The sequence below is a fragment of the Choloepus didactylus genome, chromosome 6, assembly GCF_015220235.1.
Source record: "Choloepus didactylus isolate mChoDid1 chromosome 6, mChoDid1.pri, whole genome shotgun sequence".
In the NCBI taxonomy this organism is placed as follows: domain Eukaryota; kingdom Metazoa; phylum Chordata; class Mammalia; order Pilosa; family Megalonychidae; genus Choloepus; species Choloepus didactylus.
The window spans coordinates 5975797-6046808 of NC_051312.1; the positions used below are offsets into that span (position 1 = coordinate 5975797).

General features: G+C 53.5%; 1 long non-coding RNA gene across 1 annotated transcript; it reads left to right on the forward strand.

Annotated features, from left to right (window-relative positions):
• Positions 1-26278: 26278 nt before the first annotated feature.
• On the forward strand, positions 26279-34339 carry LOC119535929. The gene is made up of 4 exons (XR_005217317.1): positions 26279-26414; positions 31949-32077; positions 32178-32229; positions 34296-34339. It is a non-coding gene; the product is annotated as an uncharacterized LOC119535929 (long non-coding RNA).
• The last annotated feature ends 36673 nt before the right edge of the window (positions 34340-71012 follow it).

Consider the following 71012-nt stretch of genomic DNA (forward strand, 5'->3'; position numbering starts at 1 on the left):
ATGTATATGGCTTGGAGCTATGTACCCCAGAAAAACATGCTCTTAAATTTAACCCATTCCTGTGGGTGTGAACTCTTGTATTGGAGCACTCACCCCAGCTTTTGGAGAGGAAAGGGCTGCCACAAAAGCCTTTGGAAAGGGTTGGACACCCACTGTCTCAAGCCCCAAGGATGCAGCATAGTTCTGTAAATGTCTCTCAGACTTCGAAATCTAATGGAATTTGCCCTGTAGGTTTTAGGAACTGTTTTCATCCCTTAAACCCTGTTTTCCTTTCAGTTTCTCCTTATGGCAATAGAAATGTTTATCCTATGACTGTCCCTCCTTTGTATATTGGAAGCAGATAACTTGTTGTAAGTTTCACAGGTACAGAGCCAGAGGGGAATTTTCCATTAGGACAGACCACACCTGTAACTGATTTTGATGGGATCTTTTACTTACCTATTATTAATGAAATGATTTAAGTTTTTGTGATATTGTGATGGGATCAATGTATTTTGTATTGAGAAAGAATCTGTTTTTCTGGGGTCCAGGGGGTGGAATGTGCCAATTTGAATGTATTATGTCCCCCTGAAAAAGCCATATTCTTTGATGCAATCTTGTGGGGTCAGACGTATTAATGTTAATTAGATTGGAATCCTTTGAGTGTTTCCACGGAGACGTGACCCACCCAACTGTAGGTGATAACTCTGACTGGATAATTTCTATGGAGGTGTAGCCCCGCCCATTTAACATGGGCCTTGATTAGTTAACTGGGACACTATATAAGCTCAGACAGAAAGAGGGAGCTTGCTACAGCCAAGTGGGACACTTTGAAGAATGCACAGGAGCTGAGAGAGGAACGTCTTGGGAGAAAGCCATTTTGAAATGAGAACTCTGGAGCAGACACCAGCCACGTGCCTTCCCAGCTAACCGAGGTTTTCTGGACACCATTGGCCATCCTCCAGTGAAGGTACCCAATTGCTGATGTGCTACCTTGGACACTTTATGGCCTTAAGACTGTAGCTGTGTAACCAAATAAACCCCCTTTTATAAAAGCCCATCTACTTCTGGTGGTTTGCATAACAGGCAGCATTGGCAAATCAGAACATCTTATAAATAGGTCCTTTTGATGAGGCTGCTGCAGTTTAGGTGTGGACCAACCAAATCAGGGTGGATCTAATCCTATCACAGATGGCCTTATAGGGAAGGCTATGGAAAGAGAAGCCACAGTGTCCAGTTGGAAGCTGAAAGTCACTGGAACCCCAAGAAGCCAGGGGATGCTGTCATATGCATTCCTAAGTAACAGAAAAGTCAGGGACCAAGGATCATGTCAGCCATGAACACCAGTCTTCTGGGAGAAAGTGTAACTTTGGTGATGCCTTGGTTTTGGGCTTCTCCTAGCCTCAAAACCATGAGCCAATAAATTCTCTTTGTTTTAACCAACCATTGCATGGATTTTATTTAGCAGTCAGGAAACTAAAACAGTGTAGATCTCCGACAGTCTATCCTGCCTGGAGTTCCTTGAGCTTCCCATATTTTGGAAAACACAATCTGCCGCAGGCTTCCCTCTGGCCTCAAGAATTCACATCCTGCCCACATGCAAAATATTCTCCTTTCACCTAAGATGCCCCCCTACCCAGTCTCATCCATAACTGCATCAGGCTCAAAGTCCAGGATCTCATCACCCTGATCAGTCCTGGGTGAGTGATACTTTCAGATGAGGGCTCTTGAGCATAGTTCCCCCTAATCTGACCAACTGTGAATCAACATATGATCTCTGCACCTCACACCCAAATACAATGGTGGGATGGGTAGAGGACAGCCACCATAGAAACTCCAGTTCAGAAAGCTGACAATGTGGTAAGCCCACAGGAGGTACCAGCCCATAGCGATTTTGAAATCCAGCCAGTCACGTGCTCCCAGTTCCTTTTTAGGGCTCAGCTCTGCAGCCTGGGAATGAGTCCCCATGCCTCTTGGCTCCATCCTCTGGGCTTTTGGTGCCACCTCTGAGTTATCCTTCCTTTTCCATAAACAGTAGCCCATGTGTGTAGTCAAGTCATTTCTCAGCCTGCTTCTTGCCCATGTATGTTTTGGGTCCACTGGCCTCTCCTTTTGTTTTGTACTTTCTCTCTCTTTTAGTCCTGGCTGATACAATTCTTTAAAAAACTTTGTAGGTTTTTAATGCATCAGGTTATAATGTATGTCTCTAGACAAGAGCCCCACCCACCGATTTCTTCACAATAAACCTTTCTCTATTTTGGCCTTCCTGTGAGACCACCATGGGGAATCAGACTTAAGATCTATGAAGAGCTTTCTAATTAATGGACAGGATCTGTGAGGCACACGCTAAAGATCCTTTGAGGGCCTTTTGTTTGCCACAGTTCTCAGAGACACCGTGTTGGATCTTTCTGAGATTTTAACAAAGGCTCTTATCATTCCAGCTGGAATCTGACCTTTGCTCTGAAGCTCTTTCTCAATCTGAGAATCTTGGGGAAGTTGGGAGTGAGAATCAGTTTGATTTTCAGGCCCAGGAAGCCTTGGATCTTTATATTTGACAGTTTTTACTTTGGCTTATCGCTGTCCTACTTTTACCATTAGCAGCAGAAGCAGCCAGGCACACTGTCAACCCCAGGGAGCCCAAGTCTGATGGGTAGACTCTTGATAGAGCAGCTCTCCCACTGATGATAGTTATGGACTTCGGACATCCCTCCCCCAAGTAGATAAATAAGTAAAATAACCTGAGGATTCTGAAAAGTAAACAAAAGCAGGAAAATCATGGAAGGGAGTCTAAACATGCAGGAGTGACTGGCATGGATAGGTTCCCCATTTTTTATGGCTTTGCCTCCAGAGTGGGTGCAATTTTGGAACCATGTGACATGGGGCAGATGGCTAAGATGGCAGTGGTATCCTCACCTTTCCTCTGTCCAGAGGAATCAGAAAAGGAGCCCAGGCAGCCAGGACTGCCACTAGGGAGTGAAGGGGGAATCTGAGAGGAGAGAGGCAGAGAAGGGGGTCTCCTAACTCCATGTAGGAACACCACACATCTCAGGCTGACCCAGAACCACACACACTATACATCCAACAAACACTCATTCAGGAATGAAGGCTAAATTAAAACACTTTCAGATAGAAGAAAACTAAGAGAATTTGTTACTAGCAGATTTGCACAACAAGATATGCTAAAGGAAGTTACTTAGGTTGAAGAGAAATGATATCAGAGGGAAACATGGATTTTCAAATATGAATGAAGATCAGAAATAGGCAATATCTGGGCAAAAATAAAAGACTACTTTTTTCCGCTCATGTTTAAAATATATATGAAGTTTAAAGCAAAAATTATAATATTTTCTTGTGGGATTTCAATGTATGATTATGTAACAAGTAAGACAACTATAACAAATGGTGCAATGATAGTGGGGAGAGTAAAGGAATCTCTAAGGTTGCAAAGTTTATATACATAACATTAAGTGGGAAAGTATTAAACCTCAGTAGACTGTGAAAGGTTAAGGATGCATATTTTAATCCTAGAGCAATTACTAAAAAAAAAAGAGGTACAGTTGAAAAGTCAATAGATAAATGAAAATAGAATAATAAAAAATATTCAAATATTTAAAAATATTCAAACAGTTCAAAAGAAAGTAATTTAGGGGAAATAGAAGAATAAAAATAGAGGGACAAATAGAAAGCAGAAGAACACAGTAGATCTAACTCCAACTGTACCAATGGTTACACTAAATACTAACGGCATAGATATTTTAATTAAAAGGCAGGGATTGTTTGACTGAATAAAAAAGCAAGATACAACTATATACTACCTATAACAGAGGAACTTTAAGCAAAAAGACACAGACAGTTTGAAAGTAAATGCCTGGGAAAGATATACCATGCAAGCAGTAAGCATAAGAAGGCTAGAATGGTTATATTAATCTCAGGTAAAATAAACTTCAACACTAAGTGTAAAAATTGAGATAAAGAGGGATGTTTCATAATAAAAGGGTCTCATCAAGAAGTCACAAAATTTTAAATGTGTTTACACCTAGTGGTAGAACTCCAAAATGTATAAATAAATATTGGTAGAATTAAAAGCAGAAATAAACAACTCCATTATTGTGGTAGTATATTCAGCTCCCCTCTCATGGCAGTTGATAGAACTATACAAAACATTCAGCAAATGTACAAGATATTTGAGCAACACTATTAACCATCTTGACCTAATTGACATTTTTTATTGTGAAATATAACATACATACATAGAAGTGATAACTTTCCAAGTGCAATTTAACAAGTAGTTAGAGAGCAAATTTCAAAGAATGTTATGGCTTACAGTTCCACAGTTTCAGTTATTTTCTTCTAGCTATTCTAATACCCCAGAAACTAAGAAGAAGAAAATTATATAGAGATTCAGTATTTATAATCCTTGTTAAATTCCATGTTGTCTGTTGCTACCCCTTCCTCTAGAGTAATCACTTTCCCAATCTTCAGGAATGTTTAGGCAGTGACACCCTAACTTTTTCATGTTGAAAGTGGTGTCGACATTATGGGAAAAGGGAACACAACTGGTTGATGACAATGTTCTATTGACATTTGTAGAAATGATTTTTAACAATGTACACATCATGCATTCACCAAGATAGACCATATACTGCGCCACAGAAGAAGTCTCAATAAAGTTAAAAGTATTTAAATCCTGAATGAGAACAAAAACACATCAAAATTTGTGGTATACAACTAAAGCAGTGCTTAAAGAGGAACATACATTTAAATGCTCCTAAAGGACAACCAGAGAGGTCTAAAATTGAAGACCTAATGTTTGTACCATGCAAAATTAGAAAAGGAAAAGCAAAACAACCCAAGGTAAGAAAAAGGAAGTAAATAATAAAGGTTAAGAGCAGAAACCAATGAAACAGACAAAAGAGAGACAGTAAAGAAAACTGGCAAAGCTAAAAGTGTTTTCTTTGAAAACATCCAGAAATTGACAAATTCTTAGCTAGGCTGATCAAGAAAAAAAGAGAGAACACAAATAACCATTACTGAGAATGAAAGAGGAGCTATCATTACAAATCTTAAAGACATTAAAAGGATAATATAAGAACTTTATGAACAACTTTACACCAAAAATTTGACAACTTAGATGGAAAAGCAAATTTTCTTTAAAAATATAGCTTACCGAAACTGACGCAAGAAGAAACAGAAAATCTGAAGAGCCCTACATCCATTTAACAAATTGAATTCATTATCCAAAACTCCCTTTCTTAGTTTCCTATGCTGCTGTCACAAATTACCACCAACTTAGTGGCTTAAACATAATTGGAAGTCAGGCAGTGGCATTTCTGCCACATTCTATTTGTCAAGGAAGTCACAAAGTTACACCAAGCTTCAAGGGAAGGGAAGTTAGGCTCCATCTCTTAATGGGGAGTGGAGGAGCAGGTGGGACCAGAAAAATCTCTGTGGCCACATTGGGAAAATCCAGTCTGCCCTAGTCATTTAATGATTAGGATTAAGTCTTGCTGCTTTTTTATGAGAATTACTGTATTGTAGGTACTAAACAAGTTGGCAGGAACCCCAGCCCGGGAGGGTTGGGAAAGAACAGACTCTCTACTCGGCATCTGTTTCCCTCTTCCCATGTGCTGTCCTTACACTGGTTCACACAGTGCATGCATGACATACATAGCAGGTGACCTCACCTTCAGCTTCACAGCTGGACCTGTGTGTAATCCCATCCCTTTCCACACTGCCTGGTTTAGGAACTCTGACCCAAGTCAGAAAGTTTGCACCCCAGCCTTCCTGGCCGTGGACTGGGGCAGACCAGTGAGATGCAAGAGGAAGGGGGAAACTCTGTTATCTCTTTAAAAAGAGCCTCTGGAGAAGACAGCCCCCTTCTCTCCTTTTGGACTCTGACTTGTGAAGAAGTGAGGTGTGGGGCGAGCTGTGGCCGTCTCCCTACCAGACTAATACCGAAACAGCTGGTGGTGAGGGCAGAGCTGGGCCTCCTCCAGGGAAACAGGCAGGTGTCCTGGACACACGGACCGTCAGGCCATCCTCAGCCCTGGATGGCCAGTTACAGCAGCCAGTATGTTTTTTTACTATTCTTATTGACATAAAGTATTTTCCATTTTGCCACTGAGGATATGAGGCTCAGAGAGGGGAAGACAATGCTTCAAAACTTTCGAGTGCATGGAATCCTAAGATTCTGATTTGGCAGGTCTGGAACGGTGCCTGGGATCTTGGGTGTCTGATGAGCCCCAGGGGTGGGGATGCTGCTGGTCTGCGTGCACCTTGAATAGCAAGAGGCTGCTGGGTGGGACCAAGGCCACGCAGCTGGGAGCGACAGAGTCAGGTTTTGAACAAAGGGCAGGCTGACTTCAAGACCCATCTCTCCGCCACATGCTTTGACCAGCCTGGAGCTCACCTGCCTTTCCTTATTTCCGTGTGAGCATGGATGCTCTGAGAACTTTGGGCCACACTTCAAGTACGTTGGGAGGGAGACCCAAGGCACCTGCCTCCAGGAATCTGAGAGTCTCTGAGGACGTCGTATCCCCATGGGAAGCTGCTCGCCATGGGAAGCCTTACATCCGGTTTGGTTTTGTGCTCTGGCTAAACTCATTGGAAGGTCAAGATCCAGCTTTCCCTTGGACTCTTGTTCAAGGGCAGCACTGCCCAAGTCCCCATGGCCCCAGTAGGAGAGATCGACAAGGAATCTGGAACACTATGGTGGGATGGGGTAACCACTGGTGCTTTCCAAACCCAGATGGGAAGGCATCAAACCCAGCCATGCGGCTTTTGTGAAGGCTTCCCGGAGGAAGTGATTCTGAGGTTTCCCTCAAAGAACACACTTTATAAGGAGGAAATTAAGGTGATTCCAAAATAACTGGAATACAGAGAATTAAGGATTGAGTTCTCTTTGAGAATGTATTGGTCAGCTTTTGCTGTAGTAGCAAACAAGGATGAGTCTTCCAACAAGATTTATTTCTTGCTCACTCTATAAGAGCCAAGTACAGGAGGGAGCCTTGCTGGACTCTGCTGGGCACCAGGTGGCTTTCCCTTCTGGAATCCAGCCTGAAGTGCAGCCCCTGTCTGAGATGTGCCTTTCTCTGGCAGAGAGCACAGGAGGGATGGTTGAAACTTACCATGTCCAAGGGTTGTGTTGCAGATGTCACATACCTTCAACTCCAGTGGCCACAGCAAGTCCCAGGGCTTTGCCCAGAGTCACCAGGGCAGGGAATGTCCTCTGTCTTCAGGAAGGGAAGGCAGAAAGAGCTGCCGACCACAGAGGAGAGAGGCTGGGGGAGATTAGCTGAGCCAGAGACAGCTGTTAGAATCTGGCGGGAATCAAGAAGATGGGTCAGTGGAAGTGCGACTAGGCTAAGACTTGAGTGATGGATGTGGAAGGACAAGAAGAAGTTTTTCGGGCAGAGGTGGGGGAAAGGAGCAGTCCATATGCAGAAGCAAGACAGTTGAGGGCTCCACGTGGAATATGAAGGCATTGGAGCCTGGGAAAGTAGCAAAAGGAAGAATGGACACAGACCTTGGGCCAAATCATAATCAGCTATGGAAATCCTCCTATGGAGGTGACTTTGCTTGACCTTTCCTAGAGGCTGTAAGGAGCTTTTTCCTAAAATTTTATTGGCTTGGAACTCTGTAGGATTGTGGTTTCCGATCATGGTAGGATTGTGATTTCCATTTCCTCTTTGTGACTTATAGGTGAATGCCCAATGTGCTCCACTCCAGGAGGAAAGAGGTCTAGTGTGTGTGCTTGTATGTGGGGAGGTATTCCGGTGTGCTGTTGCTGCCATTATGCAAAATACCAGAAACAGATTGGCTTTTATAAAGGGGGTTTATATTGTTACAAATTTATAGTCTGAAGGCCATGAAAATGTCCAAATTAAGGCTTCAACTGAGTATACCTTCAATGAAGGAAGGCCAATGGCATCCGGAAAACCTCTGTTAGCTGGGAAGGCACATGGCTGGCGTCTGCTGATCCCAGGTTGTGTTGCAGCTCCTCTCTCAGCTCCTGTGCTTTCTTCAAAATGTTGCTCTTGGAGAGTTGTCCTCTCTTAGCTTCTCCAGAGCAAACTCTGGCCTAGCATCTCCAAAGTTTCAGCAAAAATCTGCTTTCAGTGGCCGTCTCCAAAATGTCCCTCTCAGCTGCTCTGAGGTCCTTCTGTCTGTGACCTCTTTTGTAGGACTCCAGTGATTAAATCAAGACCCATCTTGAATGGCAGAGTCCATATCTCCATGGAAATTATCCAATCAAACGTTTCACTCACAGTTGATTGAGTCACCTCTCCAATGAAATGCTCAATCAAAGGATTCCAGCCTAATCAACACTAATATGTCTGCCCCCACAAGACTGAATTAAAGAACATGGTGTTTTGGGGGACATAATACATCCAAACCAGCACAGGAGCACAGGAGGGGTGTGCAGCGAGTGAGGGGCATGCAAGAGAGAGTGGGAGGGAGAAGGTAAGGGGAGGGATGTTCTCCAACCCTGGCAGTCTGGCTCCTCTGGGTGAGCCCCTCCTGCTCTTTTAGTGAGAAGTCTTTACTTTAGGGTCACGTCTCCTTGATATAGACACTGCCAGTTGGCTGGTTGGCTCTCCCGCATCAACCCATCTGCTGGGCTACTTGCCTCTGAGTAGGCATGACAGCAGGAGTGGGCTTGACTAACCCAAATCAATCCTGAATTCTCAATCCCTTCGCTTGTTTTTTATTTCTGTGTGAGCACTTGTGATGCAACTTTCTGGGAAATTTTTTCCTCATTCTTTAAAAGGGGCATAAGACAGAGACATTTTCTTTGTTGCCTTTGTATGCTGTGGGGAGATGTGATGTTAGGAGTTGCCGCAGCCACTTTGGAACCATGAGGGGGTCAAAAGCTGGCAATCTAAGAAGAATAAAGTAGAAATTTGAAAGAACTTGAGTCCCTGATGATGCTAAACTAACTCTGAAACCATCAATTTATTATTTTGTGAGTTAATGTGTTTTCCTTGTTAGTGAAGCTGCTTTGAATTGGCTTTCCTACCTTTTTTAGGATACGGGGTTCTTTGAAAGGATGTCTGCACCACAGCAGGCCAGGCAGGTGCTCCATGGGCATGGCTGGTAAGTGATCAACAACCTTACATGACTTGGCTTTGGGGGAGACTGTTGCATTTATTTTGATCCTTTTGTTGCAAGGCAGAAGTTCAACTTGAGCAAGTTTGGACCAAAGGGGACACAACAGACTCATAAAACCCAACCACATGGGTTTGGGCCTCAAGGAAAACCAGACCAGGGACTGGGATCCCAGGTGCCTCCAGTCCCCTATGTCTCTGCTTCTCCCTGCCCGTGGCTTCCTTCTCTCCCACCAGCTTCCTCCTTGTGATCGTAGATGTGGCTGCAGCTGCTCATATTTTCCATTTTTGCAAACACTCCAAATGTCTTGGGGATGAGCTCTGATTGGCCCAGGTTAGGTTGGGCTCCCAACCTGCACACACAACTGGGGCCAGGGATATGGGATTTGTAAAAAGACAGTGCTTTACATAAATATCCATAAATCCACTCGACAAAAATAAATGGTTGGATAAATTAATGAATGGCTAAGAAGAGATGAGTCTCCCATGCAGAAGAATTCCAAATATCTATGTAGGTATGCAGCCCTCAAAGACATGGAGCGCAACTCCCTATTCCTTATGCGTGGGCTGCACCTGGGGACTTCCTACTTCCTTCCACGTTATGGAAAGGAGGGAAACAACTGAGTAACTTCCGGGCAGAGAAACCTGACGAACTACCTTGGCCAGGTGAGCCAGGTCAACACCAACAGTGATAAGGCAGGTTGAAGCACATACCTCAATGTGATGTCACGAGAGTGATGCTTTATCTTTGGGGTCTTTCTCCCTGAAACCCGTAACCTCAGTCCAATTAGGAGAAAAACAGCAGACTAACTCCAATGGAGGGTCATTCTGCAATATGGCTGATGGTCCTCCTCAAAACTGTCCAGATCATCAAAAACATGGACCGTTGGAGAAACCGTCCCAGCCAAGAGGAGCTGAAGGAGATGCGAAGATGAGATGTAATGTGGAACCCTAGAAGGGACCCTGGGACAGAAAAAGGACATTAAGTAAAGCTAAAGAAATCTGAATGAAGTATGGGCTTTAGTTAATTATATATCAGTATTGATTCATCAGTTGTGACCAATATATCAAACTAATGAAAGATTTTAATACAAGGGGAAACTGGGTATGGGGTATATGAGAACTCTCTGTACTATCTTCTCAATATTTTCTATAAATTTAAAACTGCTCATTATATTAAAGTCCATTAAAAAATATAAAAGGACAATGAGTTCATTGAAGCCACACAGAAAGAGTTGGGGAGGGGAATTTTGTAGAAGGGGGTGTCATTCTGGAAGAGTTTGCCATGTGCTGCCGAAGTTTTGAAGTTTCTGATTGAAGTGTCTGGTGTTCTATTAGCCATCCCAAGGACCCTGAGTCAAAGCCTGCCTTTCCTGGCTGTGGGTGGAGCCCGAATTGTCACTGGAAAGATTCCTGCCACTCCTGCGCGACTTGATGCCAACAATCTTTTGTGGAGTTGGGGGCCCAAGGCTCAGGAGTGCCACTTGCCATCTCTGAGATGTGACCTCACAAATGGAACTCACAGGTGGGGACACTGCTGCCTTTGTGTCAACCCTACCATCTGGGGATTTCTGAAAGGGCATGCAGTGGGCTAACCTTGCCGTGAGGAGCAAACAAGGAAGGAAATACATTTTTACTGCGAGCCACCAAGTGCCAGCCACTCACTTCCCCTGTGTGTGTGCAGCTCAAAATGGTGCCCGAGAGTGATTCTTGCCTTGGTAGTAGCAATTCTAGCTGCCATGGAATGTCTGTATATGCTCGATGATGGGGGCAAATTTTCTCACTTAATGCTCACTCAGCTCTCCTGAGATGGGTATATCACCGTCGACTTGGTTAGGTTACGGTGTCCAGTTGTTTGGTCAAACACTGGCCTAGGTGTTGCCGTGGAGGTATTTTGTGATTCGCATCTCTAATCAGTGGGCTTCAAGTCAAGGAGACCATCCTTGCTAATGGTGTGGGCACATCCAATAGGTTAGAGGCCTTAAGAGTAAAGAACTGAGGGCTCAAGGAAAAGGAAGATAATTCTGCCTCAAAACTAGATCATCTACTCTCCTCTGAGTCTTCAGCCTGCCAAACTCACTTGCAGATTTCAGACTTAAAACGTCAACAGCAACTCTATTTTTTTCTGATTAGAGAAGTAGGTTTGCAGGAAAACCATGTGGAAAATAAGAGTTCCCATATATCCCTCTCCCCTATTATTAACACCTTGCATTAGTGTGCTCCATCCACGTCACTTCTTAGTGGGATTTCTACTCGCAGCCTGCCCTATAGGTCTTGAACTTTGAACTTGCCAACCCTCACAGTCCTGTGAGCCAACTCTTTAAAATAAATCCATATATATATAGATCGTTGGTTCTGGGTTCTGCTGTCCAACAACCCTGACTGATACAGCATTCTTAACCTGATTTTACAGATAAAGAAATTGATGCTCGAAGACATTCCAAAGAAAGATGCCAGCCATGGCTGTGGAGCCAGCGAGTGCTGGAACTGAGGTTTGGACCTGGGGCTTCCTCTTCATGCCGTTCTCCCACCTCCTACATCTACTGTGGCAGCTGCTGCCTGGGTCGGGGCAGGTTTGGCGTGGCAATGGCAGATCGTCAAGCAGCAGCTTCTGCCCGGGGCACCACGTGGGAAGTATGAGTCGGCTCCAGGAGGTCCCGTCTCAGGTGGTGCACTGGGTCTGCTCTATGCACTCCAGATTTGCAGGGTGAGGTCCCAAAGGATCCCAAGAGACATCAGCCCTGTGGTCAGCTCCCCAAAGACACCCACATCCTAACCTCCAGAACCTGTGACTATTACCCTATATGGGAGTGGGGCGGGAGGAGGGCTGTAGATGTAAGCTGAAGATCCTGAGCTGGGGAAGATTATCCCGGATTAACTTGGGCTCTAAATGCCATCCAGGGTCCTTATGAGGCAGAGGGAGATTGGAGACAGAGACTCAGGGAGAAAGCTATGGGGTTGGGGGCAGAGGTTGGCATTGTAAGGCCACAAGCCAAGCAATGGCCACGCCCCCGAATCTGAAAATGCAGGAGCAGGTGCTCCCGTGGGGCCTTCGGAGGGACCAGGCCCTGCTGACGCCTTGATTTCAGCCCCAGTGGTACTGACTTTGGACTCTGGGCCTCCACTCTGGGAGAGGATGCATTTCCCTTGTTTTAAGTTGCCCGGCTTATGAGGCTTTGCACAGTGTCCCGAGACGCGGATGCCACCCCTGGGTGTGGCCTGTTCCATTCCCTTTGCATCGTGGGGGACCCGGGTCTTCCCCAGAATGGCCCTCACCAGGTTAGCAGGATCCAGCTATTCTTTGGGATCATAAGGTGGAATATTTGGGGTAGGGTGCTATCTTGGGGACCAAAACTCTGGTCCTTCCCCAAAGCTCTGCCCCTCAAAATTATAAACAGTGGGGCAAGAACCTGTGGGAAAGAATTGGACTTTCCAGCCCTGGAAGTTTCTCCAAGTATCTGGCCCACCTCCGGTCCCTGAAACTCAGCCTTCTATCTCCACTCCACTGGCTGGGCCTCATCCTCTGTTCCCCACCCCTCCCCCCTGACACCCCCCCAGCTCCTGGGACCCAGAGTCCGGGCTCTGGATGCCTCTGGGAACCCCTCTCATTTCCCTCAGGCAGGTGACCGCTGGGTTGGCCTTTGGGCTGTGTGACTTTTGCATCATAATCAGCTTTCAACTCCCCCACTGCCCAGCTGTGGCTATTCTCTGCAGCCGTGAGTGGTTCTCCCTGCCCCTGGCTCTACCTCGTGGGGCCCCATCAACTACGGGAGCTGCTGGGGAGAGGGGTGCTGCCATCTAAGGCTTCTGTGACTTTGGGGTAACCTGACCCTGGCTTATTTGGAGAAGTCCTGAAGTTGTACCTTTGGATCTTCATGGGTAGCCATAGCCTATAGGGCTGCATTTGGCTGCAGGCAATAGAAAAAACCACATTACAGTGGCTTAAACGGGACGGGTGTGGTGGTTGCTGCAAGGCCCTGCCAGGCCAGGCACCTCCACCTCCCTGCTTCACCATCCTTGACACGTGCTTCTGCCTCATGATGGCAAGATGGCTGCTATACTTCCAGGCATTATGTCAGCTTTCCTCCCAGGAAGAAAAATGTGGAAGGAGTAAGGAGCAGTGTCTAGATGAGCAAAGTAAAACCTTTCTCGGGAACTCCCAGTCGCCTCTTGCAGTGCATTGACAAAAGCTGAGCCTCATGACCACCCCTGTGCCAGTTTGGATGTCTTATGTCCCCCAAAGCAACATGTTCTTTGATGCAATCTTGTGGGGGCAAATGTATTGGTGTTGATTAGGTTGGTATCCTTTGATTGAGTGTTTCCATGGAGATGTGACTCAATCAACTGTGGGTGAAACATTTGATAGGATAACTTCCATGGAGATATGGGCCCTGTCCATTCAGGGTGGGTCTTGATTAAATCACTGGAGTCCTATAAAAGAAGATCAGACAGAAGGAGCTTGCTGCTGCTGCCTAGGGAGGAACATCCTGGGAGAAAGCCATCTTGAAACCAGAACTCTGGAGCAGACGCCAGCTATGTGCCTTCCCAGCTAACAGAGCTTTTCTGGACACCATTGGCCATCCTCCAGTGAGGGTACCCGATTGTTGATGCCTTACCTTGGAAATTTTATGGCCTTAAGACTGTAACTGTGTAACCAAATAAACCCCCTTTATGAAAGCCAATCCATTAGTGAGATATGGTAGGTTAGTATAGGCTAGAGTGAAATAGTGACACATCCCAAAGTAATTTGGGCAGAGAATAAAAAATATATTTACAACCTCCCCTGCCCTCCACCCCGAGGAGCTGGGGGAAGGTGCAGAAGTGTTGGACTTCCTCACCTGCACTGGTGTTGATGTTGTCAGAAACATTGGATCTAGTGGTTTTATGTGCCAAGCCCTCAATCATGGGACTTGCCCTTATGAAGCTTGTTACTGCAAAGGAGAGGCTAAACTTGCATATAATTGTACCTAAGAGTCTCCCCGAGTACCTCTTTGTTGCTCAGATGTGGCCCTCTCTCTCTCTAACTAAGCCACCTTGGCAGGTGAACTCACTGCCCTCCCCGCTACGTGGGACCTGATTCCCAGGGGTGTAAATCTCCCTGGCAACACAGGATATGACTCCCAGGGATGAATCTGGACCCTGCATCGTGGGATTGAGAATATCTTCTTGACCAAAAGGGGGATGCAAAATGAGAGGAAATAGTTTCAGTGGCTGAGAGATTTCAAATGGAGTCGAGAGATCACTCTGGTGGACATTCTTATGCACTATATAGATAACATGTCTTAGGTTTTAATGTATTGGAATAGCTAGAAGTAAATACCTGAAACTACCAAACTCCAACCCAGCAGTCTGGACTCCTGAAGATGATTATATAATAATGTAGATTACAGGGGGCGACAGTGTGATTGTGAAAACCTTGTGGATCACATTCCCTTTATCTAGTGTATGCATGGATGAGTAGAAAAATGGGGATAAAAACTAAATGACAAACAGGGTGGGATGGGGGGGATGGTTTGGGTGTTCTTTTTTTACTTTTATTTTTTATTCTGATTCTGATTCTTTCTGAGGTAAGGAAAATGTTCAGAAATAGATTGTGGTGATGAACACATAACTATATGATCGTACTGTGAACAGTTGATTGTATACCATGGATGATTGTATGGTATGTTAATATAGTTCAATAAAACTGTATTAAAAAAAAAAAAAGCCAATCCATTTCTGGTATTTGGCATAGTGGCAGCATTAGCAAACTGTAACAACACCCCAGCTGAAAGGGAGGCTGGAATTTAGAATGCCTCAGCTGAACAAGACCCAGGTTCTGTTAGTAGAGAGAGTGGCATAGGGTAAGCAATCAGTAATACCTGCCACAATTTCTAACATAGATTTTATGAGTTCAAGAGGACAGTGGCATTGGATATAACAAAATTTTCCTCAAAACCCCTTTCCATGGCTCTCTTTCCTCAAAGTTACCCACTATGGAAGAGCTCCCCCTCACTCTCTCCTTCCCCCAGATGTGGCCAGTCCCCACTTCCTGCCTTGGCGCCTGCTCTCCTTCCTCCCACTTTCCTTCCCGGCCTCTGGATCGTCTTCAGAGTCCATGGAAGAGCCTGGCTGGATGGGGCTCCAATCCCAGCTCTGCTCCCGCTGGCCTGAGAAGTCCTTCCCGGGCCTTGCTGGCCTCAAAGGACAGCAGCAGCCACCAGTGCAAGGAGCCAGAGGATTCAGGGAGACTCCGCACACAGTGTGGCAAGACTCCAGCACACGGGAGCTCCTATCGTTGCTGCCGCGTTGTTCGGTTGGAGTTAGTGGCCGAGGCCAAGGCTGGAGCTTGCAGACAGGGCTGGTCAGCCCTCTGCTGGGAGGAGCCGCGGTGGTCAGAGAAGGGGCCTGGGAAGCTGGACCATGGCAGGGGAGGCCAGCCAGGAGAGGGAGGCAGAGAACAGCTAGGTGGGCTCCATGTAGCCACATGGTGCTTGAAATCTGTTCAGCCTCTGTCTCTCAGGATGGGCCAATCATACCATCTCCTGGAGACACAGGCCTTCCAAGCTGCTGGCTGAACTGCAGCAATCAAAGGGGTTCTGGAGTTTACATAGGTGTATCGTCCTTTCTTCTTTTACCAAAGATAGGGATGCCCTACAAAATTACATAATGAAAACCAATTTGGTGCTACCTGCCATCCACCCATCTATCCATCATCCACCCATCATCCAGCCCTCCTTCCTTCCTCCCTCCCTCCCATCCATCTCGTCACCCATCCACCCTTCCATCAACCATCAGATCCATCATCCAGCCATTCAACTTCCTCCCTACCCTCCTCCCTCTTCCCTCCCCCCTCCTTCCTTTTTCTTCCTTCCTTCCTTCCTTCCTCCCTTCTGTCCATCTCTCCATCCATCCATCATTATCTATCATCCATCCATCCATCATCCAGCCATCCATCATCCAACCTTCCATCAACCACCATATCAGTCATCTGTCCATCCTTCCTTCCTTCTTTCCTCCCATCCAGCCTTCCTTCTATCCATTCATCTTCCTTCCTCCCACCTCTTTCCTCCCTCCCTCCCCCCTCCCTCCCTCCTTCCCTTTTTTCTTCCCTTCCATCCATCTCTCCATCCATCCATCCATCCCTTGCTTCTTTCCTTCATTTGGCTCCTGATGGGCCCTGCCCTTTGCTGGGCTCTGAACACTGGAACTCTGGGTTCCACCCAGCCCAGCCCTGGGCTGAGGAAATAATTGCCTTGTTCCGTGATGGATACGCCCCTGGTGCTGCATGAACGGCCTCTCCACTGCTAGGGTGGGGCTCAGGCCTGGCCAGAGAGGGCCCCAAATGCCCCACCCCTGGCACCAGGAGCAGGCACCCCACTGCTCCCAGAGCCCAGGCTGCGTGGCCCCAGCTCGCCCCCGCTCAGCGTCTCCAGCAGGGCTGGCAGGGGCCTCCCAGGGCTGCTGTGTCCCCCCACATAACTCGCAGTGATGCCAGTTCCGTTACCAATCCCTACCTCATTTCCTGACAAAGTGTCCAGCCCCAAACAAAACTTGCCTTATCTTGCTTCATCTCAGACCCAAAAAGGCCTGTCAAACTCCAGGCATCAGCAGATGCTTTAGGAAATCACCTATTGTGGCTAAAATTTGCCCTCAGAGGCATCTGGGGAGCCACAGGAAGCAACAGGCCAGGACTCCTGGAGACCAGCGAGCACACAAAGCCGATACCCTCCCTGACCAGCTCAGGGGAGCCTCAAACTGGCCGGTGACCGGGGGCTCGTTTCCAGAAGGGAAGCGTCCGAGGCAAGTACGTTGCAGAGGAGCAACCGTTTCATGCAGTTCCAGTTTTCATCTCATGGCTCTGAATTACCCAGCGATCCCGATGGGGCCTAAGAGGAAGTCCCTTGTCCCCCGCCTCGGTCCCAGAGCTTGCCCCGTGGCCTCCTGGCCTTCTGGGCCTCGAGTGGCCTCTTGACGCATTCTGGCAGCTACTTGCCCAGTGGGCACCAAGGCTGGGGGCTTCCAGTGTGGATGTGGCACCCCAGGCCTGGAGGGGGTGAGCCTGGGCCCTGGGTCATGGTTGCTTAGAGGTGACCCCAGCCACGGGCTGCCCCCTCCTCGCCTCCACCCCAGGCCTCCCCAACAACTGCCCCAAGAGCAGAAGTGAGGAGAAACGTGGTGTACCCCAGAGGAGAAGCAAAGGGGGCCTCTGTGTAGGGGGAGGGAAGGCAGGGTTCTAGAACCCGCTGGCCGTGCTTCCCACACTCCCGCGCTCTCACCTGCCCAGCCCAGCAGCCCGAGCCTTGCGCGCCGGGAGGCGTGGAGTGGAAGAAAATAAATAAAGCCCCGAAAGGGAGCCTATCCGATGCCAAGAACCGAAGATAACACAGGAGGAAGTTTATTTGGATGAGGAAATCCCTAAATGCTTTTGAAAATATGCTTGGAATTGCTAATTAGCACTCAGGGGGCTTTGAAGGCAGCGCGCTCCGCTCCACTTGGGGCTTATCTGCAGGAAACGGGCCGGAGCTCCGAATCCGCGGGGCCAGGGCGCTGCCCAGAGCCGGCCTGTGACTCATGGCCGCACGAGGGACGCCTTCCCTGGGCGGTGGCCGCGGGCTCCCGGGCGGCAGGAAGAGAAAGTCCTGGGAGGAAACTAGGAGGCAGCCTCTGTGGCTGCAGCCGGGAGCTACAGCCCTGGGGTGCAGCCCTGGCTGATCCCCAGCAGGCCCACCGCCCCGGCCGTGACTCAGGCTCCAAAAATGTGCATGACTCACTCGATGGAGTGGGGGAGGCGCAGGGAGGAAGTGAGGGCCAGCTGTCCCCCCCCCACAGGCCCCCGGTGACACTCTGCTGTGGCCCGACCCAGTCGGAGCGTCCAGATGCTCCGGCCACCTTGGAACCCAGGACACAGGAAGCAACGCCTATTTTTAGAGGAGGCACTGGGAGGTAGGGCTCTGGTGACCCCAGCCCATCCTGCCTTCTGACCGGGCAGGAAAAGCCATCGGAAACGCCTGACTCGGACGCCTCCGAAAGGCCCTCCCGGTGGCAGGCGGGGTTAGGAGGGGCCACACGGCCTCTGCGGGGACATGAGCAGGGCCCCAGCGGGGGAGCCCTCCCAGTCCATCCTGGGAATGGCCCAGGAGGCTGCCCGGGGTATCAGCCCAAACCTGAGGGGTCTTTCCTCTGCTGCCTGCTATAAATGCATCGCCGAGCGGACCCCACTGTGGGCCCGGACCTTTCTGTGGGGCCGAGTGTGTCCCATGGCAGGCCCAAGGCTGCCCAGAAGCCACAGGCCCAGTTAGGGCTGGGGACAGCCCACCTCTCAATGTCCAGAGTGACCCGGGGCCTGGGGGTGGCAGCTCAGGTCTCTCAGAGCCAGACAAAAGGATGACAGGGCAGCAGGCTGTTGTCCTCTGTGTGGGGCCCCCTGATTCCTTGCCCAGTTCCTGTCCTCTCTCCCGGGGACCACTGCAGACCAGTGCTGCACCCCTGAACAACCAAAAGTAGGCAGCCCCTGTGTCCTTCTGTGCATGCTCCCACCTCGCCCTGTGGAGACAGGGCTAAAAGCCAAGGGTTGAGATGGCACTGGAAGCCACAGAACTGGGGGAAATGAGGAGGGAGCTCTCAGTTCCCCACCTTCTGGGTTCTAAGTTTAGAATTTCCACTTTTCACTTGCAAAGATTTGCTTTCTTTACAGCAACCAACCATTGCAAGCCCATCAGAAATACAGAGTTTGGTTGTTCCCCTATACCAACTTTGCCCCTTAAAAGAGAAATCTTTTCACACTCAAAAAGGGGACTCTCGTTCTCGTTCTCTTCCATCTTGAATTGTAAGTCGATTTTCCGCGATTCCCGAGATCAGGGAGACTGAATGGCTGTTTGGCAGTTTCCTGCAGGACGGAGGCAATGCCGGAGAAGTTTGCAGACCTGGGAAGCCAGAGGATTCTCCACTGGAGGCAGAGGCAGGGGGCCGCTCTGAACCTCAGCTCAGCCAGCGGGCTGCCGGCCACGGGGTGGCTCCGCTGTGGATAAACAGGGTGGGCTGCGGGAAGAGTTGTCTGGCGTGAAAAACGTCTGCGCGTTTGAGCTGCCTGTCACCGGCTTTCTGGGAAGCCACGCTGCTTCTAAGACAGTGGGACCTGGAATCTGTTTTATTTCCTCCTTTAATAGCCTGCTCGGAAGTAGCCTGTGGCTGCCTTGCTCAGCATGAATTACTCCACTCGACAAGCATTTACTGAGCACTTACTATGTGCCAGGCACAGGGGGAGGTGGATAGTGCAGAGCACATAAAAGACACAAATTCGTGCCCTGTTGGTGCTTATATTCTAGAGAGTGGAGATATACTAGTCAAAAGGAGTAAGAAAATTCTAAAGAAATTTGGCAGGAGACAAAAGCTATGGGGAAGGAGAGTGCAAAGAGGAGCCACAGGGAACAGCAGGGAGGGAGGGCCGTGATTTCAGGGAAGGTGTCACTGAGAGGGTGACGTTCACCACGTTTTGTCAGAGGCACGTGGATACCCGGGGGAGCAACCACGCAGGCAGACAGAACAGGCTGTGCAAGAGCCCGGTGGCAGCAAGATGTCTGAGCAGCTCCAGGGACAGCAAGGAAGCCTGATCCCCCCAACCCCACAGGAATCACCCCCACCCCCTGGGGGTCCGAGTGGGCCAGAGTTGGACTAGCCAAGTGACCAGCCCAACCAAACTCTGTTTTCTCCCGTTTGCTTTGTCCTTCGTCGCACGTGGAACTCCCCTCCTTTGCTCACTACCAGAAGCTGCACCCAGCTCCATCCCTAACCGCCCTTCCTAAACCCAGCTTCCTGAGGTCGCATTTTGCTGGCAGAAGTGGTAGATGTTCTATCATGCCAACCAAAGTGCCAACTGAATGCAGGAGGTCAAAACTTGGAGTCTGGGAAGAACCTGCAAGTGCCGGCCCAAACGGCATGTTGATCTTGCCCCATGGGGCGTGCACTGGCAATTAACCCGTCGTGCCCTGTGAGAAGGTGGGGTCCATGACAGGGGTGCTGCTCCCGGGCCTGGAAGGGACCTGGAGGACATGCTCCTCAATACCTTCTTTGTACAGGTGGGGTGGGGCACAGGTCAGAGAAGAGAGGGGACCTGTCACTGGTCAATGAGTCAGCTGGTGGCAGGCGAGGGCTCCCCAGTTGAGGTCTCCTAACTTGTGAGGTCAAAAACTACAGACTGTTTACAAATCTTCCCAGCTCTCTGCTTTCTGGGCAAATAGGAGGATCGTGCTATCTCACCCTCCTTGAAGTGACTGCAAGATGTGCTTGGTCAGGCCAGTGTGGATAGAAGGGTTTCAGCTTGCCTGTCACCAGATCCCCTTTTCTGGCCTCTGTGACGGTGGAAATATGGGTAGAGATGGACCTTCCATTGATGTGAGTTCCTGGGAGCATGCACTGTGTACCCCCTTAGATGTGTGGCACAGGTGAAAAAGCAAGCAGTCTTTGTTATTTTAAGCCAGGGGTCGAAACACTATGGCCCATAGGCCAATCTTGGCTCACCACCTATTTCTGTAAACAAAGTTTTATTGGGACGCAGGCCATTCATTTATGACCTGCCTGTGACGGCAACTGTGCCATCAATGCAGAATCGAGGAGTTGCAACAGAGAGAACATGGCCCTCAGAGCCTAAAATAATTGTTATCTGGCCCTTCAGAGAAAAAACTTTGCCAGCCTTGTTTTACACCATTGAGATTTGGGGGCTGTTTGTTACTGCAGCTTGACCTAGCCCATCTGTGCCAATTTGAATGTATTATGTCCCCCAAATGCCATTATCTTTGATGTAATCTTGTGTGGGCAGACCTATTAGTGTTAATTAGATTGTAATTCTTTGAGTGTTTCCATGGAGATGTGCCCCATCCAACTGTGGGTGATGACTCTGATTGGATAATTTCCATGGAGGTGTTGGCCCGCCCATTGGGTGGGTCTGAATTGAATTACTGGAGCACTATACAAGATCAGACAGAAGGAGCGAGCTTGCTACAGCCAAGAGGGACACTTTGAAGAAAGCACAGGAGCTGCAGATGAGAGACAGTTTAGGAGACAGCCATTGGAAGCAGACTCTTGCTCCGGAGAAGCTGAGAGAAGACAAATATCCCAAGTGAAACTAAGAGTGACATTTTTGAGGAACTGCAGCCTAGAGAGGAACGTCCTGGGAGAAAGCCATTTTGAAACCAGAACTTTGGAGCAGACGCCAGCCACGTGCCTTCCCAGCTAACAGAGGTTTTCCAGACACCATTGGCCATCCTCCAGTGAAGGTACCCGATTGCTGATGTGTTACCTTGGACACTTTATGGCCTTAAGACTGTAACTGTGTAACCAAATAAACCCCCTTGTATAAAAGCCACTCTGTCTCTGGTGTTTTGCATTATGGCAGCATTAGCAAACTAGAACATCCATCCTGACAGATACACTTTCTAATTATGCCCACAAGTTCAGAGTGCCATGTCAGGTGCTCAAAATATCCTATACTTGTGTGGCATTTGAAGCTTTTCCAACCTGCATCCACCGGCTGCCTGCCGAGGATCTTACAGTCACCACTTTATAAGCGAGTAAAGGGAGACACGTGGAGGGAGGGGACCAGACTGAAGTCACCCGGGGCTTATTCGGCCTCTGATCCCACATAAACATGGGTCTCTGAGTGTTTTTGAGCTTTGTCTGCATTGTGGAAGCCAGAATACAGAGACAGATTAGAAGACCTGCGGGCTTTCTACCCAATCACCTTTAATATAAGAAAAGAGATAAAAAGACAACCCCCATCTAGCCCTGAGCGGAACTGAGAAGCTGCTTCTGCTTTTCCTTTCTTTGTTCTGAGAGACCCCCATCTTCCAGGTGCCCATGACATCTGGAGGGACCAGTCGGGAAGGGAAACCATTGCCCTGCCCATCCTGGACCTCAGTTTCCCTGTTCCTCCAAAAGCCGGTTGGCTGTGCAAATGGGGGTGCAAGACTGACTGTGGTGAGCCCAGGGGTGGAGAGGCGCCCTTCTCTGCCCACCCCAAACACCAAGGCTGCTGGAGTGGACTGGGGTCCTGCCCGGAGGAGAAAGGCCTCTGAGAGGGACCCACCCTACAGGGTTACATACCTCGCATTCCCCAGCAAGTTTCCGACAGGCCCCAAAGCAGGGAGGCCTCATGGCTCCGGAAGGCCATGAGTTTGAACAGCTGCAGAGCCGGCCCTCCTGCTATCGCTAGCATGATATATACATATATATATTTTTATTTTACCAACCGCTTACATAACACACTTGGAAGTCAAGAAGCCAAGATTCATTATCAAAGCCTCGGGAGGGGTCTGTGACCCCCTTCATGTGAAGAAATCCTCCCACTGAGAAAAATCCTTCTCCCCACCCATGCTCTCAGGGGCTCCAGTGAGCCACTGGGGGTGCCCGTGGCTTGAGAAAGGGGCACCCCAGGGGGGTCCAAAGCCCTCTGCTCCCTGCAGGCTCCAGCCCTCGTGCTGCCCCTGACTCCTGGAAACAGAGCTCAACCCTCTCTTTTGTCCTCTCCTTCACTGCTGACTTCAACACCAACAGAGGCCAGTTACGAGTCTCCACGAGTGGTGGCCCCGCAGCAGCCTCCTGCGTGTGTTATTTCTTTGGAAGCTCCCAGTGACCAGGTCCAGGTATCCTTAGCCCGATATACAGAGGAGTCCGCAGACTCCTGGCTCCTGCGAGCTGCGAGCATGCTCCCAGCCAGTGCCACCCGGGGGAAGCACAAAAGCAGGGACCCCCTCCCGCCTCGCCCCTGTCCTTCCAAGCTCTGAGCAGTCAGTCTCAAAATACAACTCCACCTGGGGCCTGCGAGCGCATTTCCTGAGCCCTTAGCTGGGACACGAGTGGAAATGAGGGGCTCTCCTTGCAGGAAGATGAAGCTAGCCTTCCCCTTGGCATGTGCCTCTTAGTGGGGCAGAGTTCCAGGGTTCTGAGCCCTTCCTCAGCTACGCTGTTCTCGGCGGGCCAGGGCTCCGGGACCAGTGTCCCGCCAACAGCCATTTTAGAAGCGGGGTTCCTGGGCCTGGGTGGCTGCAAATGGGCCACCATGTAAATCCAAGAAGCCGAAATGTGTGGGATTGGGCCAAGGCTGGACCTGGACTCCACGGGGCCAAGGGACACCTGCCTCAGAGGGAATTCAATGGATTTGTCAGGGAACTGAAAACAGACGATTTCAATCAGCAGGGTTAAAAACATGACTTCAAGCCACAGCGTTTGGCTTCCCGGCCCTTCCCAGGTGGCGCTCCCAGAAAGCGCAGCCTCTTGCCCGGGCACCCTAAGGGGGACAGCGGGGAGCAGGGATAACCCAGCGCCCCCCACCCGGGCCCCGCGGCCCAGCCCCCTCCCCCGCGGCCCAGTCCCCTCCCAGCGCCCGGGAGCGCCGGCCTCCAGCTTTCATGAATGGCCCGGCTTCCCAGACAGCGGATTGGCTGAGCCCCTGGCTGCGAGGCCCAATCAGCGGCCGCGGTCTCCCAGCTCCGCAGCCATGAATGGCGCAGCCTCCCTCGCCGAGCCCCCTCCCCCACAGGGAGGAGGGGGAGGAGGGAATTTTTTTTTTTTTTTTTTTTTTTTTAATTCCCCAGATAGTTCAAGGGTTCCAGTACAATTGTGTCATTCTGAGGCTTGGCTGCGGCTCCTCACAATAGCCCTTGGGCTTCCCTGCTCCGTCAGTGTTGACATTCAAGATCTCGTGACCATCAAGAGGCTTGAGTGGTTAGAAATGCATTTCTTTGCTTATGACTCAGGCTGGCTCCAGTTCCAGGGAGAGAATGGCAGCCCCCCCAGCATGATTAGGCAGCACTCTGCTGCTGAAGGGGACACAAAAATAGGGGGTGGGGGGTGGGTGAAGAGGAGGGGACCCGTGTTGGGGGTTCCCACACGCTGGAGGTGCCTGTGTGTAAAATGCTGGGAAATTCTCCCCATGCCAGAGGGGTTTGGTTGCCCCCTTGGACACTGGCCTTGTCCTAGCTGCAAATGCTGTGTGCCCGGGGCCACCTTGGGGGAACCCAGCCATTCTGCCTCAAACATGTTCTGTTTGCTGATGCTGTAAAGCAGGCGAATGTTTACAAATGCTCATAGGGAAGAATGCTGTCCAGGGCGCATCCCCTCGCCAGCCCAAGTGAGCATGGATTGTGTGGCTGACAGCTGGGGTTTGCTTTTGACAGAAGACCCCCTTGCTCAGGAAAATTGGACTCGCCGGCATCCAAAAGTTGTCCAGGAAGCTCTCTTCCAAGCTGTGCTGTAGCCAGAGGGGGAAGGGCCTTGAATGCTAAAGCAAGGAGTTGAGACTGGGGCAGCAGGGCAGGTTGGCGAGCCGGGAGTGTTGTTTTCGAGCATTTTGGAGAATTGACTCCCCATCACCCTGAGTCCTCTCTCCATCTGGCGCCCCCGTGGCCGGCTCGGGCTGAGCTTTAAGGAGTTTCAGCATTGGGCACTGTGCAGACAGTTTCCATGACTCGTCCTGGTTGACACCCCCCCCCCGAGATACCACCCCCATTTTGACCAAGGTTCAGAGTAACTTGTAAAGGGTCCCCAGGATTGCAACCCAACTCTGTCTTAGGCTCATCCACCAAGCAACGCCCCCCCCGGGACGGACACGAGGGTTACACAGCAGAAGGCAGGAGGGGCTCTGACCCGCACCCAGCGCTGAAGGATGCTGCGGCCATTAGGATCATAACTGGGTGGGAAATGTGTCTGTTTCCAGCTTCCCAAGTGCCAGACGCAGGCCTCCTGGGTGGTTGCATGAGGCCGCAAATGTGCACAGGGGAGGAACTGAGGAATTCCTACTGGTTTCCAGCTGTGGTGTGTATTTCTGCTAGTTGTCTACCCAACATCTGTTTTCATCTTCCCCCAGGCCAGCCATTCTCAGACTTTCTACATCTTAAAAATTATTGAGGACCCTAAAGAGATTGTGTTGATGTGGGTTTTATCATTTGACATTTCTGCATTAGAAATTAGAACAGAAAAATTTAAAACACAAGAACATACAAGCACATGCATCGCTTCGGCCATCAGAGTGATGCTGTCACCCAAGGTAGTGCAGCTTCTGGAAAGTTCCCACCATGTGCCTTCATTTCCTGGGGGCTGCTCTAGCAGGCTACCACACGCTGGGGAGCTGAAAACAATAGAAATGTGGCCTGTCAGCTCTGGAGACTGGAAGTCGGAAATCAGGGTGTGGGTAGGTTATGTTCTCCCCAAAACCTATAGGGGGGCTCCTCCTGCTTCTTCCACTTTAGGTGGCCACCCGGCCGTCCTCGGTGTCCCTTGGCATGTGGACACAATGCTCCAGGCTCTGCCTCTGCCTTCCTGTGTTCTTCTGTCCATCTCTGCACCCTAACTTCCGTCTTCTTAGGAGGACCCCCATCAGGTTGGAGAAGGGCCCACCCTGACCCAGTCTGGCTCCATCTTAACTAATTCCATCTCAAAGACCCAATTTCCAAAAAAAGGTCCCATTCACAAGTACCGGGGCAGGAGGTGAACATGGCTTTTGGGAAGACCCAGGTCAACCCACAACAATGAGCTTGAGAAAATGAGGGGATAAGAGGTGATGACTGTCTTCATGTCAGCATGAAGATAATTTTGGCTTCTCAGACGTCCTGAAGCCACACATTGGGCCCTGCTTTTCTAGGCTATAAAAAGAAGCCATAGCTAGGGAGCAGGGCTTTCCTCCCCAGCCCACCTCTGCTCGGTCTGGCCTCTGCAGTGGGATGTGAGCAGACCCGGGCTGTGCTTCCGGGGTGCCGTTCGCAGGGAATGCACGTGACTCATGCAGCGTGACGGTGTAGGAGCAAAGCAACCTGTGCCGCAACCACATGCTGCCACCATGTGCTGCCTCTGCCTTCCCCTTCTTCTCCCTCCCAGGCAGGCTGGGGAACCCACGAAGGGGCGAGTCAGCTCTGGCCTCAAGGGGTGGTGAGACCTGAGTCTCGGGCCCATCACACTGACATATTCAAGCTGGACTGACCCCTGGGCTTCTATGGGAAAGAAGCAGACTTCCCAATTTAAGCTGCCGTATTTTGGGGCCCCTTGTCACTGTGGCCAAGCCCAGATCCCCATCGGTGCACTGATCCTTCTTGTACATTGGGGCAAAACCTCAGGCTTCCTGCTACCAGTATGTGTGCAAGGAGGTGGGTGAACCACTGGGTGAGCACAAGCCCTGGGGAGGGGCGGAAACTCCAGCTGGGAGCACAACTTGGCCAAACACCCAGCGACAACTGGACTGTGCCAGAGCCTCTTGCACAAAGCGGGCTTTAAGGCCAAGCAAGGAGCTTGGAGAGGTCAGTGAGGGGCAGAGGGCTGAGCGTCCCTGGATGAGGTGGAGACGTGATGAGGCCGGATGAGGTAGGTTGAGGGTTTTGTTCTACAGGCAATAGCAGGGCCTGCAGGAGTTTACAGGGGCAGGGAGAGAGCTCCCTGGGGGACAAGAGGGGGAGGCATTCTTCTACCCAGCGCAGAGCTGGGAGACACAGGGATGCAGCCGTCCTGGAATTGGGTGTAAATGTGTGATCTGCAAGGGATGGAGGGGGCAGCCAGAGCCTTGGGGTGGTCCCTGGGAGGAAGGGCCCGGGGGCATCTTGAGACTGTCATGGAGAACGCAGCATGAAATCTGGTTTGTCTGCATCGCTGGTGGCCCGAGGGGCAAGTGGCTTTTCATACCGGACCCAGTTTGAGAGGTGGGGGGCTGGTTTCATTTGCACACTGTGCTTTGTCTCGTGGCCTGAGCCGCCCTCCCTGTACTGCCTTCCGGAGAAGCCCAGAACCTCACACCTCCTGAACACCAGTCCATCCCCTACCCCTACCTAGGACAGCAGGGGCTGTCAGAGCCCTGGGCAGGGGCACCCACCACCAACCACCACCCAGGACTGAGGGGAAATTTCCTGCCAATCAGCGCCTCTGTTCAGGGAGCTTTGGGGATTGGGCACACGGGGCCACTCCTGGGCCAGCGGGCTCCAGGCTGAGGCCACTCTCGCATCTCTGCTCCTGGGTCTGCACTCTCTAATTCCAGGGCTGACCTAACTCCACAGCCACCTGGAAACTGCAGGAGCTCCACGGTGCTATCGTAACGCTATGTGATGTCACCACGGTCTTTTATGGCTCCGTGACTCAGTTTCTTCATCTGGGAAGTGGAGCTGTCTAGCTTCCACGTAGGGTTGGTGGAAGAAATAAACGAGAAGCGGGTCCACCCGCTGCAGAGCTCCACGTCTTTACTTGAACCCCCACCCCAGGCTCTCTCCAGTTAATCTGGCCTGTGGAGGGGTGGGGGGTGCAGAAGGGGAGGGGACAAGAGGTGGTCAGAGGGTCCCCCTTGTTGGGCCCCCACCCCCATCTGCCCCCAGAACCAGCCCTGGGGGTCCCTCTGTGTCCACAAAGCCTGGAGCCTCCAATCTCACTCGCTTTCTCTGCCCGTTGGGGGCCGGGCTCCCCTCCTCCTGCCCAGCGGACCCTCCAAGCTGCGCTTACGACCGGAACTGAGTGTCTGGGTGGGAGGGTCCCCCTGCCTCTCCCCTGCCCGCACCTCCCTTTCCTTTGCCCTGGGCTCTCCAGAAGGTTCTTTTCCTCAAAGACCTGAGAAACAGCCATTGGGCCCTTTGAATGGGGCCTGGGGAAGGGCAGGGTGGGGTGGGCGCAGCCCTCCCTGCCCCTCCAGGGCTTTATCCCCTGGTTAATTAGCAGCGATGTGGCTGCCCTGGGGACTTCCCTGGGAGCCTGGGCTGCTGAAGGGCTCCAGGGCAGGCTGGGGAGGCTGGGGTGGGGGGCAGAGCCAGGGTGGCTTATCACATTCCTGGGATGCCAGGAGCGGGTGAGGGCCGGGCCGCCGTCCACACCTGCCAGCCCCGCCTTTGCCACGAGCACCCCGCCAGGGACCCGGCAGCCTCGGGATCCAAGCCGTGGCACCCTGTGGAGTCAGCAGGTGGCCCCGGGTGGAGGGGAGGGCCACAGCTCCAGCCCAGCAGAGTTGTTCCCCACCGTGAGCCTCAGTTTCCCCACCTGCACCCAGGAGGTAATGCTGCAGGATTCCGCATGGTGAGGCAGGTGGGCTGCTGGGCACAGAGGATGGCTCACCCGGCTGCAGCTCCACTCGGCTTGGTTCTGACCGGCAGAAAAGGCTGTTTGAACCCCGAGCTGTTGTTTCTGATGCATGTTAAAGCAATATCTCTGCAAGAGGACCCCAAACATTGCTGAGCTGGGAGAACTGCCATTCCAGGAGGGAAAACGGCAAACAAAAATAATATTGGTGCCCAGTGCTGGGAGGACGCCAGGGGCCTTAGGGCTGAGGCCACAGGGACGAGGCAGAAAAACCAGAGACTGGGGGTGGGGGAGGAGGAGAGAGACGTGAGGACCTGGTCAGGGTTCAAATGTAACTCAAAACCCAAACTGGGGCTCTCATGGCCCCCGACCACACAATTACACTAGGGTCGGTCTGGGGGGCATTGGAAGGAACTGTCCAGAAAACTGCCCTTCCTACTGATGAAGGAGAGCCGGCTCTGTGCACTCAGAGCCAGGGTCCACTTGGGCAAAGGGTGGCACTGGGGTGGGGGCTCTGGGAAAGTGGGCGCATCGGCAGCAGGAGCCAGACCCTCAGGGCTGGTAGGTGGCGTCACCTGTCTGAGCCTCATTTTTTCCCATCTGTAAAATGGGCACAAGAATGTCCCTCGTCGGACTGCAGCGAGGACAGGGTAAGCTGATGCTGGCAGGCAATTCGTAAGTGGGCTGAAAAGTGCAGCTGCCAGGGTGACTTTTAGGCCACACAATTGCAGCGCAAGTTTCAAGTCCTCAACGCATGTGCTTGGAATTTCAAACTCAAGCTCTTCTGTGGCACAGAAAGACAGACAACCCTGGGACAGGTCACAAAACAGCAGCTGCTTGAAGAACAAAGGAGCCAAGAAGACAGACTAACCTCAAACTGTGGGTCCCCCAAATGGGACGCAGGAAGGCGCTTTGCACACTTCTGGTTGGCCTTGTTCTCCGTCTCTGCCAGGACATTGGCCACCCCATGTGCGGATGGGGCTCAAAGCCATGACACGTCCGGTCGAATGACAAGGATGACCCCCCCTTTGATGGAGCACCCCGCCCACCTTGCCCCATGTGGGGGTGGGTTATAGGCTCATCCACCCATGTGGGTGGGCACCTGAGCCCCTTTTGCACCTGCAAGTTGAGCTGTTTTGGGGAGTGGCATCTCGAGGTCCCACAGCTTTAAGTTGCAGGATTGGGCCCCACTGGCCCAGTGCCCTGCCTTTTCCCAGCTTGGCTTTGTGGGGGTTAATAGAAGAGGGTCTGTTGCCTCGGTCTGGGGAGAGGGGATGCCGGGTGGGTGGCCCAGACTATTGGAATCAGGCCCGAGGCCCCCTGGGTCTGGCCCTGCCGCCTTGCTGACCGCCATCCTCACTGGCCTTCTGTTCCTTTCCGGGCCATGCCAAGCTCTTTCCCATTCCAGGAACTTCCCAGTCCCCTCTGGGCTGCGTGTCTGGCCCTTTCCTACTGTTTGAGTCGCATTTGACTGGCCACCCCCGACCACCCTACTAAAATAGCTTCCCCCTCGTCTCATTTTCTCTGAGTATCCTCAGGTTTGGTTGCTACTTCATGTACTGTTTATCTGTTTGTCCTCTTCTGTTTCCTCAGAAAAATGGACACTCCATAAGGGCAGGCTCTCCGTCCCACTAGCGGCCATCCCCTCAGTGCCTGGAGTGCCGGCTGGCAGTTGTCCTTCAGTGAATGGGTTCTGGAAGGCCACGAGTAAATGCCACAGGGCAGGGCCAGGAAGGGCCTGTGTCCAGGCCGGTCAGAGGGCCGCGGCCACCTCCGTGGGTCACGCTGGGTCACACCAGCAACTTGGGGGGCTGCAGGCCCCGGCACATTTTCTAAGCCGAGCCCACCCCTTCCATTCCATGGGTGGGATTTAGCAAATTGCTCAGCGTTTCCCAACTCTCCAGGCAGATGGAAGGCTGCCTGGAAGAAGGAAAAACCCCACACCTCAAAGAATCCAAAGGCTGCCCTCCCTTTAAAGTCCCCGCTGTTTTTGGCTTTGGGCTGCTTGGCATAAAGTGACACTTGGGATAACCGGAGAACATCCAGCCCCAGCCAGCAGCTCCAGCCAAATCACCTTCTCACCGGGACACCTTCTTTCGTGGGTTACCTATTTCCCAAATTAACTTCAGAGCAGCTATTGTTTGGCAGATTCCAGTGGATTATGCAAAGGGGGCTTGCAGGGGAACTGGGGGTCTGTTTGAAGACTTCTGAGTCAGGCCGCCCGCCTGGAGGACAAAGGCCTCGTCCCCTCATCCGAACAGGAGGATTAAATTAAAGTCTGCTTGTGCGTTTCCAGACCCCGCCGCTGCCCCAGTGTTTGGTTAATTTGCAGGCCCGGAAGCCTCGGAAGAGAACAAGCAGAAGAAAAGAGGGGACGGGCACAAAAGGGGAAGGACAAGAGGGCAGACTGTAAAAAAGAAATCCCTCAAGAATGCAATTTGCTCCTCGGCGGAGCCTCCTGCCTTGCTGCCTACCCCAGCGGGTTCCCCCGGGGGTAGGCCTGGGGTGGCCCCTGACCCGGGCCCGCAGCTCACATTCCGGACATGTGGCCTGGGATAAGCTATCTATGGAGTACACTGCTGCTAGAGGCTCATCTCTCAAGGATGTCCTGCTAGCTCAAGGGCAGACTGGACACGAGGCTCAGAGAAGGGGAGCGAGTTCCCCAGAGGTGCACAGCACTAGGCTGAGGGCAGTGGTTTGGGCCCTGCCTCCGGCTCAGACCTCAGCCAGGGGAGTGGGTTTCTGGGCAGAGACCCCTGCCGGAGAGGTGTCTGCGTCCTCAGGGGCGCCCCATTGCAAGCTGCCCACTCAGTGCAGGGCTCCCCAGCTCCCTGGAGTGCACCCCCGACGGCCAGCGTGCTCCCAGTGCCCTGACGATTTGGGGTGGGGTCTGTGGGTCCTGGTTGCCACGAGGAAGCTGGCGTCTGTGATCTGAAAGCACATGGGGCTGACTCTGGCCCCTCCCCTCGGGCCCAGCCTGCCCACCCTCCTGGAGACCCCCAACTTCGCCCCATTCCTGAGCACTGGCTTCCCGCTGGCCGCTTTTGTCTGGCCTCTTTTCTGGAAGGGCTCAGGTTTCACCTCTTGTGGGGAGGACCCTCGGAGTTCCTGAACTGGTGACCTCCCAGGAGGTGGGCTTTCCCACCCCGCACAGGGCCCTAGGGGTGGGGCAGTAGAAGCTGGTCAGTGGCCGGGCTGGGGGTGGGTGGGGGGCAGTGGCTGGAGGAAGGGGCCTGGGTTGGGGGACCGGAGGATGGTGGGGCAGCGTTTCCCAGAGACCTGGGCCTGCTTTGCAGCTTCCTTGGCTGACCCGAGCGTTCAGGTTTCAGTCAGAAGAAAGCCAGGGGCCACGAGGTTTCACTGTCGGAAACTTTAAATAGAGGAAAGGAAAGAGAATGGAAGCCATGGCTGGGCCTCCTTGGGGCTCCACCACGTCCTGGGGGGTGAGCAGCCCGCCTTGCTTGCCAGCTGCTGGGGTGCAAATCTCAGCGTCCCCTCATCATCTGTACGTGGCCTGGGAACCCCTTCACCTCCCCAAGCCTCAGGCTCCCTGTTTACCAAATGGGGGTCATGGGGCAGCCTCATCTTGTCTCCCTGACTCTCCTGCTGGGTCTCCCATCTCCCCTTCCCAAGGAGCCCCTGCCCTCTGCCGCCACCCCTCCCCCACGGTGTCCTTCCCCCCCCACCCCCCCCATCCTCCCCTCCCCCCTCTGCTGAATCAGTCCTCTTGGCCTGCAAACCCATCCATTTATCCCCTATTATTGTGGGTTCAATTCTGTCCCCCCAAAAGATATATTGAAATCCTAGCTGCCCCCTGTGAATGTGACATGTGACCTCTTTGGGAATAGGGTCTTTGCAGACGTCATCAGGTTAAGATGAGGTCAGGCTGGACTCAGAGGACCCCGAAATCCATCTACCAGCGTCCTTAGGAGAGGAGAGGACCCACGGACACGCAGCGGACAGACGGCCACGAGGAGGTGGAGGCAGAGATGGGAGGAGCGGGTGGGGGCAAGGAGGGGTCTCCCCAGCACCCTCGGAGGGCCTGGCCCTGCTGATACCCCGATTTCAAACTTCCAGTGTCCAGCACCATGAGAGAAGACGTTTGCTATTTGAAGCCCCCAGGTTTGAGGTAATTTCTTACAGCAGTTCCAAGAAACTCTTATAGCCCCCCCATCCCTCCACTGGGACCCCCCCTTGTCAATGCAGCAGCCACCCCCATGTGGCTGAACCCAAGGGCCACTCCTCCGTCCTCCCTTCCTGGATAGAGGAAGTCAATCAGGAGGCCACGCCCTCCTTCCGGCACTTTCCTCTCTGGGCTTCTCAGGCCCCACACTCCCCTGTTTTCCCTCCACCTCACCAGCTGCTCCCCTCCCCTCCCCCAGGCTCATCCTCCATTCAGCTGGTAAGGACTGGGTGGGTGGGTGTTGGGAGCCAGACCCTGCACTGGGGGTGGGTGAGTGGGGGGTGAGGGGCTGGGGCTGGAGCAGTGCCTTGAGCAGGACAATCTCGTGGGATTATCGGGGTTCCTTGGAGGTCTGGCCCAGAATTTCTTCTCTTTGCTCTTTACACGTCTCTCTGGGTGACTTCATCAGTTCCCATGGATTTAAATATCCTTGAGCTGACGACTTCCAAATTTGTATGTCTGGCCATGACCTCTCCTTGGAACTCCAGTCCCGCATATCCGGCCATCCACTTGACATGTCCCTTTGGGGTCTCCCAGGCATGTCAAACACATCTTGTCCACAAGGGAATTTTTGGTTTTTCTCCCCAGTCCCTTCCCAACCACCACCCCCCTTGCTTCCCCATCACTGTAAATCCCACCACAATTCCTACACTTGATCGATCAGGAAATTTCTGTGCTCTGAGTGCTTCTCTCCTTCTGTCCTCACCGTCAGGAGCTCACCTACAAACCCAAGGGTCCATCTCCCCCAGTCCACGCTGCCTGCCGTCTCTGTGCCACCTGAGCCTTTGGGAAATGAGCCGAGGGGGGCGTCGCTGATTATGGGAGCAGGGATCCCCCAAGTGGGAGCCACAGGTCGCTCCTTGAGGGCCAGGACCCTGTGTCCCCAGGAGGAGGCCGGGTCAGTGGGAGTCATGGATGGACGAGCTGCCCAGCGCCCTGACAGAGGGGCTCTGCACGGTGGGCGGGGTGGGGAACACCCAGGCTCGGGGTGCTGCACCCTTGGAGGCGGGGAGCACTTGCCATCAGCCAAGAGCACAGTGAAGAAACTGAGACACGGAGGGCCTCGTTGTGCTGGCAGAGCCAGGATGTGGACCCCACTGGCATGGGTTGAGTCGAATCCCCCCAAAAGATGTGTCCAAGCCCGACTCAATCCAGGGACTGGGACCTTATTTGGAAATCGGGTCTGTGAAGATGTGCGTGCTTAAGACAGGGCCACACTGGGTTGGGGGGGCCCTGGTGCCATGTGAGGAGAGAATTTGGGCACAGAGACAGACCCTGGGGAGGTGGCCGGTGACAATGGAGGCAGAGACTGGGGCGATGTGGCCACAGGCCAAGGAGCCCCAAGGATGGCCAAAAATACCAGAAGCTGGAAGGGTTGGGGAAGGGTCCTTTCCTAGAGCCTGTGGAGAGTGGGGCCCAGCTGACACCTCGGTTTTCAGGTTCTGGCCTCCAGAGCTGGGAGATAACACTCTGCTATTGCTCTGAGACCCCCAGTTTGTGGAACTTTGTTTATACACAGCCCTTGCCAGTGGAGACCCCTGCCCTTCTGTGCTAGTTTGGATGTGTTACGTCCCACCAAAAGCCATATTCTTTAAAGCAGTCTTGTGGGGGCAGACATATTAGTATTGATTAGGTTGGAATCCTTTGATTATTTCCATGGAGATGTGACTCAGTATTGATTAGGTTGGAATCCTTTGATTATTTCCATGGAGATGTGACTCAATCAACTGTGGGGGGAATGTTTGATTGGATTATTTCCATGGAGATATGGACCCTGCCCATTCAGGGTGGGTCTTGATTTAATCACTGGAGTCCTACAAAAGAGCTCACAGACAGAAGGACCTCAGGGCAGCTGAGAGGGACATTTGGGAGAGCAGCTGAGAGAGACATTTTGGAGACAGCCGCTTAAAGCAGGCTTTTGCTGATGATTTGGGGATGCTAGCCCAGATTTTGCCCCGGAGAAGCTAAGAGAGGACAAAAAGCCCCAAGAACAACATTTTGAAAACACACAGGAGCTGAGGAGCTAGAACACTACCTGGATCAGCAGACACCAGCCACGTGCCTTCCCAGCTGACAGAGGTTTTCTGGACACCATTGGCCTTCCTTTGGTGAAGGTATACGCATGTTGATGCCTTAATTTGGACATTTCTATGGCCTTCAGACTGTAACTTTGTAACCAAATAAACCCCTTTTATAAAAGCCAATCCATTTCTGGTGTTGTGCGTAACGGCAGCTTTAGCAAACCCGAGCGCCTTCTCAGGGCCCCACAGGGCTGGCCTCCAGGCCTCGGCTCCCCCCCACCCACCCCCGACTTTGTCCTCCTTCCAGGCGGCCCCAGCCTTGAGCAATTGCACAAGCTTCACTCGGGGGTGGGCACCTGGAGAGGGGGGTTGGGCAGCAGCATATCTCTCCCGGGTGCAAGCTCGGGGCTCGATGGTGTTCTCCAGGGGACAGCTGTCAAAGGAAGACACATCTCCCTAAAGCGAGGACCCCACGGGGCTCACATTTTCCCAGCCACCAGCAGTGAGCGAGGGGGTGCCCGGCCGCAGCTTGGGTGTCTCCAGGTCACGCTCACACGCAGGCCTCGGTCCGTCCCGGGCCCAGGGCAGGTGGGCTGAGGCTGTGGGCCCTTTGGAGAGAACGAGCGTGAAAGGGATGCCTTTTAGGTGAAGAGGGAGGCCGTGCTGGGGGCAGGGAGAGAGAGCTGGATGCCCTGAGGCTGGCTGCCAGGAAACTCCTCCTTTCAGCAAAGCATTTATTGAGCACCCACAACATGCTGGGTACTGTGCTGGGGGCAGGAAGCACGATGGACAGGAGGAAAGACGGAGGATAAACAGGCCCCTGGATGTGGGTCTCACCTGTGAGAAGCAGCGGAGCAGAGAGGGTGACGGACGGGCCAAGGGTCAGGGTGTGAAGTGGGAGGGCCAGGATTCAGAGCCACTTACCATCCACCCCCACTCACTCATCCATCCATCCATTCACTCATTCATTCATTCCCTGAGCATCTGAGCCGAGAACAACTGAGCAACTGTCCCTGCCCTCAAGGAGCTCATGTTCTAGTGGGGAAGAAGGCAGAGCGAGCCAGATTAATGGTACAAGTAAGTAACACAATTACAGGAATGATCAGTGGCAGCCTGGGAGATGAGAAGGAGCCGGCCACACCCCAGGGGCGTGCGTGTGCATGTGCGTGTGTGTGTCTGTGGGTCTGTGTATGTGCGTGTGTGTGTGTACATACGTGTCTCTGAGTGGGTACACGTGTGTCTATGTGTGAGTGCACAAGTATTCACACATGCACATGTGTGTCTGCACATGCCAGTGTGAACATGTGTGTTCCTATGTGTGTGCGTGTGTGACTTATGAGAACGTGTGCATGCATGCGTGCATTGTGTGTATTCATGTGTCTGGGTGACTGTGTACACGTGTGCGTGTGTATGGGTGTGCACACACAGGTGTGTGTCTGTGTGTGCATGTGTCTGTGTGTGCATGTGCCTGTGAGTGCATGTGTATCTGTGTGTACACGTGTGCATGAGGTGTCTGTATGGGTGTTCTGTGTGTATGTGTGTACACGTGTGTGTGTACCTGTGGGATGACCTTGGACAAAAGCTCGGAGGCGGGAGGGCACGGTAGGGTTTGCTCTAGGAACAAAAAGAGGGCCCGTGTGCTGGGGGTTGGGAAGGGGCAAATGGAGGGGGTGGAGGGGAGGGCTGAGGCCAGTCTCTGCAAACCCTGTGGACCACGCATGACGAAGAGTTTGATTTTTATCCAAAATGCAAAGGGTGCCGTAGGAGAGACTGCCATGTCCGCTGGCTGCTGTGGAGAGAAGGGACGTGAAATGGGGCAGTAACAGAGCAGGGGGCAGATCTGCAGGCAGGTTTCCCAGTGGAGACAGGCAAGACCCGGGGAAGACATCCAATGAGCTTCTAGCAATAGAAACTATGTCTCAGCCAGAAAGATCTCTAGCAAGTTAATGAATTAATGGCAAATTAGGCATTGCAGAAAAAAAGAGTTTATAGCAACAGAAAGTCCAAATGAAACACAGGGAGCAAAAATGACTTAAAAAAAGGAACGGAGCCTCATTGAGCTGTGAAACAACTTCAAGAGGCATCATATACACATAACTGGGGTCCCCCAAGGACCACGGGGAGATATCTCTACCCACCTACCGGGAAGTCTACAGTTCAAAACACCAACCCCACGAAGTGTTGGCCAAGACGTCAAGCAGCTGGAATGTTCCTGGTCCAGCCACTTTGGATCAGCCTAGTGACTCAGCCATCCGAAGGGAAATGAAAGTACACGGCCCCACTGAATCTTGTACACAGATGTTCATAATGGCTTTACTCGTAATAGCCCCAAACTGGGCAGAACCCAAATGTCCATCAGCAGGTGGGTAAGGAAACGGTGGCGCTGGTGGTGGCTCCTGTCCAGCCGTTGTGGACAGAGCAGGGGAGGGTATCCGGAGCCCCAGGCTCTGGTCTGGCTTCCACCACCATTTCTCAGGGTGCCCTTGGGTGGTGCCCCCAACCTTAGCCTCAATTTCCTCTCCTGAGAAGCAGGCCCAGTGGTCTGCCTGATTCACCTTGCTTCAGGTGGGATAGGGGACATCGCCAGGCAAAGCCCCCAGCCCAGGGGAAGCAGCTCTACATGCAGGGGCAGGAGGGGCAGCCTCCAAGCCCCCCCGGGCCCCCAGCCCTGGCAATGTGGGCATTGGTCCAGGGGGCCTGCCGAACCTTACAAGTGAGGGGGCCATGGAGGGCAGCAGGGCCTGGGGCTGCAGCTTCTGTCCCCTGCTGGGCTCCTGGTGTGGCTGTAGCAGGCAGGGTCAGGGGTCAGGTTTAAACATGAAAGGGCCCCGGGCCAGTGGCTCCTGGCCGCTGTCTGTCCAGCTGCGTGGGTGGGCGGTCCCTTGGATCGTGTTGGGGCAGAAAAACAAGCCCCGGTCACTCACCTGACCACCTCGGGCGGGGGCAGTCTGACCTCCGGGGAGGGGCTGGGGACTTAGGATGACTTAGGGGAGGCCCAGATCCTGGGGCAGAGTCTGGGTAGGGCAGTGGATGCCCAGCACATGGCCATGATTGGAGAGAGGGTGGCCGGACCAAGCCACAGATCCCTCATCCTCCGCCCTCATGGCCAGCTGTGAGGCTCAGCCCAGGCTCTGCAGCCAAAGCAGGGGTGCACCTGGGTGCTTTGGCAAGAGCCCCACCACCACTACCCCATGGCCCTGTACCAGCCTTGGCAGCACCCATGTGGGGCCCTACGAGTTCCACCACCTCTACTCTGAGCTCCTGGGGGATGGGGCCACATCCCATCCATGAAGGGGACCCTGTGCCCAGTGCTTGGTAGGAGCTCAATCGCTGTGTGCTGGATGAATGGGTGATTGTGTGAATGAATGAATGTGAGAATGAATGAATGAATGAATGAAGTATCTCCACCCCACTGTAGCCCTAACATCTCTAGGGCAGAACTGTGCTTGTTCAGGAAATTTGTTCTCTGTTTCAGTTGCCTGCTGCTGTGTAACAAATCACCACCTGCTCAGCGGCTTAAAACAGCACATGTTCATTGTTTCAGTTTCGGTGGCTGGGAGTCGGGGCTCGGCTTAGCTGGCTTCCCATCTCACAAAACTGCAATCATGGTGTCAGCTGGGCTGGGGTCCCTTCCGAGGTGGGGGGTCCTCTTCCCTGGTCATTTGGGTTGTCGGCAGACTTCATTTTCTTTGCAGCTGAGGAACTCACATACCTGTGTCTCCAGGGCCAGCAGGAGAGCACCTCTGACCTCCAGATGCGCTTGGAATTCCTCGCCTGATTAGACCAGGCCCACCCAGGGTCATCTCTGTCTGATGAACTCAATGTGAACTGATTGGGGACCTTATCTGCATCTACAAAACACCCTTCACCTTTGCCATGTGACGTAACCTGGTTCTGGAGTGACATCCATCCTAACCACAGATGCCACCTGTCCTCAAGGGGAGGGGATTACCAGAGGCAGTACCCCAGGGGGAAGGAATCTTGGAACCTTCTTCGATTTCCCAACCACATTCCCCTTGGTCTGAGCCTGAGTCCTGGCCCCAGGTGGGTATTCAGTCACACTCAGTAGCATGAGTAAAAAGGAATGAGTAAATACGTGAGTCTGGAATCTTCCTTTGAGCTGTGACCTCCCTAGGCTGACCCTCTCTGAACTAGCGCTGGCAGTTACCTGTGACGTGTTGAACATTCTCCTGGGTGAGTGAAGGAGTGGAGGAGCATCTGTCTGTCCTCAAGCTCATTTGGGTGCAGAGCAGTATCCAAGGCCCCTGCCCCTGGGAGGCTGGGGTCAGTGCTAGGTGGTCTTTGTCTTGGGCTGGCCCCATCCCCTCCTGCCCTTCTGTTCAGCTGCCCCTACAATGCACAGCAGCAGCACCCAGGCCAGAGCTGCCCACACAGGTGGTCCCTGGGGGCAGCTCCTAGCGTGAGACCTTGGGCTGGGCCTTCTGCCCTGAACCTCCAGGTCTTCATCTGTAAAATGGGCTGACAGCCCTTAGCTGCCGTGAGGGTTGGGTGCAGTGATGCATGGCCAGCACTTAGAACACTCCTGGCACACTCCAAACTCTTAACCTATGGCACCCTGTGTCATCTGTGCAAGAGCTTTATGAGCAGGTGGTATTACTATCCCCAGCTGGGTAAACTGAGGCATGGAGCGCTTAAGTAATATGTGCAAAACTGGACTTTGGACCCAGGCAGTCTTGCCCTTCTGGTGTTGGAAGGATTGTTCCCACTGTTTGAGGCCCTGGGTTAGGAGTAGCCAGTCTGAGACCCAGCCCCCACAAACCTGCTGTGTAACCTTGAGCAAGACACCAACTCTTTTTTTCTTTCTTAATGAATTTTACTTAAAAGTTTCCAAAATTTACAAACATTCCATGCTACCAAGCAACATCTTCCCCTTGCGGTCGTCGTTGACTTGTCTATTGGGGGGGAGTGGCGGCCGGTTGCTAAATCCTAGGCTCTCAGGATTGCTCCGAGGGTGCCGGCGGCGGGGGCTCTTTCCCGGAGGCGAGGGCGAGGCGGGGGACTGGGCCCGGTCCCCGGCGGAGGTGTGCAAAGTATGGAGGGCGGCGAGAAAGGAACAGGCGGGACACGGTTCTTTTAGGGTGAAGAAGCCAAGAGAGTTTATTAGGGGAGAGTACAAGCTTATATCGGGCGGTTTAGAGGGCGGGGTAGCTGTAAGGGTTAAAGGCTTGGATTGGTTCTGAGAGGGCGTGAAGGTTGATTGAAAAGGTGCGGGAGTTGCTCCGGTAACGAAGAGGGTGGAGGGTGCGGGTAAGGCACGGGGGTGGGGTTTTTCTCCGGCAAGCCCTCCCCAACGATTGTACTTTGGGGTGAGGAAATGGGGCCTGCCTCCGGCCTCACTTTCTCAGGCCTGGGGGGCTGTGGAGGGCGCTGTCGCCCGTGCCCACCACCCTCCCCAGGGGCTGATCAGGTCCCCCAGCCCAGGCCCGCCAAGTCGAAGCACGTAATCAGTGTCCCGCATTTCCCCCTTCTGTTTTAATTAAAGGAAGAAGCTTACCGGAGAGGTCCACTAAGGGATGAGGGAAGGGGAGGCTGGGGAGGGGAAAAGGGGTTGACGGTTGCTCAGAGAGGCTGGAGCTCGGCGTTGGTGTGGCGCCCGGGTGCTCGAGAGGGGCTTCGCTGCTTGCGGGATGGACGAGGGTGGCGGCGCTGCGGAGGGTCAGCTTTTTCAGTGGAGGCAAGTCGTTGATACTGGACTTGCACAAATGATGAAAAGACAGCATCGGCTTGGTTCTTAGCAAGTTGGACAATTTTGCGGATAATGCAGGGCCCTAGGGTAAGAGCTAGAATAATCATTAGTAGGGGGCCGAGGAGAGGGAGGAGTTATGGGAGGATGGGGGCAAAGATATGGGACCAATAGTTGGGAGCCTTGAAGGCAGGAGCGGACGGTTATTAAGGTGGGGAGCAAGCCGGGAGGGAAGCGCTTGCTCTCATGTTCCATGGCGTTGGTGACCCGATCAATAAGGCGATCATAAGTGACGGGGTCCCAAAGGTGGCAAGTGGTGAGCCATGGGTTAAAGGGCAGCAGGAGGTCCCAGTATACTTGCAGCTGCCGGACAGACACCTTACAGCGATGTGTGTCTAGGAGACCCGCCAGAGCGCGAACTTGGGGTGCTTGGCGTGCAGATAGACGATTACCCATAGCGGAGGGAGAAAAGAAAAAGGGGGGTTGATTATTGAGTAAAGAAAATGAGGTAAACCGTGGTCGCGAGGCCGAAGGAGACGGCGAGAATAGAAGGCAGGACCCTCTAGTAGCGAGAGCAGTTTGGGTGGGCGGTCGCAAAGAGGCACACCGCGCCAAACAAAGAAACAAAGACACAGAGGACTACAGCAAAGTAATGGAGGGGAAGAGGGAAAGCTACTGGAGGAAGAGTGTTAGGAGGAACGGGGGGGACATAGGAAGAGAAGACGAAAGGTAGTCGGGGGCAAGAGCCAGGTTAATGCGGGAAAGGAAGAGCGGCCCGGGCGCAGAGCGGCGTGGGAGAGGCTCTCCCGCCTTGGCCACCAGTAAGTGGCGGTCATTTCCATCCTTGCTCTAGCTGGCTCCTCAGGGAGGCCTGGGAAGGATGCAGGGCCACGTCTCATGGCACCAACACGGAGTTTTGGATTTCTTGCCCGGGACCCACAAGTCCACGTTCCTATCTTGGACTCTGAATTCCTTCCTGAGAATCCTAACTGCCTTGCCCAATGGCCTTGGGGCTCTCTGCTGGTCTTCTTTCTTCTGGCTCTCTGTCCCATGCGCTGATCCCTTCCCCTTTGGTGCCTAAGACAACAGCTGGCTGACTCCAGTTTAGTGCTCTCAGCAGGAAGAGGGAGCCTCTGTCCCCAGAACTCTGGCAAAAGTCCCAGGTAAAACTCTCATTGGTCCAGCTCAGATCACGTGGCCCTCCCTGAGCCAATCAATGCAGCCAGAAGATAGGCGGCTGCTCATTGGCCAGGCCTGCATTGTGGTGCCCTCCCGGTGCTGGGGCAGAGTCAGCCCTCCCAGGCAGTGAGCTAAAGTTGGGGGTGGGACAGAACCCCATGGAAATCAGGTATCAAAAGAAGGGGGTGAGAATGCTGGGCAGCAGACGAGTGAAAATTCACCGCCCTTGAGGTGAAATAGAAGCAAGTTACAAACAGCATCTATAGTATAGCTGCATTTATATAAAACAAAAACAAAAACAAAAGCAAGCAAACACAAATGCATAGGAAAGAAGAATGAAAAAGCACACAGTAACCCCAGAAAGAGGTTGTCACTAGGTGGTGAGGCTGCGGTTGGCTTTTTGTTTTCCTTTGGGCTCATCGCTACTCTCTAAGCCTTCTACACCAAATGGATATTACTTGTAAAACTTAGAAAATAAAAAGTTCATTTGAGAGCAAACTGACATGCAGAATTTCTTTATGCTCCACCTGCCTGAAATAGGCACCAAACCTGGAGCATGAATGCAACAGGCTAAAAAACAGCGTGTTATTTTTGTTGAAAGCGTAAATAAAAATTTTTAACATGACTTTTTTCCCCCCAAGGCAAAATAAGTGAAAACTATATCTGGGTTTGGGGCAGGCAGAGAGCAGCAGGGCTGGAGGAAAGTGCTGAGAATGAACTTTCCTTTCCTCTTTCTAGAGGAAAAAACCCCCCAGGTTCTGCTTTCAAATAAACTGCTTTCCGAACCTGCAGTAGCCCCACTTGGCCAGACCCCGGCTCCAGGTCCTTCTCTAGTTTGGACAAACCACCTTGCTGGCATCGAGTGAGCACACGCCGGCTGTCCCAGTGTGCATCGGGCATACACCCTGGAATTTGGAAAATCTTTTTCCTGCCTTTTCCAGCAAAATCAGCCACCCTTGGGTTATGACATTAGAGGCCAGTCCCGTCGTCCCCACAGTTTCCTCTCACTGCCCTCAACCTCAGTCCCTAGAGATCGCTGACCTGTTTCCTGTCCCTATAGTTTTGCCTCTTGCAGAATGTCGTAGAAATGGACTCAGGGTATGCCACCTTTTGAGTCTGGCTTTTTCACTTAGCGTGATGCACTGGAGGGTCAACCTTGTTGCCTTGTGTGTACAAACCCATGCATTTGTGCCTTCTCGTGGCTTTCCTTTTCTGTTGTGTGGCTGTGCCACGGTTTGTGCATCCATTCCCCAGGGGAAAGACATTGGGGTTTGTTCTGGTTTTGAGCGATGACAAACGAAGCTGCCATATACCTGTGGGTACAGGTTTTTGTGTGAACATGACTCAGTGGATTTCCTCAAGTCTGAGGAGGTGTTAGGACCCGAAAGTCGGGGTGCTGGGACCCCCGAAGGCCTTCCCTTGGCCCTGCCACACCGGCTGTAGACTAGGGGATATTCTGGGAGTGAGGGATGAGCTTCAGAGAGAATTTCCTCTACCCAGAGAGTGGCTGGCAGCGGGGACCACCTCACTCCCCACTCTTGGCCCAAAGCCCACCATCGGATTAAGAGTTTCAAGCACTCGGCAGGGTCAGGGTGGTTGGGCCACGTTTGGCGAGGGGGATAATAACGATGGTGAAGATAACATCAATGATCGAACGATGATCCCAAAGCCTTCCTTCAGCCCCTGGGGTGGGACAGACATCCTCAGGTTGTTTATTTTATTCGGTCCTCACTACAACCTTGCAAAGCAGGTGCTGTTTCCCTTTCTCTTGGGGCACCGTCCCATTTCGTGCATCCTTTAGAAGACGTGCTTTGGGGCTGGGCTGGGGGCTCCAGGAATGCTGCCCCTCTGCCCCAGCTCGCTGAGGGAACCGAGCCAACCCCTTCCCTCTAAGCTCCTTCTCACCCGGATGGGGTGATGCAATGCCAAGGAAGGCTCCTAAGCTGGGGAACCTGGCTGGAAATGGAAAATGCTTCGCTTGGATGCCATCCAGCGGGAGAAATGCTGGGGCATCAGCCGGCCATGGATGGAGGCAACTCAGAGAGACAGACGCGGCAGGAGCCCAGGACAGACAGACACGTGGCCAGCTGCTGGCACGATCGCACCGATGATGGCTGATCAGAGACAGGCCTGGTGAGTCGCATGTCCCTCCCTCCACCCAGCAGGCAGCCCAGGAGCAGAGACTGGGTGTTTTGATTTTTATCTTCCAGCTTTACTGCACGAATGGTCTCACCTTGAGCGTCTGCAGGTCCCAGCGAGGGGCAGGGGGGAGGCCTCCACTCTGCTCTGTCCCCACTCATTGAGCTGCCACCTCTGTCTGCGCTCCCTGTCCCTAAACACGCTCATGTACTGTTAATTAAGCACCTCAGGTGGAATTTTGCTCCCCAGTTTTTCATGTTTCTGCATTGTTTGGGGGAGTGGTTGTCCACGGGCCGAGGGTTTGCACCCTCATTTGCTTTAGGCAGTTGATGATTCATCACTCGCTCATTCAACTGAGGTTGCCCCGGTCTTCTTTGGGGCCTTGGGGACACAGCACTGAAGGCGGCAGGCACCTGCCCTTGGGGGGCTGACATTCTAGTTCTGAGAGATGGCAATGACCAAAAAAACCCAGAAAATCAGCAGAAAGATACATGTGGCAGGTGATGTTTCTGGTAGCCAGTACTCCGGAGAAAAGTGACACAGGCAAAGGGGACGGGGTGCTGGGGAGTGGGGTCTGGGCCACTGTCGATGCCGTGGCCAGGGAAGGCCTCTCCGGGGAGGGGACCTTTGAGCAGAGACGGAGGGACACGTGGAGGGAGGAGACACACAGATGCCCGGGGGAGCCCATGAGCGGGGAGCTGACTGGCTGAGAAATGCAGGAGCGTGGTGGGGGGGCCCTGGGGCCAAGTGAACAGGGATGGGGAGCACAGTTCCAGGTCAGGGATGGGGACGAGGATGACGATGCAGCTTGGGTGCAGGTGCAGGGCTGGCTTTACATTGGGGGGTGGGGGGTGGGGGGTGGACAGATTGTTTCCTTGGGATAAATGGCCAGACGTGGAGTTTCTAGCTCCGGGGCTGTGTGTCTTTTTATGGCACTGGATATGCTCTCCTGTGTTCTCCATCCAGCCCGTTCCAGCTGACACTTGTTACCAACATTATATAATAATAGTACCACCAATGACTGAGTGCACATGTGCCTTATGTGTGTCAACACGTGTAGTAGATGAGTGGGTACCAGTTTCACCACATCTTTGTCAGCTTCTGATTTTATCATTTTGCAACATATTTTTGCTAGTTTAAAGGTGGCTGATAACAACTCCTTGTTGCTTTTGGTTATTTTAACTGAAAATTTGGAAATGGGATAAGCAAAATAGGAAAGGAAGTCATAGCCTGCCTTGATGTCCAATTTTGCAGCATGGACTTTGCAAGTCATGTCCCCTCTGCCAGCTTTTCTACCTTTATGGCTTCGTACCTTGAGATCTCAAGGGCTTTGGGGGCTTTAAAAAGTTCCTTTTAAGGCGAATTCAGTCCTGGGAATTCTAGTTCCGGGAGATGGCAAATAGCTCAGACCCAGAATGGCCCAAGGCAGGCTGGAGATCAGCAGGGAGGGATGGAATGCGGGATGGGGCCAGTGGTCCATTGCCACCCTCCCCCCACAAATGCCCCCCACCCCTGTGAGCCCTGCACCTCTGGGGTACGTCCCTGAAGCCCCGTAGATAAGTGATGTTCTTTCACAGACCTGGGGAGGGTTTGGGGGGATGTTTTCCTCCTGTCAGACTTTTCCCTGCCAAGGAAGAGCCCCCATTTCCTAACATGGCACTGGGCAAGCTCTTATTGGCAATTTCCCCTTTCTGTAAATCTGGCTCTTGATTCCTCGCCCTGCCCCCCCCCCCCAGGTGCCAAAGGAGGTTGAACAGGTCACATCGGATCCGGCCCAGAGCCAGTGGGTACTGCACACCCGCTAGCAGCTGTTATTGTCGTCGAGCCCCTGAAGGAGAGGGCACGATAAGCGTTCAGCAACAACTCCACACGTCCTTAGGATCCGACGTGGAGGGGACCGCCATACGCACACCCATTGCACACTCACTCGGTGCCTTACGATCCTTGTCATTTACACACCCTACCTTGGGGTGTTTTCTAAATGTGAAGCACGTGACTGTGCTTCAGGAGGGACATAGATGGCTGGGGTTTAACCCTATCATCAAGAATGAACTGCAATGTGTTATCTATTTATGGCAAATGACGCCACTTCCCTACAGGCAGCGTTTCTGCAAAACAGCCTTTAAGAACATTTTATGTAAGAAGGTAAGCAGATGAGAGACCCCAGAAGAGGCGAGCGAGGTCAGGGGCAGAGGTGGGGACAGGTGTCTTGCCGCTGTGAGCCGCTGCACCTCCTCATTCGGTTTCACAAGAAACCTCGGGGGCGAGTCCTACTGTCTCGACTGGGATTGGGGAAGGGGGTGTGTGGGGTTCCAGGACATGCCCATGGCCGCGCAGCCAGGAAGGACGGTGTCTGCGTGGCCTCAGGCTGGGGCCCCTGAGTGTTCTTTCACTCTTGACAAGCTCACCTCCGGGGCTGGCGTGCTAAAATCAGGGTTCTGCTTACACGCAGCCAGTGTGTGCCTCTGATACCCCCCAGGGAAACACAGAACCTTGTTTTGGGGGTGAATGGAGATTGTTTTGTTGACACTGTTTTCTACGGATGGGGAAACTGAGGCCCGGAGAGGAAAGGGGCTGCCAGAGGCCACCAGTGGTTTGGGTACAGTGAGCCTGGCTGGGCTGCCACAGTGCCTTGCAGGATCGCGGGCATGGACAGTGGTCCCTGGCAGGCTGGGCCCCGATTCCCACGGGCCTGGGCCCTGGACACTGGAGGCTGAGGCGGCACCGGGCCAGGCTGGCCTGGAGGGCGCTGGGCTGGTCCTTTCTGCTGAGTCATCGGAGATGCGGGACATTTAATTTTCACATATTTTTTATTGTGAAATATAACATATATATAGAAAAGTGATAAATTTCAAAATACAGTTTAACAGGTAATTATAGAGCAAATTTCAAAGTATAGAATGGATTACAGTTCCACAATTTCAGGTATTTCCTTCTGGCTGTTCTAATACACTAGAAACTAAAAAGAAGCATCTATGTAATGCTTCAGTTGTCATATCATTTGTTGAATCCTGATGTCTCTGTTACAACTCCTCCCTCTCATTTGATCATTTTCTCAGTCTTCAGGGATATTTGTGCAATGGCCATTCTAACTTCGTGTTTTGGGGTGGGGGAAACTGCAACTGGTTGATGTTCTGGGAGAGACTGGGTAGCTCTAAGTTCCCGGTCTTATCTGGCATAGGAACAATCTGGAGGTCTTAAGTTTCCGGAAGATAAACTTAATAAGTAAAACTTTTATAGTGTCTTAGATAGAGCCCTGGGTTTTCTTCAGGGTTTTCAGGAATACTGTTGGTTGGGGCTTGACATACCATGGCAATGTGCAATATCTGGCTGAGGCTTGCCTAGAAGTAACCTCCAGAATGACCTCTCGACCCTATTTGAAATCTCTCAGCCACCAAAACCTTATTTTGCTATTTCTTTTCCCCCTTTTGGTCAAGAAGGCATTCTCAATCCCACGATGCCAGGGCCAGGCTCATCCCTGGGAGTCGTGTCCCAAGTTGCCAGGGAGACCTACGTCACCAAAGGACATTTTTGAGATTCCAGGCCTTGGCTGTCGGCAGGTCTGCCTCGCTCTCCCTGGAATCGCAGCTTTGCATGCCCAGGCTGGGGGGCAGGGGCGCACACCCCCCCAGGTCTGCTCTGCCCTCACTCCCTGGGCGGCAGCTCCCCCGTGGAATGAGCAGCACTTGGGGCCTGCCCTCCCGGGGTGCAGTGCTAACTGGGGCTTGCACCTGGAGCAAACAGGCTTTAACTGTTGAACTTGGAAGAGTTACAAGAAGGGTTCAAGAGCAGCTTTTTTACACACTTTTGAATTTTTTCAGAGGGCAACAATTGAAATAAAATTGTAATATGCAATATATTTTTACATGGTGTGCCAGTTTGAATGCCTTATGTCCCCCAAACGCCATTATCTTTGACGCAATCTTGTGGGGCAGACATTTTAGTGCTGATTAGATTGGAATTCTTTGAGTGTTTCCATGGAATGTGCCCCACCCAACTGTAGGTGATAACTGATGAGATATTTCCATGGAGCCGTGGCCCCACCCATTGAGGGTGGTCCTTAATCAGTGGAGCCATATAAATGAGCTGATGGGCAGAGGGAACTCAGTGCAGCTGTGAGTGATGTTTTGAAGAGGAGCTATAGCCAAGAGGGACACTTGGAAGAAAGCACAGGAGCTGCAGATGAGAGACAGTTTGGAGATGGCCGTTGAAAGCAGACTCTTGCTCTGGAGAAGCTGAGAGAGGACGATTATCCCAAGTGCAACTTAGAGTGACTTTTTTGAGGAACTGCAGCCTAGAGAGGAACATCCTGGGAGAAAGCCATTTTGAAACCAGAACTTTGGAGCAGACGCCAGCCACGTGCCTTCCCAGTTAACAGAGGTTTTCTGAACACCATTGGCCATCCTCCAGTGAAGGTACCCAATTGCTGATGTGCTACCTTGGACACTTTATGGCCTTAAGACTGTAACTGTGTAACCAAATAAACCCCCTTTATAAAAGCCAGTCCATTTCTGGTGTTTTGCATTCTGGCAGCATTAGCAAACTAGAACACATGGCCTAACATCCAAAAAGTATAAAAGAATATGTAGTTAAAAAGATCTCTTTTCCTAAGCTCCAGCTCTCCAGGTTTCCTTCCCAAAGGAAACCAGTGTTATCAGTTTCCTGACTGTCCATGCAGAGATATTTCACGCATATACAAGCAAATTATTCATGCATGTGCATATATATATTTACGCACACACACATGTATGCACACAAACACATGCATATGCACATAAACACATACCTGCATTTACATATGCATATAAATGCACCACACACATGCATGCATATGCACATGCATATGTAATATATGTATATACATACACACCCATACACACATGTGAGTGAAAACACACATGTGCATATACATATGTGCATAAACACACGCATATGCATATAAGCACATATTTGCGCATACATATGCACACAAACGAGCACATGCCTACACATACATTTGAACTTAAACACACACAGGTATTCTTTTATTCCAAAAACTACTCGTGTTTGTCCTTTGTAGGTGGGTTTGGCTTCTGGGAAGTGCTGCTGATTTTGGAGACTGAGGGAGGGAGGCTGCAGGTGCTTGACAACTTCCCGCCGACTGACGGAGTGTGCAAAGGATGCACGAGTGGGGGTGTGGAGTCCACGGGCCCACTGCTCTTGGCTGGCTCTGACCCCAGGGGAATGACATCACCCCTCTGCGTCTGTTTTGTCATCCAAAGAATGGGATCCCCTGCCCCCGCCACATGGCTTGTTGTGCAGAGGCTGAGAAGGTGGGGGTGGACTCCACCAACAAAGGACACTCGCTTGATTATCTGCAGTTCTCCCCAGGGGTCTTGCTTCTTAGTGTCATGATCCAGTTACCCTGAGGGTCGCTGAGGTGTGGGGCTCAGAGTCTGGTCTGGGGGGGTCCCAGGTGGAGGCTGGAGCCAGGGGAGGCTGATCAGGGTCCCTGGTGAGAGCGTGCAGACAGACTGGGCCTCATTGCAGAAAAATCACAACGGGGTCTCCATTCTGGAATTTTCTATACATCCTCTCAGCCAACTACGATCTCCCAGACACCCCCTTCCTCCTGGGCGCCCTCTGAGACTTCCTAGTGGTGGGTCAGGCCCCCTTTCCATGTATCAATTCCTGCCCAGCAGGGCTGGCGAGGGAGGCGGAAGGTCACTGTGGACCCAAGGCCATCCCTGCAGGGTAGGGCCCCAGGGTGCCACGGTGCTCCTTCCAGGGACCAGCGGTGCAAACCCTCTCTGTGCCTCAGTTTCTCTAACTGAGAAGGGTTGTTTGGAGGACGTTCAGGGTTGGTGCAGGCAGAGCGGGTGGAGCCCCAGAAGAGCCGGAGCAGCACTTGGGAAACAGGCGCTGATGGATCCGAGCTTCCGATTCAGAGCCCCCGTGAGACCTTCGGACGTCCAGGCCCGGCCCCTCCAAAGGCTGCAGGGCTGTTGGTGATTCACGTGTAGGAGGCCTCCTGCATCAAGGGCCGCCGACGTCTGTGCAGCAACTTAGAGGTGGACGAAGCCCCCAGAGCGTGAGGGAGCCGGGTTCTGTCATCCGGCACTGAAGGGGCATACACCTGTCTGTTCGGTCCAAAGTGACCTGATTTTGCTGTAAAAGTTACAATCTCCTCCATCAGGCAGAAATACTCCAGCGGGACCCTGTTCTTTATGCAGAGAACCTGCAAGCCCTGTGTGCCCATTTTTGCGGTCGCGTCTATTACTTCGGGGGGGGGGGGCGGCCGGTTGCTGAACCCTCGGCTCTCGGCATTGCTCGGAGGGTACCGGCGGCGGGGGCTCTTTCCCGGAGGCGAGGGCGAGGCGGGGGATTTGGCCAGGTCCCCGGCGGTGGCGTGCAAGGTGTGGAGGGCGGCGAGAAGGGAAAGACAAGACACTCTTCCTCCAGTAGGGGTAGAACAAAAGGACAAAAAGGGCTTTTATTCAGGGGTGAGCACAGGTTATATAGGCTGGTAAGAAGGGCGGGGTCGGAGTGGGGGTGTAAGAGCCTTAAATGGTAATGCTGAGGGGAGAAAGGCTAGGATTGGTTCTGAGAGGACGCATAAGCTGTTGCAGCAGGCGGGAGTTGCTCTGGCAACGGGGGAGTGTACAAGCAAGATAAGGGGGTGGGGAAAAGGCGGTTCTCTCCGGCAAGCCTCCCCTAACGGTGGTATTTTGGGTGAGGAAATGGGGCCTGCCTCCGGCCTCACTTTCTCAGGCCTGGGGGGCTGTGGAGGGTGCTGTCGCCCGTGCCCACCACCCTCCCCAGGGGCTGATCAGGTCCCCCAGCCCAGGCCCGCCAAGTCGAAGCACGTAATCAGTATCCCGCACATTTTATATATTATGTTCCCCAGAAAAAGCCATATTCTTTAATGCAATCTTGTGTGGACAGAAATATTAGTGTTGATTAGATTGGAACCTATTGGTTGAGTGTTTCCATGGAGATGTGACCCACCCAACAGTAGGTGATAACTTTTATTGGATGATTTCCATGGAGGTGTGGCCCCACCCATTCAGCGTGGGCCTTGATTAGTTTACTGGAGCCCTATATAAGCTCAGACAGAAGGAGCGAGCTTGCTACAGCCAAGAGGGACACTTTGAAGAATGCACAGGAGCTGAGAGAGGAACGTCCTGGGAGAAAGCCATTTTGAAACCAGAACTTTGGAGCAGATGCCAGCCACGTGCCTTCCCAGCTAACAGAGGTTTTCTGGACACCATTGGCCATCCTCTAGTGAAGGTACCTGATTGCTGATGTGTTACCTTGGACACTTTATGGCCTTAAGACCGTAACTGTGTAACCAAATAAACCTCCTCTTTATAAAAGCCAATCCATTTCTGGTATTTTGCATTCCAGCAGCATTAGCAAACCAGAACACCCTGCTTTCACGGTTTATTATTTTTTAAAAAACCTATCAGAGCCAGGAAGCTGGAAGTGCCCAGTCCTCTCTCTAAGTCTGAGAGAAGCTGTTGTCACCCCGTCCCATCTGGCTGGGGTGCCGTCTGTGCCGTCCCTCCATGCCATGGCACTGAGCACCTTCAAACAGCCACACAAACAATAAAAAAGTCACTTTTCATTTTAGCGCATTTTATTTAACTCAATATATCCAAAATATTATTCCAACATGTGATCAATGTAGAGCTTGATAACGAAATGCTTTTACATTCCTTTTTCCTCCTAAGATTTCCACATTTGCATGTGTTGCACCTCACAGTGCCCCTCAGAGCAGGCTGGTCCCATGGCGGGGGGCTGCCTTATCGGACGGCGCAGCCTGGGAGCGTCCCCAGCCCCAGTGCCGGGAGGTGGGCAGCTGCAGCTCGACGCAGAGTGTGGGCCCCTGTGGCCCCCAGCCCCTCTGCTGTGCAGAGCCCGGGTCCCTGGGTGCAGACAGGCAGACAGGCCCCTGGGGGATGCAGGTGGTCCCAGCAGCAGGGTGTCAGTGGCTCCCCAAACAACCCTGGCTGTCTGTCTGCTCCCTTGACCACTGCCGTCGTGACCTTGTGCCGTCCAGACCCCCTTGCTGCCGGAGCCCGCCGGGGTCATCCCGGGGGACACCTCTTGATCCACTCAGATCCTCTGCCCGGATCCATATGAGAGGCCTGCTCGACCACCAAAGCCCCTGCTCATAAATCCCAGTCCCGAAGTTGGCTGTGGTCAGGGGGCAGCTCCCCATGGCTGGATCTTGTGGGGGGAGTGCTGCAAGTGACTAAGAGCCCCTTTTGGGGCTCGGTGGGGGCCCAGGTCCGGGTGAGAGATCAGCCCCCTCCACAGAGGAAGTGGCCCTGTCCAGGCCAAACGAAGCCCTCGAGTCCTTGTGTTGACCCCTAAATGACCACAGATTTTGGAAGTCACCGGCAGCGGCTGGATTCATTTAGTTTTTCTCAAGCCAATCCATTGATCGGAGGGGTGGACGCTGGGAGAGGCCAGGCCCGTGGAGGGGTTGCTGGGAGGAGGGTCCAGAGAGCCCTGCCCGAGGGGAAAGCGACCCTGTTATTTTAACTTGGCTTTACAGGAAAACAAGGCCATAGAAATGGAGCTTGTGCTAATAAAAACGCCGCTCTCCAAGGAGGCAATGTGGCTCTGAGACTGCGTCTGTTTTCGGCCCTTGAATCTGAAAGGGAGTCTGGGGAAATGCTAATTTTGAACTTTTCCTACACCCTTCCTGCTTCTGGATGCTGCAGCCCGCCTCGAATTCCTTTGTACAATAAAATGAGGGGGAAAAATCACATCACTTCAGCAAAACATAAGCTCAGTTTTTCCTGATTAGAGGAAAAGCGTATGCTGTTTAAAAAAGACACGTCCACGTCATCTTGTTTCTTTTATTTTTTATTTTTTTCAGCTCTCTCAAGCAAAAAAATAAAATAAAATAACGTTCAGGGAATATCAGTTTAGTACCTGATTTGAGTGCAGTGATGTACTTGGAGAAATGTGGCCTTGGTCTTCATTTTCAGAAGATCAGATGTGTAGGTTTTAATTTTATTTTCCCTGAATCCCGACGAAGAAGGGGGCTTTCTGCTTTCCAGAGTCCCTGGGGAAAGGGCCACAGAGGGGGGTCTTGGAGACTGAGTTGACCCTTAAGGGGAGATGACCAGAAACATATTTTCATCCACTCCACCCCATATTGCCGTCTTCTTGGGGCCCCTGTGAGCTCCTTGCCTGCCGTGCCCCCCCGAGTCCATGCCACACCATCCTGCCTTTTGGGGAGGGTCCCACCGAGGTTCCGGCTGCTTCAGGGGGGTGAGCTGGGGGCCGGGGCCAGGGCTGCCTGAGGCTGGGTCCAGGAGGTTCCTGGACTGTGTGCATTTTGACAAACCCTTTGACAGACCCTTGTTTTCTTGTCATTTTCTTCTTCCTGCCTGGGGGAAGGGGTCCTGGCTGCCTCCTGTGCCAGGCGTCCAACCTCAGCTGGTTCTAGAAGCAGAGAGAACCTGGGCGGCGGTGGGGGACGATCCTGGAGGCTTCCTGCTACGTTTCTTAATGTGAGGTTGCGAGACAAGCCGAGGCCTCAGTGGACCCCTGGGCGGGGTTGGGCCTGGACTCTGCGGGGCAGGGGTGGGAGCTGAGTCTGGGGGAGCTGACTCTGTGGGAAAGGGTCCATGGCACCTTCTTGAGCATCTTCCCGTCCATGGCCATCAGGGGTGTCTGGGGAGCAGGTGGGACATCCCCCTCTGACCTGTGGCTTTGCTGGGGATGTAGGACAAACCCCAGCTCGCTCGTTCATTCACTCCCACCCTCATGTGTCCATCTGACCACTGGTGAGCACTCACCCACACCCGGGAGATTTCGGGGCCCCAGGGTTGCAGTGGTCGAGTCAAGTCCCCCTTGGGGGGCTTTCGGTGAAGGTGTAAAGCACATAATGTCAGCCAGGGCTACAGGGAGTGGAGAGGGGCAACATCCAGAAGAGAGGAGAGGGGGGCCTCTGGGCCCAGACCGGAAACGGAACGCCGCGCTCAGGCCTGGTGCAAGGAGCCCGTTGGATCCTGCCCGCCCGCCGACTCGGCCTCCAGCCAGCCCCCAGGGGAGGCGGTGTGCCCACCCCCTTCGCAGGCGAGGGTCTGTGGCTCTGAGGGCCCCACAGCAGGCCAGGGCCAGAGCTGGGGCTGAGTCCCACTCTGTCCAGCAGGAGCAAGGTGAGAAGTCTGGGTTCAGGCCCAGAAGCTTCTGCTTAGAGACCCAGGAGGGCCTGGCCCGGCCCCCTCTTGCCCTTGCTGCTCCCCCAGAGGAAAGTGCTTTGTGGGGATGGCACACATGACAGGTACAACCCACCCGCAGCAGCAGCTCTTCTGGGGGACCCTGAGGCAGGTGGTAGATCCGGTGCCACCCCACTCCCCACTGTCCTCGTCCACCAGGCCCTGGTCCTTGGGTCTCCATGCAGAAGGCTTCACGCTGACCACCTGGAGCTGGAAAGACCAGAGGCCAAGCCAGGGTCACCCCGGCTGTTCTCCCCTTGCACCTGAGGAGGGCTCTGGGGGCCTCAGAAGCCCCCCAGACCCTGGTGGGTGAGGTCACAGTTCATGCCTCTCAGAAAGGGGGGCAGGGGCCAGGCCCCCTGGGAAGGGCATGGAGAAGACCCAGCCCCTCCTGGCCTCCCTGGGCCTCCCTGGGCGTGGGGTGAAGCACGAGGACCCTCTTCTTATTGTTTCTTGTGAAAACAGGAAGTCTGGGGGGGCAGTGGTGGGAGTGGGAGCATGGGTGGAGGCTGCCCCAAGTAAGTTAGGGGGGTACCCAGTGAGATTCCAGGGGAGCCAAACCCCACAGGGCTGGTCTGGAGACCCCGGGCCCTGTCCCCCCTCGTTCACCAGAAGCAATGGGCAGGGCTGAACCCCCCAGCGCCGGCTGCCTGAGTGCATCCTGGCCTTGCTCGGTTCTGGGGGCTTCCCCAGCATGAGGGCATGGTGTTGGGGGCAGCAGATGCCCACCCACCCCACCCTGTGAGTCCCGGGAGAGGCCTCTGTTCCACGGGTTTTCTCCCGAGGGGTGGATCTGGGTCTGGGGTCAGGAGGTGCCTTGGAGCTCAGTCCGGGTTTGTGCAAGCTGCACTTTGCTCACTGGCAACCCGAGCATTGCTCGCCTTCCCCAGGCCTCAGTTCCCCTCTCTGCTACGGCCTTGTGGGGTTGCTGGGGAGGTGAACAGGACGGTGACTTTGGTAAAGCGTCGGGCACGCCACTCAGCATGCGCCCACAGGAGGGATTTGGGAAACGCAGTGGGTAGGAGCCGTGTACACCTGCAGCTGGTCTCGTTCACAGCAAAGCAGGGCTCCTGGTTCTGGGCTTCTAGCGAGAAAATGGGGGTGCCAAGCTGCTCTCTGCCTCCCCCAGGGATCCCAGGGTGTGGGAGTGGGCTCGCGGCTAGGCCAGCCTCCGTGAGTGCAGATGGGGGCCTGAGACCCCAGACCCCACTCTCCTCGGCTCCCTCCCTCATCCTCTCCTTCTCCCTCCCCCAGCTGCCTGCAGCCCCCCACTTCCCTTCCGCACAGGGTGAAAGGAGCCGCGGCCTCGCTGCACATTTCTATTTCTGCACCTTCCGCTTCCTGGCCTGGTGACCGGTGGCTGCGGGAAGTTCTGGAATCCGCAAGGCCAGCTGGCCCTGGGGCAGGATGTGGGGGCCTCGGGGTTCTTCCTCGCAGGGGCCCGGGCACCCAGCGGGTGTCGGGAAAGGCTGGCCTGAGGAGGACAGGACTGACTGAATGAATGAACGTGTGAATGCGTGAGGGAGCAGCAGCCTGGCCGGGCTCCCCGGGGTCCATTGCCACGGTCCCCGCGTGGGCAGCAGGCTCTCCCTGCGGTCATGGGCTGGTTAACCTGACAAAAGTGGACGGAGCCCCTACACGTGCTGGGCCCCTCTGGGTTCTGGGGACACTGAGCAAGGCTCACCTGTTCTATTCTGTTCGGTCATGTCCTTGGCAATGGCCCCACGAGGTGGACTCCGTCACCATCGTGGGCTTTTGGATGAGAAAAGAGTCTTAAGTGATTTGCCCAAATCCACACAGTTAAGGAGCAGCCCAAGGAAGGACTCAACCTCCGGTGGATGGACCCCAAGCTGTGGGCTTTTACTCCATTCTTGAATGAGTGTGTGATTGGGAGAGAGGGGGTGTCAGCGGGCAGCCAGGAGGTGGAGGGTGACCCGGTGCAGAGCCCAGCAGGCAGGGTGCAGACTCTGCTGGGACGAGGTCTCTGTGGTGCCACCATGGAAGGAGCCACGGGGTCCCCTCGGGCCATCCTGGGACTAAGCGGGAAAATGGGGCAGAAGCACTGGCACCCCAGACAGGGGTCAGGACGGGCCAGCGCCCCCATGCTCACTGCTCCACCTCCCCACCTGCTCCCTGAAAGTGGCTCTGAGTTTAATTTGATTGAATTGCAGCTTTTCTTTTTTTTAAGAATGAACATCTTAAAGTATCTTTATTATTTTATGTCAAAAGGGCCAGAGCTCTTTGAAAAAAGCAATAAAGCATGCAAAAATGTCTTAAAATCTGCCCCCCTCAAAATAATCCCCTTCAAATTTCCAGTAAAGGTCCTTTCAGTCATCCTGCCTAGAAATGCACCAGATTCACATCTACTGTTTACAAATGGGATTATACTATAGGAGTGTTTCTGTAATCTGTTTTTTTTTTTTTTTCCACTCGATAGTTTAGTGGGAATATTTGGGTGTCAATAAGCAAAGAATTGCACCATCATTTTGATTGCTGCGTCGTATCCATTGCCACCGGTTGGATTGTAATTCCATTAACGATCACTTATTGATGGACATGGACTTGTTTTTGGTTTTCCCATCATAAGCAGCGCTGGGTGGGACAGCTCTGGGCTCACACCCTCTTACCTATTGGTGAGAGCTCCTCAAGTGAACGCCTGGAGGTGGGATTTCTGCGTTCAAGTGCTCACACATTTTGCACGGTGGCACCAAGGAAAGTGCCTCTGTATTTTTGAGAATGGCTAAGAAGTCCCTGGGGGCAGACTCATAAAGTTACTTATGAGTTCAATAAGAGCTTTGTTCTTTATTTAAAAGGATGTCTGTGACCGATTATAAAAGTAGTACATTTTGATGTCAAAAACCCAAGAAGTACAGAAAACTGTAAAGGAAAAAATTGAAATGAATTGTTATTCCCCACAGAGCTAGCTCTCAATCTATGTAACTATTTATCTATCAAATTGATACAATGCTTGTTTCGCTGAAGGTCTTGTCATCAGCCCAGCCCCATGTTGAAAAGATAAAAAACAAATAATGTATCTCCTGCAAACTACGGATCATAGTTAACAGTTAATATTCTTTCATCAACAATCACAAATGTTCCACACCAATACTAGGGGTCAATGATAGTGGTGGGGGCTTGTTTTGGGTTTTCTTTTTTATTTTTATTTCTGTTTCTGGAGTAATGAAAATGTTCCAAAATTGATCATGGTGATGAATGCACGTCTATGTGATGACGCTGTGAGCCAAGGATTGTATACTTTAGATGGATTCTACGGTGTGTAAGTATATCTCAGTAAAATTGTATTTTAAAAAACCACCTTTCCTTGCAACTCGTGTTTCTTGTAGAAAATTAGTGAAATTCAGGGCATCAGAAAGAACACACACCATGGCCTCACGCTAGTGTCCGAAAGGGCGCCAGCTCCATTTTGGAAGATTTCACTTCAGTCTGTTGGTTATGCATATGCAGATCTATTCATTTTGCATAATTAGCATCACGTGGCAAGCCCAGCTTTGTCTCCTGCTTTTTCACTTAACAGAATCATGATTATTTCCCCATGTCATTAAGTGGTGTCTGAAAACATGATTTTTAGTGGCTGACTCACATTTTATGGAACTGATTATTTAATAAATCTCTCTTTTTGTTGTTTCCAGCTTTTAGATACTAGAGACACTGCTGCGATGTAAATCTTTGGGTATAAGTCTTGGCACACTCACGTGTGGGTTTTCTTAGGGTGATTTTCTAGAAGTGGTATCGTCAGCCTTGTGACGTCTTGCCAACTTGTCCTGCAGAAAGCTGGTAGCAATTATATTCCCGCCAGCACTGTAAGAGAACACTGCCACCAACGCTGCTCAGTAACAGATTTTTTTTTCCTTTGACAAAAAATTGGAACTAATATGGGGTGGTTTTAATTGACATTTCTTTGCTTACTAATGAGACAACTTTTTATAGGCTTGTCAGCCATTTGTATTTCTCCTGTGAATTTCTAAGAATCTTTTACCCAGTTATCTGTTGGGTTGTTCATCTTCTTGATTCGTAAGAGCTTTGAAAATTAGGAACATATTTGTCCTTTGCTTTATGCAAGACTTTGCGATATTTTCTTGGTGTCTTCTGACTCCGCTTATGTTTTTTTTCCTTAGCATAAAGGAGTTTGCAGGTGATCAGATGTCTTCCTCTTCTTCTTTACGGTTACTATTTCTTCTTTTTTTTCTGTTCAAAAAGGTCTTTAACCAGAGATTAGTTAGCTGTCCTTTCTCTTCTCTTCAGCAAGGACCCCGCAGAGCCTTCGCTGGAATTTGAGTTTTGCAGTGAGCGTTTGGAGAAGTGGTAAACCTCTGGCCCCAAGCATGGACCTAGGGGTGCCTGGGCCAGAAAGGGCCTTTTGATGGGTCCTGCCTGGGGGTCTCCATCCCCTCTGGGGGTCTCCACCACATCCTGTTGAAAGAGGGGGCGAACTCCCCATTTCTGAGAGTTGTGGCTCAGCTGACGCTCTGTGGAGACCAGGCCCTGATGGCCTCGAGGATGCTCGGCAGTGCCAAGAACCCCCAACCCCTGGCCCCATGGATGCAGCTATTACCCATGGGTGCTGCAATGGGAACATCCTCACCCCCAAGGGGCAGGGCCCGGGGCGCCCACCTGTAACCTCTGGAGCCTTTGATGGGGGGCAGATTTGGAGGGAGGGTGAGAGTCAGTGGGACGGGGCATCCTGGGGACATGCAGGGGGCATTTCTTCCAGTTCCAATATGGTTTTATATTTTGCAATAACTCATGTGCTCATTCATTCATTCATTCACTCATTCACTGTGCCAGGAGCTGGGGAATCAACCAAGCATGGCTGTGTAGCACCAGCTCAGCCAGTGGTGAGGCCGCCGTGCCGGATGGGGGCTGAGCGGGAGGGGATCGGGGTGCAGGACTATCTGAGACCCGGGGAAGGGAGGCCTCTTTAAGCAGAGACTTTTGAGGGAGGGTCTGAGGTGCTGTGGGCCGGCTGGGCAGAGGTCCGGGGTCCATGTCCTAGGCAGAAGGCACTGGGTGGCCGGAGGTCCTGGAGAAATATTCCAGAACCAGCCATGAGACTGAGACATGGCTTTAAAGGACCCAGGCCCCTTATTAAAGGATACGTGGTTCCTATGGACTCGCAGCGCCGCTTTCATGTGAGACGAGTATACCCAGCAGGCACTGTTCCTGAGCTGTCCACGGGTTTGTGTGAGACCCCACGAGGGGGGCTGCAATGGGGGCTGGCGAGGGGTGTGGGGGATAGACAGAGAGACGGGTGGGTCAGCTGGGATGGTGAGAAGGCGTCCTTGGCCCCGGAGGCCCCCACCTTACAGGGGAAGATGCTCTCTTTGCTGACAGCAGGTCTGAGCGGAGTGGCCAGGTAAGGGCCAGGACCCCTGGGGGAAACGGGTCCTCGCCGTGCAACAAGGACCCCACAGCACAGAGCCAGCCTGGGGGTCCCTACATCTGGGCTTGGGGGGAGCCTTGAGTACCCAGCACCCCTATGGGGAAGCATCCAGCCGAAGCTTGACAGGGGGCCACCTCCTCCACCAATAGCTGATTCCAGAAAGTTCTGCATGCCGGAAATGTCTTCCTTTTGCTGCCCCTCAATCTGTCTCCCTGAAGCTCCCATCTCCACCTGTGGTTTCAGTTCTCCTTGGAGTTGTAAAGAGCAAGGTGAGGACATGATGGACCTCCAGATGCTTAAAAATACCATGGCATCCTCCCTCCGCCAGGATGCCCCCCCCCAGGCTATGTACCCACTTCCTCCAGCACATCCTCAGGGCTCCAGGGTTATCTGTTATCGTCCCGGTGCATCTTTATTGGCATGGGTGACACAGATGCAGAGGAATGTGCAAAGCCCAGGAGGGGCTGGTCAGCACCCCCTCCAGTGACGACACCCCAGGCAGCCACCAGCCCAGCTCTCATCACCGTCGATTCCTCTTGCCTGTTTCCAGTCTCAGTACAAATAGAATTGTGCACTCTTTCAGCCTGGCTTCTTTTGCTTGACGTGGTAGATGTAAGATGCTTCCGTGTCGTGCCACTCGCTGGCACTGCTGGCTAACGTGCTGCATTTGAAGATGCCGCCATTTATCCGTGCTGCCCGATGGCTTCGTGGCAGCCTCCACTGGGGCTATCTTACAATGCTGCAAACGTTCTCGGACATGTTTCCTGGGGAACATACGTGTGTGTGTTTCTTCGGGCATTTGCTGATGGGTGAAGTGACTGGGGCACAGGGAATGCATGTTGAAGTGGTGACAGATGCCCCCAAACCTTTTTCTAAAGAGGTGGCGCTGCTCTCTCACCACCCGAGTCTACGGAGAACATTCCAGCTGCTCCGTGTTGTCGATCTTTTTCCGCTTAGCCATTCGGGTGGGAATGACATGCGGCCTCGGAACATCCCCGCCACACAGGCCGCACCCAGAGACCCAGTCTTCGCCCTCTCTGCTCCTGGGGCCCTCAACCAGGGTTCTTCTATCCCGGTGGCCGCTGACCCCACGTCACCTTGGACACTCGGGTTTGCTGTGAGTTCACCGCTGACCCAAGGCCTGAAGTCAGAGCCATTCTCCAGGGCCCTCCCGGCTGCCAAGGGGGCACGGACTCTGCACAGTGCCAGCCTGGTTTCTGGCCACCCTCCCCGGGCCTTGCTCTCCTCCTCCCCGCTTGCAAGTGCCGAACCACCTGCCCCGTCAGCCCCCCAGGGTTGCGGGCGGGCAGACGGGTCCCAAGAGGAGCGGCTGTGTCAATAGCCAGAGGCCAGCGAGCGTGGATCGTGCAGTCTCTTTGCAAAGTCCCTTCACTGACCTTCCCTCGTTGGGCAGGAATTCGTATCTGTTCCCAGTGGACGTGGACGAGTCGCCCGACACCTGTGGGCACAAGCCGAAACTGTCTGCACATCCCCGGGCCTTTCCTCCAACCCTGCCCTCTTGCTGTGGTTTCTGAGTATTTGGTCTTTTACTCTGTGCTTCTGATAGAGGCTCCCTCCCTCCCTCTCTCACTCTCTCTCGGTTTGTCCCCTGCTCTGGGCCTCCTTCTCTCTCTGAATCTCTCTCTTCTGCCTCTTTCCAGCTCCCTCCCTAGCCCCCTGCTCTCTCCCTCTGAATCTCTCTGACCCAACAGGCCCAGGTGCAGCTCTGCCCCGATGGAGACCCAAGGGCACCCCAAGGGCACCCAAGATCTCGACTGTTGTCCTCTGATGTCCTTTGTTGGCCCTGATGCCTACTCCAAGGACTCACGTGCAGCTCTTCCACCAGCAGAGAAACCCCAGCGCCCTGCTCAGCAGCCTCTGCAAGCCCAGGACAGCGGCAGGGCCAAATCCCCTCTGTGGGGACCCTCACCCCCTTGTGCAAGCCCCGGGTCAGGTCCCAGAGGAGACGGCCCCTGGGGTGGGGGTGACATTCAGCAAGGAGGGGCCCACGGTCATGCAACATGCTCCAGATACTTGTCTTGCACTGGGCTCCATGCTGAGCAGGCAACACGTGCTAACACGTGTGATCTCCACAGCAGCCCTGAGAGGGACTTGCTGTCATCCTCTAGTTACAAATGAGGAAACCGAGACCCAGGGGCCACAGTAGGCCCAGGTTGCTCCGCTGGTGCATGAAGGAGTGGGCATGCTGTCTCCGGAGCTTGGACGCCTCGGGCCACACTGCCGTGGGGGCAGCTGGCCGTGGAGGCCCGGGAGGAAGTGGTCACATGAAGGGGAGAGACAAGGGTGGGGGAGGGGTGTGCCCGGTGGTGGGGGCTGCACATGCAAAGACCCGGTGGTGCAGGAGAGTCCCTGCTCCTTAGTGGAGCCAAAGGCAGCTTGGCGAGGCTGGGGTCACAGCAGGACATGCTCTGGGATGGGGACAGTGGCCTCCTCGGGCAGGCCCTCATCTGTGTGAGGCAGCAGCCCTGCTGCTCCTTCGCTGGATCCACAGAGCCAGCCACCAACCACGTCACGGGGACCCAGGAATGTTCTCGGGCTTGGGTTTCCCACAGAAGGCAAACAGGGAACATTCCTCTTGTGTTCCCTGGAATGACCTGTTCTTCCTTCCTGCCGTCAGGGAGGCCGAGCGCAGATATCCCTGGCACCACCCTCTCCCTCAACCGTCCCCCCAACCTCCCATCCCCCCTTCATCCTCCCACCCACCCATTTATCCACCCACCCACCCATCCACCCATGTCCATTCATCTACCCTCCTATCCATCCATCAGTCCATTCACTCATCCATCAATCCATCCATCCATCCACCCATCCATCCATCTGCCCATCTGTCTATCCATCCATCCATCCATCTACCCACCTACCCATCCATCCACCCACCCATCCACCCAACCATTTATCTGTCCATCCATTCACTCATCCATCCATCATCCATCCATCCATCCATCCATCCATCTACCTACCCACCCATCCATCCATCTATTCACCCATCCATCCACCCAACCATCTATCTGTCCATTCACTCATCCATCCATCTATCCATCCATCCATCCATCCATCTATCCATCCATCCATTCACCCACCCAACCACCCGTCCATCCACCCATCATCCATCCAACCATCCATCAATCCATAGATGTCTTATTTATCTCCCCTCTATGTGCTGGGTCCTGTATCATATGCTGACTCTTGTTAAAATAGTCCGGTTCTCAACATGCCTAGAGTCCCACAGAAGCTCTCCCGACACACACGTGCCTACACCCAGACTTACAGACTCACCTAGGCACCAACACCCACACCCAGATCCATGGACAGGGAGCAGGCCCAAGTGCCCATGCTTAGACACACGCACGTGAGACATCCCCAGATGCATGCAGAGACGCCTGGGTGAGGGCAGGTTCCCGTGTGCGTGAGCTCACACCCACACCGAGGCACATCCCAAATAAACACAGGCACACACCCAGGTGCACATGGGTGCATGCCCACCGACTCACGTGGATGCCTTTGACTCACTCACAGGCACACACATGCACTCACACCCACACCCACACCCACGCACGCACACACACTGCCCCAAATGCGTAGCACCAAATATTTTCCACGTTTCTTGCTGCTGACCCAAGTCACCAGTTGGAACTTGCTTAATTGCTGCTGCAGAAAAGGAGCCGTCAGCAGTTTCAGACTCATGCCAACACCAGGGTGGGTGCCCTCCGGTTCCTTGGCTGCCTGGTAACCGAAGCCCAGGCCCGGCCTCAGGAATGCTGAGCAGGGGGAGGGAGCGGGGAGAGTGCTCCCAGCCTGTAATTTAGACATCCAAGCGTGGCACCCAGTGCGGCTCGGCATTGTCCGCCCCGAGCCCTCGGTGGGCACGTGAAGGGCAGAAGGTGGTGGCTCAATGGCATGGCTGTCCTGACCGCTGCAGCCCCTGCAGAACTGAGGGGACCTCGAGCCCAGGCCACCAGCTCTGCGGGTTCTCCAGAGTGTGTCCCACACCCTCCAAACCCCACTGGGAGGTGCCTGCCCTTGTCACTGTCCCCGCTGCCCCCTGTCCAGCCATCCACCCAGCACGAGGGCCCAGAGGACCCCCTTCTCACTCTCTCACCCCCTCTCTTGGCCCTGCAGAAGCCCCAGCTCTGCAGCCTGGTGTCCCCCCTCCACCTCACGTGGGTGTGCTCCTTGGGGCTCCTCCTCTGCAGGGGGAGGACCCTCCAGCTCTGCAGGGTCTCCCTGGTCACCCCGTCTGCAGGGAACTGACCCTCACATTAGGACCGTGACGCTGACCCTGCCTGGAACTCTGGGCCCCTGCGAGCTCCACAGGCCCCCAGGCTTGGATGTCTACGGCTGGATCGCCACCCTCTGCACGAGCTCCTCTCGGCTTGTGTCTTTCTCCTCCCGTCCTCCTTCTCTTGCTCCATCTCTCCATAATACAGTGCTGTCCCATGGCTCACGCATCATTTGAAGCCAGGACTAGCAGTGGTGACATTGGACAAAAACAACTGGGCATGGCCAGCATTCTGAGGAGGGATTCGGAAGAGGGATTCTGTGGGGGGATCTGAGGGAGATCCTGGGGGAGACATATCACAAAGACAAGGGGCTTGGGGTTCTAGAGCAATCCACACCCAGTGTCGGGCTTCATACTACGGTCAGAAGATTTCTTGGAGCCATGAAATGTGACCCCTTCCTCTCCTGTGCCCAGGACCCTGGAAGGGCCTCCTGCTTCTCTGCCTCGGAGGCAGGGCCCACCATCAGGTTCTGTGAGGCCCTGCACAGTTGGCTGGGCCTGTCTGTCTTGGACCTGGGTCTCCCCGTACCCTGGCCTTCCAGAAGGTTCTTGAATGAACCACACTCGCCTTCCAGGGCCGCTGCACGGGCTGTCTCTGCTAGTTCTCAACTCCTGCTCCACTGCAGTGAGTGCTTCGGGCCACGCAGGAGGAGGAGCTCGACTGAGTCACGCTCCACCACGTCCATGAGATTCCTTTGCAGGCTGCATGGGGAATGCTGGCTCCAGCAGGGTTCTGGAAAGATGTTCAAGGGCATCACTCTTTCACCACTGGGCACCTTGTGGTTTTCAAGAATGAATATCCTGGACTCCCCTTTTGGGCTTTCCCGGAACCAATGTGCCCCCTCCTCCAGGCGGGTGCCATTGGCCTTCAGACGAGACGGGGGCTCGGACTGGGCGGGGGCCGGGCTGGAGGGCCCCGGGCTTGCAGGCAGGGCCTGGGTCCCCAAGCAGCACCGCCACCTGCCAGGACGGAGGCCTGCTCCGGATGATTCGGTCACGGAGGGTGGGGCCCTAGGCCACCTGGAGAGCTGATCTCTGCAGCAAGAGTTAGGGGGGCCTGGGACCCTCTCACGTAGGTGGCCCAGGTGGGAAGGGAGGATCGACCAGCCCCTTCGCCCTGTGGCTCACACATTGCCAGGTTGTCTGCCCACCTCCAGTGTGGCCACCATCACAGCCGGCCACTTCTGTTCTCCAGGTCCTGCCACGCAGCTGAGTGCTGCTCATTTTACTATCTGCCGAAAGATGGACCAACATTCCCTGCCCTCCTGGAGTTTCTCGTCCAGAGGCGTAGACAGGCAGCAAATAAGGGACCGAGCAAACGTCTGACCAGAACTTTCACTGCGAGCTCCCCTGGCGCTGTGTCCCGGCTGCCCCACGGCTGTGGCTTGCAGAGGCCACCTGGAAAACATCCCGGTTCAGGAACAGGATGGAAATCCCAGCTGGGCCCAGTGTGGCCGTGGGCAACTCACTTTCCCCTGTCTCCCTGGCACACAGAGGACCGATGCACCGACCCGGCTCTGCAGCTGCCACCCGGCGGAGGTGCCCTGGGTGGGTGAGAGCCCTCTTGAATGTAGCTTCCAGGGACCCTGGCTCAGTGGAGGCGCAATGAGCCGAAAGGACAAAGCCAGAGTCCTGGGGGACTCGGCTCGTTCCCACAGCCTTCCCCCTGCCCTGGCCTGGCCACCACCCTCCCAATCACCCTCTCGGGGCCTGGGGTGGGGGAGCAGGAGCCGCGGCTTTCCCAGGCCCAGGGAAGGGCAGTGGCTGTGGGTGGGGCCTGCCAGAGGCTCTGCGTCCCCGGCTCCGACAGAGGGAGCAGCCTGGGCAGGGAGACAGGCAGCCCTGGGAAAATCTGGCCAGTTCACCCTGCTGGCCACATCCCGGAGTGTCCAGTTCCCTCTACAGCGCCCGCCCTCCTTCCTCCTTCCCATGTGGGCGCTGCCGGCCTCTGCAGTGCCCCTTTGGGACCCTGCAAGGATCCATGACCCCAGCTGCCCCAGGGCCTTTGCATGGGCATTCTCCCTCCTGGCTCGTACGGCATGGCCCCCCGTGTGCCCACCCAGCTCCCTCTTCAGTACACCAAAGACACTGCGTGCCAGTGGCCGGCAGCTTCCTCTGGGGAAGCCCACTGACCCCGCGTCACCCCAGTAGACACTCGGGGAGTGGATGGGAATGGGGAGAGCGCCCGGCCCCCAGCCCAGCGCCACCTACTCAGGCCTGGGCGAGGGGGAAGGTAAGGGCAGAGGCTGGGACCTTCTGTCCCTGCTCTGGGGTCACCCTGACAGGGTCACCCTGGCCGGGACTCCACCCAGGGCCAGCCACCTTCCCCGTCCCTGAGGAGGGGATCGGGACACACCAGTTCGGAAGGGACCCGGCTGTGTGCTCCTCACCCGCCATGTCACCAGCCTCGCCCTAGGTCTCTGAGGGACCCCACCCCACAGAGGCAGAAGAGGGGCCCAGGCGAGGGGCCCCTGCAGGGTCACGCAGGGTGAGCGGTCAGCGGGGACGGAGCCTGAGCCCTTGTGGGTCGTCCACACCCCTTGGCAGCCCGCCTGGAGCCTTCCCATCCCCACACTTCCCTCGGAATTTACCGACACATTTTCTTCTTAAATTCAGGTCTAATTTACATGCAACGAAACACACAGATCTTAAGTGTACAACTCCGTGACTTTTCAGATTGTACACCCGTGCCGTCACCACCCAGCCCAAGTTCTAGAACACTCCCAGCACCCTGCGTGTTCCCTCGTGCCCCTTCCTGGTCAATACCTCCACTGCCGTGGTTCTGCCTGTTGCTGAGCATCATCTACATGCAACTCGCCGTGTGTTCTCTTCTGTGCCGGCGTCTTCCACGCACACGATGCGCTGTGATTCCCCAAGGCTGTCGTGTGTCACGGGGCGTAGCTTTTCACGCCGGGGAATGCACCGTCGCAGGGGCCACCACCAGTTATGAGTCTGTCACCTGCCGACGGGCTCGCGGGTCGGTTCTGGTTTGGGGCCGTGATGAATACACTGCCGCAGACATCCTGCAGCATCCTTGTGGATGTCCCCACTCATTTCTCCCGGGTCACCTGGAACGGGTGGCTGGTTTGTGTTGCAAGCAAAGTTTAACTTTACGAGAAATGGTGATTGGAAATGCTTTTAAAGTTACTGTGGAAAGCCGCAGCCTTGGCACGTGGATCCTCATCCCTCCGTCTCAAGTGCCTAGCTCGAGGTTGACCCCTACTCCAGTCCCCACACCCCTAGCCCAGGCCCCGCTGCTGTGCTGAACCCCAGGTGTCCTTCCATCTGCAAGCATGGCCGTAGGCCTGGTGGGCTGGCTCGGGGCAGGTGGGCCCCCAGGGTGGCTGGGGGACCCCCCACCGCCTAGAGGACACAGCCTTGACCACCAGTCTTCCCGAGCCCAGGGTCCATGGAGGCAGACCCCAATCCCACCCACACACACACTCGGGGTCAGTGCCTGGGTGGGCCAGAATTGGGCCTGAATGGGACATGAGGGGAAAGCCCCGAGCTACCCACCCCTCACCCCCACCCTGGCCCAGGAGGCTGGGCCTGCCTCAGTGTCCCTGCCCGGACCCTTCCTGATTTTTTCCGCCTGCTGACCAGGGCAGCCACTTTTCCAGGGTGTCTCACGAGGCCTGGTTGTGTGTGTACAGGGGTGGAAGGGCGTGCAAATGCACGCTCAAAGCAGACGGCTCTCGGGGGCCCTGTCACGCCGGGGGCTTCCTCCCGGCTGTGCCTCCCAAATCCCGAACTCCAGCCCTGCCCCAGGGGCTTCTGGGTACGCCTGGCTGCCCACGGGATTTTCCGTCCTTTAAAATCAATTTAATAAGGAGCCCAGGCCTGCGCCTTCAAAGGCCACTCCTCAAAAGACCTCGCTTTCACTCAACCTCCTTTCTAAAGACCGTGGGGCGAGTTCTGCAGATAATGCCTGGGCCGCCGCGGCTGGGTGCGCGGAGCCTCCATCAGGATCTGTGTGGCCCGCTGACCCCAGCCTGCCGAGCCGGGACCCCGGCTCCCCAACAATGCCCACCCGGCCTGGGTGGCGCCGGGGATCCCGCTGGAAAAGGCCTTTCGCCGGGGCTGCCTTTAGAGAGGGGGACAATTGGCAAGAAGCCTGGCGCTTATTCATGCAGAACAGCAGTGAGAAACGCTTGCCGCCAGTGTCGGGGTGGGCAGTGCCCAGAGTGGGGGGCCCGCGAGGCCGCGGGGAGCCTGTAGCTAGGAGACGGGGCCCCGGCATCTCCCAGTGGCCCCTCGGAGCCGTCCTCCCGAGGCGGGGTGGGCTTGCTGCTCTTGCTTCTGCTCCTGAGTCTGCTGGTGACACAGACTTACCGGTGACCCTGATGCTGTGAGGCCTCTGTTGGGCTGTGCACCCTCTCTGGGCCTCCTTCCTGGTGGGCGGGGCCTGGGATATTCCCAGCATCCTCTTGTGAGATGCTCTCTAGGGCCCCTCCCTCTGACCGGGACCCCACCCACCACCCCCCTTCTCCTCCCTGGATCCCACAAACCTCAACCACCCTGCCAAGCCCCCCGTTCCCCACCAGCTGCCCCGCAGCCCTCGGTTTGCTCCCATCCACCTCACTCCACCCTCCTGCCCCTCCTTCCTCTGAAGGAGCAGCGGGGGCAGCAGGGAAGGGGCAAGGCCACAGGGTCCGGTTGTGCCCAGTCGGCTCTTGGGGGGCCATTGGTGCCGTCTGGGGTGCAGTGAGTATTCTCTGCCCACACTTTGTTCCGACCCAAACTTTCCTGACTGCTGGCTCCTCCCTCCCTGCTAAGGATGTGGCTAAGCCAACTCCCGCCCCTACTCGGGGCACCACTACGGGGGGTTAGCTCTTGGAGGAGACCCCTGGGGGCCCTGAAGGCCGAGGCACAGGTTGGGGTTCTCTGGATGGTGCTCCCACCTTCTGTCTGCCCACAGCCCGGTGCTGGGTGGCTCACCGCACTGAGCAGCTGCAAGGCCATATGCTCCCCCTGCCCGTCCCTGCCCCTTGCTGCCCCCTCAGCAAAATCAGCAAAAGTATTCTGTGCAAATCAATGGACACTGGAAACTATAATAAAAGGTATTGTATGTTTTTATTATTTGTAAATTGTGTGCTACATTTCCTTCATATCAGTAAAATTTATTATATATATAAATATATCCCCCCACACATACATACTTTTATTTTATTCTCTCAAGAGCTAGTTGTAAAACATTTGCTAGTAGCCACTAATCCCAGCTCTGGGCATCCGGGAAGGCTTTCTGGAGGAAGGTGTGAACTGAGCTGTCCAGCCAGGGAGGACATACTTGTTTTTATTTTGCTCACATCCATGTGACCATCTTCTAAGTGTGCAGCTCGAGGAGTTTAACCAGCTAGTCAAATGCCCACAACCAGCCCCTTGACCGGGGAACGAAGCTCTGATTCCCTCTTGGCCTCTTCCAGCTACCCCCACTCATCACCCACAGTCACTGCCACCTGCCTTTTAACCACCTCTTAAACCCCGAGGTGCATCTTGCCAGTTTTTGACACACAGTCTATGCTCTTCTGTGCCTGGCTTCTTTTGCTCGGTGTTATGTAGGAGAGACACATCGTGTGGTTGCGTGCAGGTGTAGACTGTTCGTCCCCACTGCACAGCATTCGATTGTGCACATAACCCCCTGCCCTCATTTACCCGGTGGTCGACAGATATTTGGGGTGTTCTCAGCTTGGGACTCTTGTAAACAGCCTCACTATGATGAATCTAGCCGGTGGCTTTTTAGGCACGCGCTTGTGAGCGTTTATGTTAGGTAGACACACAAGCCTGGATTGCTGGGTCTTGTCACATGTTTGGCCTTAAGAGCTCCCACCAAGTGGTGCTCCAAAGTGATTCTGCCAGTGTGTACCCCAGCATGGTGGAAGTGTTCTAGAAGCTCTGAATGGTCCCTGACACATGGTATTATCTTTCTTTTATTTTTTCGTTTTCTTTTAGAAATTCTGATGAGCATACGTGTCATCTTGGGTGGTTTCAAATCTGCATTTCCCTAATAACTAATCAAATTGGGCACTTCTGCATTATTGTTTACTGGCAATTTGGATATCCTCTTTAGAAAAGTGCCTGTTCAAGCCTTTTCCCCATTTTTCTATGTGTGTCTTTCTTTTTTAAATTATTGATTTGGAGAAGTTCTTGATATATTCTAGATAGGAGTGTGGGTTGGGCATGCATATTGCAAATTTCCTCTCCACCCCATGGGCTGCATTTTCACTCTCTTACGAATGCCTTTTGATGAACTGAATTTCTTAATCTTAGTAGAGTTTAATTTATAGATAGTTTCTTCTGTGGTTTGTGCTTTTTGCTTCCTGTTATGAAATCATTGCCTCTCTTCTGTGTCTTCTAAAATGTCCCTATTTGGAGCTGTAAGCCATCTGTGTGTGTGACGGGAGGTAAGGGTGCAAGTAGATCTTTTTTCCTTAGGGCCACCCTTTTGACCCAAACACTTATTTCAAAGGTCAGTCTTTCCCCACAGTGGGGAATGGGGTTCCCATGCTTTTGATCCCCTTGGCTGTGGGTGTCAATGGCAGACCATCCGAATCATGCTTGCCCTGGAGTTGGGCTTGATTTTCTGGTCATATCAGTTTTCTGCTTTTGTTGTATCTTCAACTTGTCCAGCTCATTCTTGGCCCTTTGCGATTTTCCATGGATTTTGGGTTCTACGGCTCAATGCCCAGCAAGAGGGACTTTGCCAGGGAAATACGGAGGCAAAGCAAAGCACAGTCCAGGAAGAGGAGAGTGCTCTTTCTGTCATTTTCCATGCATTTAGCACCAGAATCCAGGGTGAACAGGTTACCACCTCACTGTGGTGCTACATCCATCCATGCTTCACAGATGAGGAACTTGAGGCCTGGAGGGGAAAAAGTGACTTGCCCAAGGTCACAGAGCAAGTAAGTGGACAGCAGCTATCAACCCAGACCTACCTGGGACCAAAGCTCATACATCAATTCATTCATTGATCCATCAATCCATTGATCCAGCCCCTTCCATCCATCCATCCACCCACCCATCCATCCATCCATCCATCCATCCACCCATCCATCCAGCTATCCATCTATTCATCCATCTTCCATCCATCCACCCATCCATCCATCCACCTATCCATCTACCCATCCATCATCCATCCATCCATCCATCTACTCATCCATCATCCATCCATCCATCCATCATCCATTCATCCATCCGTCCACCCATGTATCCCTTCCTCCCACAAGTATCAGTCAAGTACCCACTGTGTACCAGACACTGTGCTAAGTGTTGGGACCACAAACACCACAATCCTCATCCCTACCCTCTGCCCAGGCCCAGGCACCCTCAGCATAGAGAGAAGGTTGTGAGATGTAGAAAGGGGTGATATTCCAGGCTGGAGGTATAGCATGTGCAAAGGCTCTGAGGCACAAATGCATGTGATGCATTCGGGGACTACAAGAAAGCCCTCGTGACCTGAGCAGAGGAAGAAGGGGCCGTCAGTGGCAGGAGAGGAAGGTGGGCCTGACCCAGGGTGAGGAGCCGGGCTCTGTCCTGGTGATGCCAGGGGGCTGGTGGAAGGCACCACAGATGTTACTGGCAGGAAGCAGGAGATGCAAGAGCTCAAGGAGGGGGCCGTTGTGTCCTTTGGGGGGTTACAGTGGTTGGCACCAGGCTGAGGGCTGGGGGGCTGCAAAGAGACCACAGAGGGAGAGTCAGCAGGATGGGAAGAGTGTGGGCGCCGGAGGGTCAAGGCCAGGTCCCATCAAGGGTGTGGTGCAGAGGGGCT